A 72,089-nucleotide genomic window follows, 5' to 3' on the forward strand; every position below is an offset into this window, starting at 1 on the left:
TACATTTATTTAATTAAGGGGAAAGGCGCCAAATGTCGCCTGGCATAATTTCCAATGTGTTTTAAATGTATCCATTATTTTCGAATCCGGAGAAAACTAATAAATATTTTTAAAAAATTTAAACGCAGAATGAAAGATTACATTATTACTGAGGGCAGAAAGTTCCTGAAAACTTCTACAATGTTTATTTTAATATGTTATGTAACAGGGGTGAAAATAAAAGAGAACATATAGTATAATTTTTAATTGAAAATATTGCATGCAAAAGAAACTTTTTATTTATTCTAATAAATATTTCATTCTGCCTTTAAATTGTTCAAAAATGCTGTTTAGTTTTCTCAGGATTTGAAAAAAAAATGGATACATTTAAAACACATTGAACATTTTGACAGGCGACATTTTGCGCCTTTTCCCCTTTAATACCTTACGATTACAACTATTATTACTTACCTTATATAATTACGATTAGAAAACTATTCAAATTCAAAATAAATAGGATCAACTTCGGAATCCGAGTCATCTTGAGGGTTAATAATTAGCGGTTGTGTCTCTACGGTCGCATCAATTATGTTATCAAGATCCCACATTTTTTGTTCTTCTTCTATTACATGCCTTACTGCATCTTTCCAGTTTTGTTCTGTAATATGTTGTAAAGACTCGTATAACAATTCACGTACAGCTTGTATTTTATATAACGTATTTTTTCTAGCCACATAACTTTTCATTTGTGCCCAAATGAGTTCAATTGGATTTATTTCGCAGTGGTAGGGTGGAAGTGTAAGGACTGTAATGTTTCGCCTTTCCGCCATTTTGTCAACTACGTATTCCTTGAACTTAGATTTGTGTTGCCGGGCAATTTTTAGAAGTTCTGCTTTTACCATTCCATCTTCGTAAGGCAGATACTTATTCCGCAGCCAGTCAAGAATATCCTGTTTCTTCCACGCAGTCGTTGGAAGTCTTTCTACTAGTCATGAATGATAAGGTGCATTATCTAATACTATAATTGAATTTGGTGGTATGTGTTCAATCATCTGCTCAAAATACTCTTCGAAAACATCAGCTGTCATCTCCTCGTGATAGTCTTTTGTGCTTTTGGACTGAAATTCCAACAAACCATGCTTAACAAATCCTTTTTCACTGCCAATGTGAGAAATTATTAATCTACTGCCTTTACCAGAAGGTGGGGAGATACCAGTAGACCAACCTTCCATAAAGGCTTGCCTGGAGCTTAATATATTTTTATCTGACCAAATTTTTTTTAGAGTATGACCTGAGTTTACCCACTTTTCATCCTGGTAGAAGATGGGCCTTCCTTCAGCCCGGAATTTTCGTATGGATCTTAGATAATTTCTTCTCCAACATATTATCTCCTCCCGGTCAATCAAAAGTGATTTTCGGTCTGATTTCTCCCACCGAAAATTTAATTCTTTTAAAACTTGCCACAATTTAGTTCGTACGATATGAGGCAAATCCGGGTCGTCTCTAACTTCTTGTAAAATTTTGTTTAGGTTTGGTATTTCTTTTTTGAAAAAAAAATCCATGAATTTTCCTTCGAATACCATTTTTGGCAAATTCATTAATTTCAATAGGCTTTTTCCCTCTCTTTAAGTGTTCGTTTGTGTTTGGGTTAGCTATACCGTGTTTTTTTCTTTCTGATAGGAACCTATATATAGTTGACTCTCCTACGCCAGTCATGTTGGCACAACTTTCGACTATGTTGCGAACAGTGTTTTGTGGGATTCTGAGAAACCAGAGCATCGTGAACATTCAGGACAATAGTCCTCTCTTGGTGAATAGACAGACTTACTGACTGTACGCAACAGTACCGGTGTAAAACTTGATGATGTTGATGATGAAGCCATCACAAACAATCCAACAAAACGAGCACGAGCGAAAGGTACGTATATGTTCGTAGGTATATGGAATAAAAAATCACTCACGCACTGCATATAATTCGCAAAAGAAATATTCGAGACGCTAATTACTGCCGTAGACGCGGACACACCGACGAGCCGTAAATTACATGCGATCAAAAACGTACTAAACAAAAAAATTGTTTTCGTTCGTAATAACTTCACCCTTTTAAGTTAAGTTTCGAATATAAACTGAACAAACGAGGCACGTGGCCAAAGCATACCCATTATATTATTAAAAATCTGGGGAATTCCATCCTAATTATCTTGCAACGAATAGTTTTCTAACGTTTTCTAGTAAAGTGATTAAACGCGAAGATTAGTATTGAAATATCCAAAGAGATAAGGTATTCTTATTTACAAAATTGTTAATGGTTTAATTCTTATTTTTATTAATATAATATAATTACATAACATTAGCCGTGAAAGTTTTAATTGTTTTTTTGCTAAATATATTAGTATTAAAATATTATTAATATTATATATATAACAGTATTAAAAAATATTATATTATTATTTAATGAATAAACACCTCAGGAACGCCTATGGTTTACGACCGTTTTATGAGTTTGAGGCACATTTCGTGCTCTCAACAATTTATGAACGGAGAATAGTCACCATATACATAGGGAAAAAAAAATAGCTCACAGGTGTGTTAAAGCGAAGAAATTCGTCACCGATAGGCTTACCAAGAAGAGGAATATTAGGAAGGTTTCGTCTTATAGTCACGGCCTATACGTATGGTCTATAGTCGGTAGTTCTTTTACCGAGAGAAAAATACAAAAACAAATTCGAAAACTTTCTAAAGATCAAAAAGAAATGGGAAAAGAAGTAAAAATAGGATAATAATGTTACAATAATTGGGGAGGAGTGGAGATGGAATAGAGTAAAGGAAAGAATAAAGAAATCTGTTCCAAAAAACGAACGAAACAAAAGGAAGCTTTTTTCTAATTTCTTCCGTAACTTTGTAAATACTTTAACATTTAATTTTCATTACAACCAATTGTGGGTAAATCAAAATATTGAATTTATGCAGGAAACATTTAGGATTTCTTTCTATAGTGGGTTCGCTATATTTACGCGGATTTCGGATTAACAAAATTATGCTAATGACTCATTGATAACCAGTTGCAGTAAACGACTTCCCAGAAACTTAGGTAAAAACTGCAATAATGGTCATATTTTAAAATACATTAAAATAACATTAGGGTAGGTATAAATTTGTTACAATATTGCAGTTGAACTGATTCCTTGCCAATGTTGACATTGTATGTTTGGTGGAAATATTTAAAAATGCCTAGACGTGTGTTAGATGTAGATAGTCTAATTTGTAGTGTACATAAGTATTTTACGGATGAAAAAGAAAATGGCGGTCCTTTAAAATCGGTAATGTCTGTTCAACAACGCGTATGTGATGCTCTAGGAATTAGTAAAACCAAACTAAGAGGAGTATTACAAAATCGCAATAATGAACGGCCGAAAGAAGATCACCGAAAAACTCGTCTATCATTGAAAACGAAAGATATTCCAGATGGAAAAAAAAATTGAAATTCGTGATACCATTTATCGAATGCGAGCCAACAAGGGACATGGGACCTTAAATACAATTCTCTCGGAATTAAAAGATAGAAAATTTGACGAAATTGGCAGAACAAGTCTTTGGCAAGTGATACATAATTTGGGTTTCAAATTTCAAAAGGAGGATAACAGAAAAGCCCTTTGTGAAAGAAGTTCTGTTGTGCATAAAAGAATTAACTTTCTAAGAAAATATTCTAAATTAAAAGAAGAAAGGGCAAATTTTATATATTTAGACGAAACATGGATATTTTCTAGGGGTGCAACCAAGAGAATATGGCAAGATGATAACGTAAAGTCTATCAAACATACTGATGGAGAAGGGAAGCGACACATAATTTTACATGCAGGAGGGAAATCGGGTTTTATAGAAGGTGCTGATTTAATATTTTCATCTAAATCAAAATCAAGTGACTATCACGATAATATGAACACAGAAATGTTTGTAAAATGGTTACATGAAAAACTTCTCCCAGGTTTAAGTGAGCCCAGCGTAATTATTTTAGACAATGCACCTTACCATTCTGAAGTATTAAACAAAAGTCCAACGAATTCTTGGACTGTTAATGAAATTAAAGAATGGTTGACAAATGAACATATACCATTTACACAACATATTTTAAAATCAGAATTATTACGCTTGGCAAATATCCACGCAAAACCAAAAACCTTTGTTGCGGATCAGATTATTGAAAGTTACGGTCATCAAGTTTTACGTCTGCCACCGTATCATTGCCAGTTTAATCCCATCGAATATATATGAGGAATAGCAAAACAATATTATGACAACCATATTGGGCCTAACGGTTATAGCGACGACGCAGTTCGGGAAACTTGGCGAAAGGCAGTTTCAATTGTAACTCCAGAAGTGTGGTGCAACTGTATATTCAAGTGCGAGAAACTAATAGAAGATTGGTGGACTCGTGAAAATAAAATAAACGAAATAAGTCCAGTCATAATAACAATTAATGGTGATGACAGTGATGATGATGACGATTATGATATTTTTGATGATAATGACTGATTTTCATTTTTGTTGGCAAGTTAAATTTTTTTATTTTTCATTAGAAATTCTCTCCATGGAACAAATATACATAGACCATATTTTCTGTGTGAAGTGTAATATAAAATTATTATTAGGTTTATATTAGCCACATTAGACTCCATTAATGAAGTAATTCTCCTTATTATACTGTCAATTATATAAAAGATTTTCCATTATTATTTATAATTAAAAAAAGTTATGGATTATTTTTCATTTCATTTCACCAGTTGATATTTCCCCAAAGAGCAGGTAATTAAAACTGGCTACTTACAATTAAATTTTTAATCCGAAACCCGCGTAAATATAGCGAACCGACTTTAGTTGGTAGTTCTTTTACCGAGAGAAAAATACAAAAACAAATTCGAAAACTTTCTAAAGATCAAAAAGAAATGGGAAAAGAAGTAAAAATAGGATAATAAAGTTACAATAATTGGGGAGGAGTGGAGATGGAATAGAGTAAAGGAAAGAATAAAGAAATCTGTTCCAAAAAACGAACGAAACAAAAGGAAGCTTTTTTCTAATTTTTTTTTTTTTTTTTGTGTGGCATAGACTTTCGTCATTCAGCCAGTCTCGAAAGGTTATAATATATTCCTTTAAAAAGTATACACAGATAAGTACAGATTATTTCTCTCAGACAAATGCACAGCGATATCCTAAAACGAAATAGACGAATAATTAATAGAAGAACACGTTGAAGGAAAATACAAGGACTTTTTTCTAACTTCTGCCGTAACTTTGTAAATACTTTAAAATTTAATTTTCATTACAACCAAGTGTGGGTTATTCAAAATATTGAATTTATGCAGGAAACATTTAGGATTTCTTTCTAGGTGATATTAATAACAAAAATTTACTTCCCTACTTGTTGTCTGCACTAAAATAACGATTTTACCTGGCTTGAGAAAGTATTTGTTGCACGTAAGGATAATTTATTCAAGGAGATATTTATTTTTAAAATATTTCTCGATAATCAGCGATCAGCAAATATTTCTGGTACTCATTAGCATACACATAAAAGTTAATTTTCTGTTACCATCTGCAGGAACTATCGATGCAATTGTGGTGATGCTAATTACCAATCGGTTAAACAACTTATTTTTCATTATTATGCAAATACAGACAGTGATGGAGACAACGTCAAAGAAAAAACAGACGGATTCTGACGGAATCTTTGAATAACCGTTGAAAACACAAGTTGGATAATTGAAGACCTTGGGACCAGAAGGGGACATGCCACAAAAGATTATTTTGGAGAAAACGTCATTTTAAACTTAGTTTCAAATCCTGAAATCCAAATTTTACATTGTTCTCGGAAGTAAGGTCCACAATCGTTTGGAAATATGTTATTAAATACACAATAAAAGTAACAAAAATTTTTATTGAACGGTTTTTGAGTTTTTGAACATTTTTTGAAAAAATATGAGGCTTATCCCCTTTTGAACAAAAAAATATCATCTAAAAAATGAACATAAAATGCAACAATGAAATAATATATTCAGTTGTCAATATTTTCAATATCCGAAAAGTCGTCGAAATGTTCAATATATTCCAGTGATTCATTATCAGTACCTGGTAGAATCTGTTGGCAGGCACCAATTTCTTCATAAAATTTTAGGAAAGCTGGTGGAATAAACTGTAACAGCTGGGAAATATTTTCAATTTTTTTTCTATTTAGTGGAATAGGTTCACTGTATTTTGATTTCAAATCCCTGGAAAGTAAAATTGACTTCCTCATACCTTTCTTTCCAATATTAACTGCCTTATAGTCTTCATTTATAAGATGTTTTATATACATTATGTTAGGTTGTTCAGATGAAAATTTGAGGCTTGATATTTTGTCACATGGTAATCTCGTATGCCCTACTACCAAGTATTTGTGCTCAATAGAAGTGAAAATGCCTTCTATAGTAAGTTGTTGCCATAAACAAATTAGAGACCAATTTTTGTTTTGGCCGCTGCAGTTATCTGTATACACTATAAGTTTATTAGCAGTGGGTCTATTAGTTCGAAAATGTTTATATAAAATGCTGGCAATTTCATCGCTACCTCGCTTGGCAATGTTTTCTGGCCACATGTACATGAAGGCCTTTCCACTAATACAGTCATGGATGCCGAGGTTATAAACCCATGCCTTTCTCAAATAGAACGCTGCTCCCACTGTTAAATTTGGCACTGGCATTGCCTGTTGTAGATCAAAGCTGATAACCATTGCATTTCCCGTGGCTTTAGCCTCTTCTGTGTCCTTTTTCATTAGATCCTGCATGGCCTGGGCACGTCTTTGATGTAACTCCAAATCAATTTTCAGTGTCTTTGCAATTTCTATGTCAGCTTCATTACTAATTTTCACATTCATTGAATCACATACTTTACAAGTATCGCTCTTAGGTAACTTAAAGCCTATATTAAATTCTGAGCAGAATATGCGCCTATATTTGTCTTGGGTTACTGCCACAAAATTATTTTGGCGGCACCACTCAAGATAATAATCATGATATAAACTGGAAATTGAAATATCGGAATCTAGGTAGACTTTTGTTGGGTTTTTTTGTCTGCTGTAATGGCTTGTGTATTTTGGTATCAAATTAATATGCTGTCTAACATACTCACAGTGTTCTTCTGGTATTTTCTTGTTGTTGTTGTCATGCTTACCTCTTTCATCTGACTTTGGAGTAGACGCACCTTCTTTATTTTGGTGAACCAGTCTTTCAATACGTTTTTTTGAAATGCCGTGTATGGCAAGACACTCTTTCTTACAAATTTCAATTTCATCTCCATTTACTTTGACTCGATATTTAATTGATACATTTCTGGACGAATGAATTCCTTTTGTTTTCTTTGGGTAACTTCTCTTCTTTGGAATTACTGTCATAGTTGAGAAGAGGTAAATATTTTGCTTGTCATAATTACCCAGGTTCCAAAAGGCATTAAATATATCATTTTCCTTACCTGCCAAAAGCTGTCTACACTGTTTTGTGCAACCGCAAGGCGCACCTAATTTTTTTGGTTCTATTTTCTTCCCTTTTGTATTTATATATTCGTGACCTAGATTTCTTTTAAGAGTCTTGCGCTTAATTTTTTTATGCCGTTGGGTATTCTTGTGTCTCCATCTAGAAGGCGCCTTCTTTTCTGGAGTTGGCAAGACACCTCGAGAAGTCTGTGGGGTAAAAACCTCTTCATTCTCCTACAATAAAATAGGTATTTTACTAAAAAGGGATAAGCCACAAAAAACCTTTAGAACAGGATAAGCCACAAAAAACCTTTAGAAAAATCCTAATGTTTTTAGGTTCGAAAAATGTAACATAAGGGGACAAGCCACATATTTAATAAACTTACCATTTTTAAGTTGATATTTTCCGAATCGCTACTATTTCCGGACACTGTATAGTCTTTGTCATCTTCGCTTTCATTTAAAAATGGATCTTGGTCACTGTGATCAGAATCAAACTCAGAAAAGTCTATTTTCCGTTTACATGCACGGGAATGTTCCGCCACCATGTTGATTGCTACTGTGGCGTGGCTTGTCTCGTTATGTTGAAAAATAAAGTAATGGTGACACAACGGGACTTAACTACAGCGGCGCCATCTATAAGAAAAAAGCTGAAATTTTCTCTTCGGGACATTAATACGGTCTTAAAGTGGGCGATTTCTACTTTAACTCAATTTTGATGAAATTGTGGCTTGCCCCCTTCTGGTCCCAAGGTCTTCAATTACGTCAGCGTTTTCCAAACCTATTTTTCTGTGGCCGGTTATTTTTGTGCGCATCCTTTGTGACCCACTAATTTTTTTTCATACCCTGGTGTGTGTGTGTAGTTTTATGTATTTTAATAAAGAATCATTAGCTCAAACACAAATGTAATAAAACAAAATAAAAATGGAGGTCGTCTAGGTTGTTGTCTAATTGGCTGATCGTCTTCGATATTAATTTTATGATTTACTATGCTTGTTTTGCCCTTATCCTTCTTATCAATGGCAAAAACATCTTGAAATTCTATGAGCATAGACTTCACTTTTTTAGTTCGTTCTTCATCAAGATCTTGGCACGTTTTAATCACCATCTCAACAAGCTTCTTTGGATACTTAGATTTCGATGGTTTCCCATTAGTATTCATAGAACAAATCGAAGCCACGGGAGCACACTGTCCGATCAAAGTTCTTTTACTTAACTTAATAGCAGTTCCCTTTAAGTTTATAACTCTTACAGGAACGACATCTCGAATTCTCACCAAAGCTTTTGCTCGTCATTGTTCACATCTTCGACCATCCTTAAACTTCCCTCTTGGCAGTAACCATCAGGTCTGGTCATCAAAATTTTCTCACTATTACTGGGTATTGTATATCTGCTGATCGAAACTGGAATATCTCTGGGTCATCTCCATTCTTGTTAAGAACATTCTTCAGTCGTTCTTGGAGGATCTTCTTGGACCCGTCTTCATCGCGTTCTTCTAGTTGCTCATGTAACTGTTTTGTGACACATACCCCGCATCGGAGATGGGCTATTTCGTTACAATAGCTATACATGTGTAGTTCTATATTTTATATTGGTTAATAGTATGTGTAGATGAAAATGCACTCTTCTGAAAAGCAGATGCACCCCCTGGAAATAATCCTGAGGGCGCTCATGTATTTTTATATTTCTTGTTTCTTTTGTCCTACATATTTAAATATTCAATAGTTTCTTTTTGGTTCTTTTGATTGTTTTTAGTTTGTGACGAAGATGAAAACTTGACGAAGAAAAAAAATGTTAGTGATCATGATAAAATCAAAGTTATTCCTGACAATATTATTTGGGCCATCTTTTGGTCATCTCCACGTATACAATCCGTCTCTGTGATAATTTGAAGAAAAATTACCTCTCAAAAAACTTATTAACATTATTTTGCTATTCTTTTTAAAAAATAATACGACTGGAAGATAGAATTGTGTGATATGTTTTTTTGTAAATTTCCTGCTTTCTAAATTTGTATCTCGAACAAACTAATAGATACAAACGTTAGATGTAATGTCTGTCGTTGCTGATTGACCACTTCCGAGGTCAATTTGGTTTATCTCGGCAGACACTTGGATAGTGTTCCATGTAAGGTCAATTATACATTTAACGGTTCTAATAGGGAAGTGAAGTTTTGCGTGAAACCTAAAAATGGAATCGGTGATTTGAAACTGCAAGTTATTTGACAATTATTGACAGCGTCGTTTTTATGACACATCTGATAATTCCTAACGTAATATCATAAATCAGTGACCGAAAAATTGGACCGAACTTTCTCTGCAATGAAGAAGATATATCATTGGCTTAAAGCACACTTATTGTATGTCCATTTTTTTTCTATTATTGAATTATTCACTGTACCCTGATGACCTCCTAACAATCTATCATCCTGCACAGACATTGCATGTCCTAAAGCGTTTGGTGTGGTATAAATGACATTTCAAAACTGTGAATTAAGCTCAAAAATGTGTTATGAAGGGAACAATAATTATTGCATATCCATACATACAATACCTGTGCTCTTAGCAATCAAAAGGGAAAGAGCAGAATATTGTATGTCCAGGACATATAGGTCCTAATGGTTGGTCTAATTCACTGTTTATAGCTCTACCTAAAAAGACAACAGCACAAACCTGTGCTGATTATAGAACCATCAGTTTGATAAACCACTTATTGAAAATTTTTCTGAAGGTAATACATGGTCGTATCTACAATAAATGCGAAGAATAGCTGGATGGTACACAGTTTGGTTTCCGTAACCGGTTTGGAACGAGAGAGGCACTGTTTGGAATGAACGTACTTGCTCAAAGATGTCGAGATATATCTGTAGACATATACTGTTGTTTTATTGACTTCCGAAAGGCATTTGATCGTGTTAAACACTCTATATTGATCGAAGCTCTAAAAGACATTGGCTTGGACGGCAGAGATGTTCGAATAATTGCAAATTTATATTGGAATCAAACAACATCAGTCTTGGTAGATGGTCTAGAATCACAGGCTCTTAATATTAAAAGATGAGTACGACAGGGATGCCTCTTATCACCCCTGCTTTTCAACGTTTACTCCGAAAGAATTTTCAGAAAAGCACTTTCTTAAAAACAAGAAGGAATACTTGTGAACGGTCTTCTTCTTCTTCTTCTTTTTATATAGACATGACTCTGTCTGTTTTTCAATGTGCCTCCAGTAAGTTGTCATTCCATCGTTTGCGTGGTCTTCCTACTGATCGTCTTCCTATTGGGGAACCGTCTCTTGTCGTCTTTACTACTCTATTTGTTGTCAATCGGCTTATATGATCGTTCCATTCTACTCTTCTATTTCTTACCCAGTTTTTGATGTTCTCCACCTTGCATCTATGTCGTATATCTGTATTTCTAGCTCTGTCCCATAGTGTCTTAATATCAATTTTTCTAAGTGTTTTCATCTCTGCTGTTTCTAACATCCTTTTTGTTCTCTCTGTATCAGGTCTTGTTTCTGCCGCGTATGTCACGTATTGCAGTGATTCCCAACCTGGGGGCGATCGCCCCCGGGGGACGGTTTGAGATATTCAGGGGGGCGATAGAGCGAAGGGGGCCATATGGGGGGCGACAGAGAAAAGGGGGCGATAAGGGGGGCGTTTAGCATCCGGAAAACGAGAAATGGGTAATTGAGAAAAATAAGAATAGAGAAAAAAATACAATACTTTCGATCGGATATCCATAGCATAATAAAAAGTAAATATATGTATACCAATGCAGGTAATAATAACACAAACATCTTATCTAGTCACAGATCTTATCTTATTATTATTAGTCACAATGTTAGAATTCGGACAGAGACGACGACGCGTGGCAATATAATTATTTATTGAGAATTGCGAGATAGTGTTTTTATTCTTTGCCTTCTCAATAAGTTGTAATTAATTATTCTTTTGTTTTGCTCTCAAAATGTCAGCACCTAAAAAAAAAGTGCCGGCAGTACTCAACGGAGTATTTGAAATATGGATTCATTGAATTGCCAAGGAATAAGAATCTACCATTGTGTCTCATTTGTGCAAAATCTTTGTCAAACGAATCCATGAAGCCGCCTCGTCTTATGGATCACTTGAAGAGGATTCATTCAGATAAGTCAGACAGACCCGTCCAATATTTTGCGGTGAGTAAAAGTCTTTTGTTTGTAGGATGTATTTTTTCTATGTACAGTTACAATCATTGAATAGTTTACAGACTTACGTATTTAGGAGCCTATTTTTTAAATTTTTACCCCGTTTAAACGCACCTTTTACGTCAAAAGTATTGCAATGTAAAAATTAAAGTGTAAACTATTTAGTGATCGTAACTGTATCTAGGTATCAACATATTATAATTATTTTTACTTTCTATTACCAAAAGTCAGACTGAAAGAAAACCTTTTTTAAACTTTATTACCATTACTTATAATAATTAAAGTGAATGTGTATTTCTTTCGTTTACAGGAGCTCAAGGCAAAGTATGAAAGGCGAGTTACTGTTGGGTCATTGATTGCAAAAGCTACCAAGAAAACCGACAAGGGTTTACTTGCTTCCTACAAGGTATCATTCTTAATAGCAAAAAGTGGCAAGCCGCACACAATTGGAGAACTCATCCTTCCAGCTGTCAACGAGATAGTTGATACTATGTTGGGACCCAGTCAGGCCAGCCAAATAACAGATGCAGTTCCTCTCAGCAATAATACTGTCTCCAGAAGGATTGATGAAATGGGAGCGAATGTCGAAGATGTTCTCTGCAACAAATTGAAAAGCAGAGAGTTTACTGTGCAACTTGACGAGAGTACCCTGAGTGACAGAACAGCTTTGCTCCAATATGTCCAATTCATTGACGACAATGGAGAAATGGCCGAGGAAATGCTATTTGTTAGAAGTCTGATTACTGATACAAAAAGATCTTCCATATTTGAGGTCATTAAGAGATTTTTTGAGGAAAAAGAGATTCCCTTATTAAATATGATCGCCTGTGCTACTGACGGTGCAGCAGCAATGACAGGACGCCATTGGGGATTTATTGCACATCTGAAACAAGCAGTACCTGGAATTTTCTGTGTTCACTGCATCATTCACAGAGAGCATTTGGCTGTCAAGAATTTGAGTGGGAGGTTGCACGATTCTCTTCGACTTGTCATAGATGCGGTAAATCAAATTAAAGCAAAACCAAAGAATGATCGAATATTTCGTACACTTTGTGAAGAAAATGATGAGATATTTAATACATTGCTACTACATACGGAAGTCCGCTGGCTTTCTAAAGGCAATTGCTTAAGGCGGTTCTTCAGTCTCATGAATACTGTTATTGAATTTCTTAATAATACTGACCCAACACTGAGTACAGAACTACAAGAGAAGCGAAATGACATCGCTTACTTATCAGATATTTTTCAAAAATTAAATGAAATGAACCTGCAACTACAGGGGAAGAACATAAATATGGCCAAAGCGAAGGGAGTAGTCGGAGCATTCATTGACAAACTATCTATTTTTGAAGAAAATATGCAGAGAAGAGAGAGAAGAAAATATGCAAGATCTGCAGTCCCGATTCCCAAGATTTGACTAGTCTGAAAGTGCCAACTTGGTTTATCAATCCTTTCAGCGTGGAAGTTTCAACGGTATGTTCTTCTCTTCAACAAAACTTGATTGATTTGAGACATGATGTTGAAATTGAAAGTTTGTTTCGGAAGTGTGGGTACGAAAGATTTTGGCCGCGGATAAAAGAAGTGTATCCAATCTTGTGGAATGCAATCAAATTATTATTATTGGCATTCCCCACAACATATCTAGTGGAGAAAGGTTTTAGTTCTGTGTGTATATTGAAAAACAGACAAAGAAATAGGCTCGAACTAACAGAAAGAGGGGATTTGAGGTTGGTATTAACCAACATTGAGCCAGACATAAAGAAATTATGTGAGGGACACCACTCCCAAGGAAGCCATTAACAATTCTTTTACACACATATAACCATTTATCATTTTACGAAATGTAAAAATAAATAAATATGGATACTTATCTTTTGTATAGATTCATTATTTGTTTCAATTTAATTGGGGGGGGGGGCGATTGTAGGATTCATAACTGGTGAAACCTGTCTAAGGGGGCGATCATGGGAAAAAGGTTGGGAACCACTGACGTATTGTGCCGTCGACATATTGTGAACGGTGAAGTCATCAATAATTTGCGATATGCGGACGATACAGTACTCTAGCTTCTAGTCAAGAATATCTGCAAACACTACTTGATAGTGTCGTTGAGAGTTGTAGGGAGGCAGGTCTGGATCTGAACATACGGAAAACCAAAATACTCGTAATAAGTAAACAACAGCATATAAAACCGTCTATATATGTAAATAACACCAAACTTGAGCAAGTTGAAAAAATCATTTACCTTGGACAGCAATTAAATTGTAACGCAGAAAGTCATGGCGAAATTAGATCTAGGATAGAGCAGGCTAGAGCGGCTTTTAGAAGGATGTCCAAGGTGTTATGTAACACAAACCTAAAATTGGCACTGAGGATCCGCCCACTTCGCTGCTATATGTTATCGGTCTTATCTTAAGGTGTCGAGTCCTGGACTGTGAAGGCCAGGCTGTTGAGGCTTTCGAAATGTGGTGCTATAGAAGAATTTTAAAAGTTTCCTGGGTGGAGAAGATTCAAAACTCCACAATACTAGAACGTCTCAGCAAGACTATAAGATCATAAAAAGCATCAAGCAGAGAAAGCTGGAGTATTTCGGACATGTAATGAGAGGTTCCAAATGTAGGTTGCTACAAAATATTACGCAAGGAAAAATAGCAGGCAAACTCAGTCCAGGACGAAGAAGAATCTCATGGTTGAAGAACTTGCGAGATTAGTATGGTGTTGATACAAGCATGCTATTTAGGGTGGCATCTTTATTGTGTTACCATGAATAAATATATTTATATTCTCTTATTTCTTTATTTTTATTTATTTCATTAAAAAAAATTTTTGTTATCTTTTTCATCTATTAATGTTTCGTATTTTGAGAACGATTTCCGTGAAGTGAAAGTGAAAAGGGAAACGTCAAAAATAAACTTATTTTAAATTTATATTGTAGCTTATTCCCAATAAAAATAGTATATTGATGACTTGAAATAAATTTAAGATACAGAACATAAACAAACTCATTTCCTCCAGCATTTCCTTCATAAATTTAGCAGGTATTTCTTCATTTATTTTTATTAAAGTAAAGCTCATGACAATAATCATAAATACGTCTTTTTTAATATAATGTAATCCATTGTTTATAATAATTAACAATGCACAGCGTGTAATGAATAGTAACGTTGGCGAATTAAAAAAAAAATGTTACCGAGTCAGCAGCCGTTAACCTCGTTTATTCGTATCATAGTTAAATGTGATTTTTATTGTTAGGAAAACATAAGCATTAGCACGCTTATGATAATCAACTTTTTATATTACTGAATTTACTTTTAGTATCAGATCGTTTTTCGTCTAGGCGCCAGAGGGGGTGGAGTATGCATTTTTATGTCCCTTCGGTCCTTTGTATTTTGAGAACGATGTCCGAAGGGGAAATTGAAACGTCAATAAGCGTACTTTAACCTTTAATTGTGGCTTATTCCCAATAAAATAGTGGTAGTAGTAGGGTGTTTTATTTAAAATAAGTACGTTATTACAGCTTGAATGTGCCATTAAACAATATAATATTTTGATCACCTTATAAAAAATTTTGCTATAATATACATCTGTTTAAATATGACATAATGACATATAGTCTATCATTAAGATCCAAGAAAAAATTTGTTTCCAATTCTTAAATTCGTGGACATTTAATTTTTTCTAAAACCTTACATTTTTAGAAAAATCGAAATAAACCAAAACACCCTGTATGTAGATATAGGGAACCCTTATAAAAGTGTATCTTATTTTTTACGGACAATTCAAAAATGTCTTCCATAGGAAAAAATATAACTTTGTAATACCACACTTTTTTGGAGCACCCTGTATAATTAACATTATTTTTAAATTGTAGTGTTAATAGTCCTGTATATATCTATGAAGAAAAAAACTTAAGATATTAAGTAGTTTTTCGTACAGACACCGAGGCGTATAGGATGGGCCACCCTGCTTATTATTTTTCTTATTTAATTTTTAATGAAGGTATAATATTTACGCCACTGTTTAGGGTAATGACTTAACTTTTGTTTCTTTAAGAAACAATCGTTGAAAAACGACAAAGATTATAACAACTCAGGACCAGGAAACAACTCTCTTGCGAAACCCATTTACCATCGAAGAGCTCAAAAATAGCATGGACTGTATGAAAAATGGAAAATCACCTGGGGTGGACGAAATCCTAACAAAGCAGATAAAACACCTCGGGCAAAAAGCGAGACAATGGGAATGGGTGCTCGATCTATTTAACATCTGTCGCTCTACCTACCAGATTCCAAAACTGTGGCGTAAATCAAAAGTAGTAGCCCTTCTGAAACCTGGGAAAGACCCTGAACTACTGAGTAGCTAACGTCCGATATCTCTGATATGCCATTTGTATAAATTGTATTAACACCTCATTTTAAACCGCATCCAGGAAAAATTAGATGCAAAACATCCCACAACAAGCAGGCTTCAGACCAGGTAAATCATGCACAGGCCAAATGCTGAACCGAACAGAATACATAGAGGAGGGATTTGAGCAGAAAGAGATAGTGGGAGTAGCCTTGATGGGCCTCACAGCGGCCTATGATACGATAAACCACAGAACCTTGCTAACTAAGATCTATAACACTGTGCTTGACTATGACCTGGTAAATATCATTAGATCACTGTTGTGTAATAGACGTTTCTACGTTATGCTAAATGGAAAGAAGAGCAGATGGAGAACCCAAAAAAATGGCCTACCTCAAGGAACCATTCTGGCGCCGTTCTTATTTAACATCTACACCAACGACCAACCAATGCACCCTCAGACTGAGAGTTTTGTCTACGCTGACGACCTTGGTATAGCCGTAAAGGGGAAAACACTCACACAAGTATAGTCGACAATGGAAGAGGCTTTAAACATGATGTCAACTTACTACAAACAAAACTCATTAAAGCCAAACCCTACTAAAACCCAACTATGTTCATTCCATCTCAACAACCAACTGGAGCATGTAAAACTGAATGTATCTTGGGAGAGACAACGCTTGAAACATACTGATAGGCCCAAATATCTTGGAGTAATACTAGACCGGTCACTAACGTATAAATTTCACTGTCAGAGCACAAGACAAAAGGTTTCTACGAGAAACAACCTTCTTCGGAAACTTGTAGGGAGCAAGTGGGGTGCAAACCCCCAGGTCCTGAAGACAACAGTTGAGGCCTTATGTTTCTCAACAGGGGAATATGCTTGTCCCGTCTGGAGTAGATCTAGACACGCCCAACAAGTCACCATGGCGTTAAATGAAACATGTAGAATAATTACCGGTTGTATGAAGCCTGGCTGGATTCGCATCACCAGACGACCGTAGATGCGCCTCACAATATGTGGAGAAGTTCAGGCAAACTTTCGATGAAAGGCACCAATTATACGGGTTTGACGAACCGCCAGGAATCAGCCGACTTAAATCAAGGAAAAGGTTTATGAGAAATGTCAGCGTCGAACCACCCGAACTCTTCCCCCTACATCCAGAACGACCTAATGGAATGAACCTGGACTGGAGAACCTGGCGGAAACTCAATCGCATACGCACAGCTGTTGCCCCTGAAGGCAATGAGGAATGGCAAAGACGCTTCAGAGTCAACTTCCATCGTGAATTGAATACTAAGATGTGAGGAGAGGAAGGGATATAATGTGTCTTTACCATGGAGCCAAATGACAAATATGTCATCAAAGTAAAGTAACCAGCAAGGGGGTTTGATATTTGATGAGTACAAGGCTGTTGTTTCGAAATATTTCATGTAGATATCAGCTATTTCGGGAGAGAGGGGGATCCCATTGTATTAATTTTTTATATAGATTTTGAAAAGAGTTGAAGATAAAGAACATCCTTGTCTCAAGCCTTTTTTGTTAGGAAATGCTTCTGAAATTTCATTCTCCATTTTAAGATATATCAGCACGGAATCCACTCTGATCTTCTATTTCTTCATATTGGTTTTCGAATCATCTTCTGGAAGATCCAATCTTCTGGAAAATGTTGTTGTTTGTTCAGACATTTTTTAAAGATATTCGCTAACAATTCTATTTCCAGGTCGTGTGGCTTTCCCGATTTTCATTTGCTTTAAGGTTCATCTTATCTCGTCAGCACTGATTGCTTCTACTTCGTTTTTGTCTATTGAATCTGTTCTGAAGTCTCTATAATTAATTTGCAATGTGGTCCTGAACCTCATTAAATGGGGCATCAAGACAGACAGCGACGCACTTTGTGAATGTGGGGAAATACATAACGTGGAGCACCTGAGAGTATGCAGACTTTGCCCATCACAGTGCACCCTCGATGACAGATACGAATAAGTAATGTAAGTTTTGCTTCTTTGACGGAAGAATTATTTCGCGCAGCAACCAATAAAAAAATATTTCGGCAAATTGTAAAAGTGATAAGAAGAAGAAAACCTTCAAATCTGTATTTCTTCTACCCACCGGTATATTTTCGAGTATGACCTAATGTATGTCTTTAAAGCGATACTGTAAAAGAGACAATAATAAACCAATTAAAGGAACGTGTCTTTGACGAGGGCGCCTTACTTTTACGACACCAAATCCATCCGCTGATGCAGCGGTACAAACACACATACACGTCTTCTTAACGCTCATAAAGATTATTTTTCATAAATACACTCTATGTACATCCTTTGTTATAAAGTTTTATGAACCTAAAAGCCGTTGATGAAGTTTATCTCGAACGAGACGTTGTGTGTCTATGAATTACGACATTCGAAGCAATTTCGAAACTTTTCAACAATTTTTAAATCCACGTGTCAGTGGAATGGATAAGGATAGTACAGGAACGGATCTTTCTATTTTCATTTAGGTTTATTATCCATTTTTTAGATCAACGTAAAAAAACTGTGACAAAAAGAAATAACAAAAAAATGTGAAGAAATAAAATGGGGTGTATGAAGCATGGAAGTTTACAGGAAACCTCAGAAAAGAACACAAAAGAACAGGAAGATTAAACCCCATAAGGATGTCAGGATGGGAAAAATATTACAAATCCCTATTGAAGGAAGCAAGATTATATTGCTAAATAAATTATAGAGACTTCAGAACAGATTCAATAGACAAAACGAAGTAAAAGCAATCAGTGCTGACGAGATAAGATGAACCTTAAAGCAAATGAAAATCGGGAAAGCCACACGACCTGGAAACAGAATTGTTAGCGAATATCTTTAAAAAATGTCTAAACAAACAACAAAATTTTCCAGAAGATTGGATCTTCCAGAAGATGACTCGAAAACCAATATGAAGAAATAGAAGATCAGAGTGGATTTCGTGCTGGTAGATCTTGCGTTGATAATATATCTTAAAATGGAGAATGAAATTTCAGAAGCATTTCCTATCAATAAAGGCTTGAGACAAGGATGTTATTTATCTCCAACTCTTTTCAAAATCTATATAAAAAATTAATCTAATGGGATCCCCCTCTCTCCCGAAATAGCTGATATCTACATGAAATATTTCGAAACAACAGCCCTGTACTCACCAAATATCAAACCCACTTGTTGGTTACTTATACACTACATATTTGTCATTTGGCTCCATGGTAAAGACACTTTATATCCCTTCCTCTCCTCACATCTTAGTATTCAATCCACGATGGAATTGAGTCTGAAGCGTCTTTGCCATTCCTTGATGTTCTTATTCAGAAACACCCATCTCATAGTTTTTATTATTCGGTGTACCGGAAACCCACTCATACAAACTGTTATCTAATGCCCAGTCACATCAATTCAGTTATCAACACTCTTGTTTTCCGTTCGATAAGACTTAGCGACGAATTAAAGATCATCCGAAATCAATTCAATAAGGCAAACACTCTTACAAAACAGCTACCACAAAACCCAAATCAATAGCAGTATTTAAAAACGTTTAAACCCTATTCGATCCAAAAAGAATTCTTGTCGTCTTCTTCTTCTTAACATGCCATACACCAAAGTGTGTAGGCGACTATCTCATTACTAGAATTCTGTTCTTGGCGGCGTGACACAGCTCGCCTGTATTGTGTATTCCTGTCCATTATTTAATATTCCTTAACCAGGATAATTGTTTGCGGCCGGCTCCTCTCCTACCTTCGATCTTCCCTTGTAGGATTAACTGTGGTATTTCATATTTTGCTCCTCTCAATATGTGCCCAAGGCTCATTCAAATTTAAAGAGTTCTCTTTCCAAGCCGGCTCTCTTAAGGACGTCATCGTTTCGAACTCTATCCACCCAAGGTATGCGCATCATTCTTCTCAATGACCACAATTCAAATGCTTCAAGTTTGTTGATAGATGTTTTTTTCAAAGTCCACGTTTCCATGCCATAAAACAAGATGGACCATATGTAGCACTTGACCATTCTGTAGCGTATTTCGAAATTTAGGTTTTGATTACATAGGAGCGGTCTGAATTTCACAAAAGCTTGTCTTGCCATTTGTATTCGGGTTTTTATCTCTTGTGGATCCGATTGGTCATTGATTGTGATGCCAAGGTATTTAAAAGTTTTCACGCGTTTTAGGCGATCGTCACGTATGCATATTATCGGGTTTTCTTGTCGTCTAATGAACCCAAAACCTTTCTACCTTTTATCAAAGGTGTTATTGACAAGGACAATAGAGTTCATAACCCTCTAAACATGAAAATCACCTTCACTACTCATTGAAAGCTGTCCAATCTCGTCAGATCCGCAAAATACCAAATCTCTAGTGAAGACCATGGTGTCTACGAGATACCTTGTTCCAGTTGCCCACGAACATACATAGGACAGACAAACCGACGAATCCACAACCGTATTTACAAACATTCTATATATGTAAAACATTCCACTACTTCAGACCTAGCCCAATATCATGTTCAGACAGGTCACAATATAGATTTCGCAAAAGCAAAAACCATCCTATCCGCTCCTTAAAATCGAGTATTCCTTGGTTGTAATTTGCAAGTACTTGTTGATTGTATTGTCATTTATCTGATTTTTGTTCCAGATATTGTTGGTAAAGGTCTATTAAAATTTTTTCTAGATCTATTCTAGTTCGTATTCGTCATCTTATTCAACGGATAAATTATTTAATGTATTATCTAAATATTAATTTTATTACTCGTAATTTTATTCGCCATAAATTATTTTTTTAAAAGATTTTTATAGCTATTTGTGCAGTTGCATTTGTCATAAATAAAATTGTATTTAAAAATTCCTCTGTTTAACGATGAATTATAAAAGTTTTACAACTTTTGCAAATTGATAATGCTTTTTAATCCCCATTTATGCTTTACAACGGCTATATACGTTATATAATCCTACGATAAACAAGATTTATTGTTAATAAACGGATGATAATATGAAATATTTTAAAGTAAGGTATATAACTTATATAAAACTAAGAATTCTATCAAAGTTTGGGTCTTACGAAATAATTTTTCGATTGTCGGTTCCAATAAAATTTAATTAAACTTTATTTGGTATTGAGGAAGAGAGAAAGGGAGGAAGAATCATTGTTAAGTGTTCTAAAATTCAATTACTACGATAGTACATTTGAAAATGTTTGATAGCACCAATTTTATTGCACTTGAGATAAAACTCAATATAACATCATAAAACAGTGACAAAGATTTTCTAAAATTTTTAAACATACCAATTTATTTCAATTCTTGTCTTCAATTTTGTAATTATTTTAATCAAAACATGATATAGGTACGCAATCTCTATAGATACAAAATATTTACAATTTCCAACAAGGAGAGGGTCTATTTATAAGCCCTGAACTTTCTTAGAAAGGATTAAAATTTCCAAGCGACGGAACGTGTTTTGCAGATAGTGAATCATTTTAGTTAAGATTAACATGTTGTGTTTGTAAAGTTCTGTGATTATAACTCGTAGAATTGTTATAATTGGTTTCAAATGAGTGTAGAGTAATAAATCATGAAGTGTCATAAAATTTGCCTGAATTTCGGTGTCGTCATGGGCGTAGGCAAATGGACGGATGTCAACTTCGTCGTCAAAAATTGATGTACCTCAAAATATCATATTTTGGATATTTTGTGATAACCAATTTTATTTAATTTTTCGATTAACTTATTCTTCAAACTCGTATTCCATTATATGGTCATTAAAGCTAATTACATTTTTATTTATAAAAACAAATTCATTTCCTTACTGAACGAATAAAAGCATTAGAAGAAACTGATAAGGGTATGACGCACCTCCTAATATTACTAAGAACTAAAATAAATCAACATGAAGACTAATAACGCGTAATGAGGTTTTACTTACACTTTCATTATAATCCCTCTTTTATTTTATTATTATCATTCGACATTCGACATTCGAGTTAGTAATTGTTACTACACCAATTAAACGTACAGTAAAATTGTGATATAGAAATAGTGAAAAAGTTATAAAATGGCGACATTTACTCCAAAGAAAAGAGGTGTAAAAAATTCTCCGCTATCTGTTAGTGAAAAAGTTATAATTTTAAATGTATATGATTGCATAAAACACGATCACCCTAGTTTGTCTGTGCAAGAAAGTGTTGAGAGATGTGCCCGAATGACTGGAATTGGACAGTCCACGATTTTTAAATTATTGCGAGAAAGAAAGATATCAGGCCAGTTAAGTCCATGCAAGAGAAAATCAGGAAGACCAATAAAAATCTTAGGTGAAGACACTTGTTACATTTTATATTTTTTTAATAACACTGTTCTGCTGTATTACATTTTTATTTCCTTTAATATGATTTTTAAGAATGCATATTCTTTTGTCAATTAACCCACTAGCGCGCCTCTGGCTCAGTGTTTATCTGTCGATAACAATGGACTAATCCCTTAAAACAGGGTGATACCTACCTGCTCTTTATGAGACGACAGAATTTTGCAATGCGGAAGGAATTTATTGACGGATTATTGACGGATTACCCTGTAGCGCTTTTGAATACTTCATGAGATTTTATTACTCTACACTCATTAGAAATAGATTATAGTTCTATAATAAAAATCAATATTAAGAAGTGAACTTGTGTGTTAAAATGTCACAAACGTGTAATTTTGCTCCTATGAAATTAAAATGTCATTCAAACGTGCCAATGAAAACTGTAATGTCAAATGTATGATCCGAGTTGGAGAAAAAACTATTTATAGACTTTTAAGGCACCAAAATAGTATCAAAAGCAGATCTTCCTGTAGCACTGATGGACTATTTATAAAAATTTTCCTAAATCTCCCAAAAGATGGGTTAGAAGTCTTGGTCCACTAATTAACCATTCCTTTGAAAAAGGTGTATTTCCAGAGTGCCTAAAGACAGCCATTATTATTCCTCTTCATAAGGGTGGTGAAAAATCTAATGTCTGCATCTATAGATATACTCGGTTCGCTATTCTCAGTCCGAACTTTCTAGTGAATTTAGTAATTATTTTTTTGCGAAGATAGTTACTTTTTGACAGACTAAAAGTGGCTGGAAATTATAGTTTATTTTTATGAACGAGAGAGTAATTAGCATAATTTTAACTGGTAGCTCCGACCACTCCATGGACGTGCTCAAGATTAATTGAAAAATTACTTTGAATAATTGTAAAAAATAAATGAATTATTTCAGTGTTATAAAGTGTTATGTGTATGTAAACAAAAGTGACCTCTTTTATCACACACTATATTAGAACTGACTGGCCTACATTAAAAATGGTTTTAAAAAATTCACATTTTTTTTAATTTTTAAAAATTACAAAAGAGAAAAAGAGTTTTTAAAACCGTCTAAGGTATGTTAAATAGATGAATAAAAATATTAATATAAAACTTACAGCTACTTGTTACAAATCCAAATCAGATTCAGAAGATGAACTTTCAGAACCAAGATTTATAATAACTGGCTCGATCATTTTATCAGTAATATTGTCCAGCTTCCACATTTTTTTCCTCTTCTTTAATAGTGTGATTTACTGCCTTTTCCCAGTTTTCAGGTTTTACATTATTTACGGCCTCCAAAAACAACTGTTTAACATCATGAATTTTAAAAGTGGTATTTTTTCTTGAAACTTCACTCTTTATCTGTGCCCATACCAGTTCAATCGGGTTTAATTCACAATGATATGGTGGGGATCTAAGTACTGTCATTCCTCGATTTTTGGCAATTTCATAAATTTCAACACGAATAAAGTTCCTTTCTTATAGATCCGGGATGGTACGTAATATTTTTTGAACTCAGCCAATTCTGCAAGTCTTTTTTTAACCACTTGGTTGTGGGCAGTTCTTCTATAAGTCTGGAGTGATAACTTGCATTATCCATTACTATTACACAGTTCTTAGGAAGAAGATCTATCATTTGTTCGAACCATTCTTGAAAGACATCAGTGTTCATGTCTTCATGGTAGTCACCGGTACGAGTTGATTCAAAAGTTAATAAACCACCTTCAACAAAACCGTCTGAACTGCCAATGTGTACTATTATCAGCCTGCGTCCCTTTCCTGATGGTGGGTTTAAACCAGTAGATAAGTTATTTACAAAAGCGTGCCTTTGACTTATAACAGTTTCATCCTGCCAAAATTTATTTGGTGTATGACCCTCGTTGATCCATGTTTCATCAAGATAAAATATTTTTCTTTTTTGGTTTCTCATTTCCTTTATGGTTCTTAGAAAATGTCTTCTCCATATGACAATATCGCTTCTTTCTAATAAAATAGACTTTCTGGGATTCTTTTTCCAGCGGAAGCCTATTTCTTTTAAAAGTTTCCATAACGTACTTCGACTCATTTCTGGGTAATCCTTATCATCTCGAACTGAGACAAGAACTTTATCCAATGTTGGAAATTCTTGTCTAAAGAAGAATTCATGCACTTTCCGTCGAAGTCCTTCTTTAAAATGATATTCTATTTGAAATTTTGGTTTCCCTGGAGCATTACGTGGCATTTGAAAACTACCACATTTCTCTTCTTTAATAACTCTGTAAATCGTAGATTTCCCAACACCAAGTCTACTGCTAACTAACTCAACGGTCTCATCAACACTTTCACATAAACGTTTGTGTGTAAATGATTTAAAACAATTAAATATTAATGTTTTTTCATTAACTGTTAGAGGACCAATTTTTCGGCGTTTACACGGCACTTCCAAATTTTCCATAACACTAGTATACACAATAAACTGCACCTTGCAACTGAAGTACCTACTTTTAGTGAACTGTTAAGAATTTTGAATACGCCACTTGGACCTTCCTACAAAATGGAAAAACCCACTATCACATTTTCTGTGGAATAAGTTTAGAAGGTAATTATCTAGTCAATTACTGTCGTAGATTCCTGGAATTAAAGAATTAAATGTTTGATTGTTGAAACCCTTACTTCGTGGAATGCACTCATTTCAGATAAAATAAAACGTTTTATTTTATCTAAAGAATTAAACTTTATTTTGCAAATAGGTAGGTACTTATTAAACTTTTATTGGTTATATATAACCAATAAAATAAACATCTTATATTTCTTGCAAATTCATTAGTACCTGTTAACCTCCATCACTCCGACACTGGCAACCTTATTTAGGGATTAGTAACCCTCACAACTATTGTATTCTATTCTGCTCCAACCTTTATACCTGGTGGTCATACTCAATTTAAAATTGTTTTCCCATATACTTCTGTAAACTTGTTGACATATATCTGTTTTTCATTGAGTCACCCGTATCAACAGTTTAGGGATTTGCATACATAATTTATTGTTTTATTACTCTCTCATACATAAAAATACACTATACTATACAACCAAGCACAGCACACGTACTCATAGCCAATATTAATAGTAAACAAACTAAATAGTAAATAAAATAGAACTTTGCGAATTACCGACAATCAATATTTATTTATCTGCACCATATAATAAATAGTTATGTTAAATTATAACAACTAAAATATATTTTTTAAATATATACTACCCAAAATTTTATGGGTTTAGTATACACTTCCACTATTTAAAATAATTCTTCTTTTTTTTAAGAAAGAAGTCTGCAATAGTAGGATACTTGAGCTATTAATACTGAGAAGTAGGAATTGTTGTGTTGTAGGTTTCCGACAATGAATCTGTCAAAATATGCCCGAGCTAAGCGAATGGAGTATATATACTATCGGCCCTATCCAAAATGATTGAGAGATTTATAAAAGCCTGACTTATGTGCTTTCTCGTTGAAAACATCATTTTATCACAAAATATTGTACAATTTTCAATGACAATAAGGTATATTTCTATTCTATTCTATAAAAAAAGATTCCTACTTTGTATAACCTTATAGTAGACATTAACGAAGACGAATCTTTGCCAAATATTAAGAGATAAATTTTGGAAAACGTTACATGAATTAGGATTCGTTTATGAGAATTACAATAGAAAATCTGCGCTCATAGAGAAAGAAGAAATTATTTGTTGGAGGAGGCAATATTTAAGGGAAATTTGAAAATTGAGGAGAGATTTTCTTATTATTATAGGAGAGAGGATATTTTAGATGATATCTAGAACATTCTAGCTTTTTAATATTTCTTCTGTTTCGCCAAGGGACTTTTTCTATATGGAATAAATCCTGGAATAAATACGGAATTGTCGTAACCACATTAACTGTACAAAATGGTCATTATCTATATGAATATACGAAGAGTAGGAAAGAAGAATGGTTATTTAACGAGTAACGAGTAACAAGTGGCAGAAGAGGACCGGGACGCCGTCGTATCTCGTGGTTGAAAAATCTCCGACAATGGTTTGGGATGACCTCAGCGGAGCTGTTTCGCAGAGCAGTCAACAAAACCATGATAGCCTTGATGATCGCCAACATCCGGACCGGATAAGGCACTGAAGAAGAAGAAGAAGAAGAAGAGTAACAAGTGTTATAGAATAAAAAAATGATCGCTAAAAATATCAAAACTGAATCGGAAACATTGAAGTTGTGGATACCGAAGTGAATGTAAGAGCTTTCTTGTATGGCTCACATATCCAACAGTACTCCAAAAGTATTAAGAAGATTCAACAAGAATGGGGACTTCTTGTAGAAGATCTATACTGCGCAGTTACCGTAAGTAATTAATTATTTTAAATTTGAATTGAATTCACACGCTGTTTATTCACACGGCTCATTAGCCGTCCAGACATGAATAATAAAAACCATGTACGAACCTATTCTTAGGCACAAAGTGTGAGAATATTATTGGTAGGCAGAGGCAATGGCATTTTGTATATACACATAGGCAGGTATGGTATGACGTACCCGCGTTAAGGTATACGGTAGTCTAACAAGCCTGCAAGAGGACCCATATGGAGCCATCTTCACCCACCAACTACCTGCTTACCCGCTTCGTATTGTTGGTCTTTTAAAGGAGTCCACTGGCGTGTCGAACGATCGGTCACAGGTGACGAAATAGTACGTTTTTTGAGTGGCAATGTTGGTAAAATGGTATATAAGATCATATACATATTAGTCGAGGAACTGGTACTGTAAAATAAATCGAAAAAGCTATCGATCTTCTTAGCCCTAACTGTTAATTTTTAGATATTTTTGAAATTATATCAAATCTGGGAATTAGTATCAAATTTGCATGGTTTTGGTTTTTTTCCGCTTCAATATATGAGCTCATATATTCCCATTAATATGAACTCTTTAATCCGTTATTCGCCGAGGACATTACGCCTTTTTTTTTGTTTTCTTGTTCTCTGTCGCAGATATCTTGATTCTTGATATTCTTAGATCTGATCTTGTCATCTGCACTTTGGGAAGAAGAAAGGCTCTTGAAGAAATAGGTTTCAAATGTAGTACGAATAAAAACTGAAAGTAAAGCCATCTTCTTCTTTTTAAGTTCCATCTTTTATCGAAGGTTGGAAATCATCATGGCTATGTGGACACTCCAAATAGTTCTAGACTGCTACATTCAAACCATTTCCTTTAGTTGTTAAGCCACGATATTCTTCGTCTTCCCAAATTTCTCTTTCCTCGAATTTTGAAACAAAAAAATTAAAACGGCGATAGAATTACAGGCATATAGAAGATTATCAAGTCAAGTCAAGTCAAGTCAAATTTATTGATCACATGCGACATTATACAAAGTACATGTATGAGACAAGTCAAAGTTACATTTTACAAAGTTATCTTAAAAGTATATAAATTAATAAACACGATAAAACATACTTAAAAGTTATTTTTAGAATATGGCTCTAGCTCACAAATGTATTGATGTACACACCTCCGAAAGTTTGGCTGATGTAAATTCATTCGTATATCTATTGGTAATTTGTTAAAGAAACTTATGGCTGCATAGTGTGTGCTACTTTCCAACAAAACGGAACGATGTTGTGGAAGCATAAAGTGATTGTCTCTGAATCTTGTTGAATAAACATGGTTAAATTGAAATTTATTAAATTCATAAATTTTGCTATGTAAATACATTATACACGAAAATATATACAGACCAGGAATTGTAAGAATATTGTTTTGTCTAAAGATGCCTCTACAAGAATCTCTAAATTTCATTTTATACATTATCCTAATAGCTCTTTTCTGAAGTACGAATATCTGCTCTAACTCAGAGGTACAACCCCAGACTTCAATGCCATATTTGGCTATTGAGTAAAAATGGGCAAAGTATACTGTTTTTAATACTGATGTATGAAAGAGACGTGAAAGAATTCTCAATGCATAACATGCGCTACTTAATCTGGATTTCAAATTAGAAATGTGGTTTGACCATTTACAATTACTGTCTAGAAGTACCCCCAGCAACTTCGTGCAGTCTGTTTTATCTATTGCTGCTTCTATAGTGGCTTGATGGTTTAATAAATTATTTGACGTGAAAATCATATACTTTGATTTCTCTTTATTCAAAACTAATTTGTTGGATAAGAAATAACTGTTGATGGTGGATAGTATCTGTGTGGTTTTATTTTGCAAATTTTGATCAGACGTTCCTGTGACTAGAATGTTAGTATCATCCGCATAACTGATGATGTTAACCCCAGTCAGTGAATTAGTTAACAAAGCCATATCATTAATAAATACTATAAAAAGTAGAGGACCCAATACACTACCCTGAGGGATACCATAATGGATATCCAATGTGTTTGATTCGTTTACAAGTTCATTAGATGTTATCTTTACTTTTTGTCTTCTATTCTCTAGGTAGGAAGTAAACCATTTTAGAACTACACCACGAATACCAATACCCTCAAGTTTTATTAGCAACAAATTATGATCCAAAGTGTCAAAAGCCTTGGACAAATCGAGAAATAAACCACATGCCTTCTCTCGTCTGTCCAAAGCATCCAACACTAAGCTGACGAAATTTGCAAGAGCTGTAGTTGTAGACTTAGAAGATATAAAACCATGTTGAAAATTATGCAAGACACTATGCTTTTTTAGGAATGCGTTCATTCTAGTATAAACCAGAGTTTCAATTATCTTTGAAAACACAGATAAGAGACTTATGGGACGATAGTGGTTAAGGTCATCTTTATCACCACTTTTGAATAAAGGGATTACAATAGATAGTTTAAACATACTAGGAAATATTCCTTGTTGAAAAGAGGCATTACAAATATCCGTCAGTGGATCTGCGAGAGCATGAATGCATTGTTTTAATAACTTAGGGGAAATCTGATCAAAACCACAACTATGTTTGGATTTAAAACTTTCGACTATACTAGTTATTTCCTGTGGGTTAGTAGGATATAAAAACATAGAACAACTATTACGGTTTTTTGATGCTGATGTAAACCCACCTATTTTAGTAGGATCCAAAGCGGCAAGTAACTTTGGAGCCATTTCAACAAAATGGTGGTTAAATTTGTCTGCTAAATTACTGTTATCATCACTAGGTACTTTTGAGTTATTTTGTTTCCCGACTGTTAAGTTTACTAAATGCCAAATACATTTCATTTTATTTGATGATTCGTTTAACTGTCTCATGAAGTGACTACTTTTAGCTGCTTTTAATTTAATTGAATATTCTGCCTTTGCCAAATGAAGGACTGGCCTAAGATTACTATTTTTCTGACAGATCGTTTCTAAAAGTTTTAGCTGATCCCTTAAATTGTACAGTTCCTGCGTAAACCAATTCGAACGTGTACATTTTTTAGGTTTACATTTAGGTAGTGGAAAATGGGACCGAAAGTAATTTTGAATAGTATTTAAAAAAACTAATGATTTATCCTCAGCAGAAATTGTATTAAATACTTCTGACCAATTTGTTGACTCAAGGGTTTGAAGAAAACGATTTATGTTCCTTTTACTATATGAACGGATGAATATATAGGCATCATTGTCTGTGCTAATGCTACATTGAAACAATTGCGCACGATGATCAGAGATAAAACCTTCCACAACCATTGTTTTTTGTGGGTGATTTATGTTTGTAGCAATATAATCAATTTGAGTTTTACTAGTTGCAGTAACTCTTGTATAATCATTTACAGTTACGGTTAAGCCATAAGAATCTAAAACATTTGAATCACTTATTTGAGAAACCCCATAAGTCATAATTTTACCAAAATCGTTTTTTCACTAAAATGAACTTGAAATGAATGTAAATACACATTTTTGTAAAGAAACGCCTTCAATCAGTGTATTCGTAACCTATTTACAGCGGTGTGATTTGGCGATGTATTAGAGAAACACCATAAGTCCATGACTAAAGGCGTTTCTTCTATGCACCGCGCATGTCGTCGATACGGATGATGCAATAATGCCAATAATTTGCAGTCAAGTTCAATCTTGTGTTGTGAATACACGTAGATAAATAAATGTTAAGTATTCATACTACAGAAAAGTTTTTAAAGAAGACTTTGAATTATCATTTGGAAGACCTCAGGTGGACACATGTTGTGTGTGTGAGGGGCTTGCAATGAAAATAAATAGTACGCATTTAAACGATGATGCAAAGAGAATTGCAGCCGCCGAGAAAATGGTTCATCTACGTCGAGCTAAGAAATTTTCAACTCAAATGAAATTGGTTAAAGAAACGGTCGAGTCCAACGAGGAAATTGGGGTTATTTCTATAGATTTTATGCAGAATCTTCAATTGCCACAAATTCCGTTGCAAGAAGTTTTCTATCTTCGCCAGGTAACAGTGAACGTTTTTTGTATTCACAATAATAAAACAAGAAAAGCGACGTTTTTCTCGTATCATGAGGGTAACGGTACGAAGGGGCCGAATGAAGTTTTCTCATTTCTCATTAGATATTTTAAAGAAAACATGCCGTTAGTGAAATATCTTCATGTTTTCTCTGACGGGTGTGGGGCGCAAAATAAAAACCACATTGTGTTAAAATTTAAGACTATTGACCATTATTTTCCTATTAGGGGTCATTCTTTCCTACCCTGTGATAGGAATTTTGCGGTGATTAAAAGAAAAATTAGAAAAGTAGACCGTATATACACCATCGAAGAATATTGGCAACTGATAAAAACTTCATGTAAAAAAAACCGCTTTAATGTGGTATTGGTCAATGCTGAAGACGTAATTGATTACAAAAGTTGGTGGCCAGAGTACTACAAAAAAAACATGTTATCTGCGGAATCCAGTGGCAAAAAATTCCAAGGAATCAGAAGGTTCAACTAAAAATAAGCCAATTCATGCATTTTCACCACTCCTACGAGAACGCAAACTTGGTTGTAGCACACCCTTTTATTAACGGATTAACCAATCACACCTTCAGGCTTAACAGTAATAAAAAAAATGCACTAATATTGCCTGAAGCATTGGGATATCCCAGTGGATAGATTCAGATCAATTATAAGAAGATTGTTGATATAAAAAAATTACAAAGTTATATACCGGATGTAGAAAATATCCAGGATTATTATAATGAATTGTTCAACTGGCCCACAACGACCAATAATATACGTGAAGAAGAAGATGAATGATCACACATTTCGTTTTTTTTTTTTTTAATTGTAATGATATTTTTGTACTTTTTAATATAAACTACAGTGCTATGTGTATTTTTTTTTTCATTTTAATTCCTTATAAAGTTTAGTTTCAGGTGACGCTTAACAATTTATTTGAGAAACCCCATAAGTCAACCAACTTTGAGCTTAAATAGAGCTTATTCTCAATCTTTTTTTCAAAAAATATTGGATAGAAAAAGTCAGCAAGCAGTATATAAATTGAATTAGGTCAGTATTTAACATGTAGAAATCTTCGTGTTTTCCTCACACAGTTTTTTCTGTTTTTCCGAAAGTTTTAGTTTTGGGACTTATGGGGTTTCTCAAATAAGTGATTCATTTACTAAGTTCTGCTTACTTAGTGTATTTGATTTGAAATCTATATTAAAATCACCTGTTAATATTATAGCCTTACCTTCGGAGACTAGGACATCAAGTATTAGATCCAGTTTTGACATAAAAACATCAATAGAGCCACGTCCAGGCAGATAAATACACAACACAACACAATTAAAAAGGCAATAGTCTATTTCAACAGCACTCACTTCAAAATTATATTTCTCCGATTCAGAACATATATCAGAACGTTCCTTCCAAACCACACCCTCTTTCACATGGATTGAAGACCCTCCATGTTCCCCCTGGTCACGGCAGTAAGAAGAAGCCAGAGAAAATCCATTTATATGGTGTAGTTCTATCCAGATTTGTCAATCAAAAAAAGTTTGATAACGGAGTCAATAGTAAGTAGTCAATAGTAATGGCAACAAAATCTGCCATAAAAAGTTGTACAAACTGTACGTTGAATATATTCTTATGTTGCATACCCCTAATTGTGGTCCTGTGCTTTAACGAAGTCGAAAATGATCTTTTTACCTCCGAAAGTGTTCCGCACACCGTTCTATCGACGGTTAGATATCGAAATTTGAGTAGTAGCAGCGAATTGTTTTGTAAACTATATCCCTGTGAATTGTAAGTGATCATTGTTAATGTAATTAGAATTTATGATATTTGTAATTCACTGAGTTTGTTTGTGAAGTTAAAATAAAGTAGAGAACCACGTTTACTTCATTTAATCTCTGAATCCATAGAAATAACAATATAAATGATATCAAAAAAAGAATTTTACATCAAACATTTTTGTGTAGACATTTTGGTCAATGAAAATTTTAGTAACTGTATCAGTTGATGAGTTAAGATGTTCTCCAGTAATGAAATGCGAGAAGGAACTAAATAGGCATCGAATTTTAAAGATACTCTGGTATATGTGTTTAAATATTAAAAAACTATTGAAAAATTCCATACATGAAATACGCTCCCCTTATTTTCACGTAAAATTCAGTACGCCACTGGTCGATGGATCGTCGAAGACTGGCCAAAACCAGTCGTGTCGCTATGCAGATTTGACGACGTTTCAATCTTAATCGACAAGATATAGCAACCTGCAACTTTAACGCTGATGGATTTTTGATTGGCTGATTTTATCTATCGATTAAAATATTTCTTGTACTGGACAGTAACCCGAACCAGCTAAGTGGTTTCGGTAAAATTGGCCTGGAACGAATTGTTTATATACCTACTAAACGATATGAAAAGTCTTAATACAGGTAAACGTCGATAAATCACGTCTGATGAGATAGATATACTATAGCTACGAGGTTGATTTGTTGAATATATCAAAGAAGAAAGTGAATGAGTCGTTGACAGGTTGAGTTTGTAGATGATATAAGAAGATTAAATAAGGAAATGAGAAAATTGTAGACAGAATATTATAACATCATTACTACATACTAGATAAGTACAGTAGCTTAAAATTTTCATAATCTTACCTTTCTGGCGTAATTTTGTTTGTTTGTTTTTAATATAAACACATTTATTAACTTTATACAAGGTATGATCATTGTTGATTGAAATCGATGAATGCTTACTATTATGGCAAGAAGGTTTTAACATTAAATCTAGTTATCTAGTTCTAGGATGAACTTTCGCTCGGAGAAATCCCTGTAGCCGTTAAAGGAGTTGTTCTATAAGAATATAAAAAGTTTTGAATTTTCTGAATAACCAATTGTTTATTAATCTCCCCTCTCTTAATAATCAACAGGGCCTTTTCCGAATTTGTCTTTACTATTTGAACAGTACGCTCCACAGCACCATTACTTTGAGAGTATCTTCAGTGGTTTTATTCCATATGCTTGACAAAATGCCACAAATTCACTGGAATTGAAAGCAGGTCCATTGTCTGAGACTAATTCGACCGCAAGACCAATTATAGTAAACATATCTCTTAATTTTGACAAAGTCTCTGATGCATCTGTGCAATTTGACATTAATTTGACATCTAACCATTTTGATTTCTGATCAGTTAAAATCAAAAACGTGTATTTAAATTTAAAGAAGAAATCTATATATACTCTGTAAAAGTTGTATGGGCTGTATTGTTGACATACATTACAAAAATTTTTCAATAGATTCATTCACATCTGGCCACCAACAATATGAACGTAACAACAATTTATTACGAACAATATTATTATGTTGTTCATGAAATAAGTCTAATACATTATCTTTTAATTTTTTTTGGAATAACTACTCTATTTCCTAATAGGATGCAAGTTGGTTTCAGTGACAATTCGTTTCGACGTTTAAAGTATGGTTTCAAGGATTTATCACTCACTTCCCTGGGTCAACCCGACAAAATAAAATCTTTACTTTTAATAACAACAAATCCTTGTTGATTTAAACAAATGTTGTCACAAATCCAATGTGACAAGCATTTAAAGGTATTTGATCTACCAAGCTAAAAGAATACAAACAATCTGTAATTTTTGTATTTTCACCACAGGGTAATCGTGATAAATTCAGATCAGATTTATTAATTGCTGCCCCTATTTTATACCGAATATCGTATTGATAACCCGACAGAGTGATAGCCCATCTATAGTGTATTTTTATGTATGAGAGAGTAATAAAACAATAAATTATGTATGCAAATCCCTAAACTGTTGATACGGGTGACTCAATGAAAAACAGATATTTGTCAACAAGTTTACAGAAGTATATAGGAAAACAATTTTAAATTGACTATGACCACCAGGTATAAAGGTTGGAGCAGAATAGAATACAATAGTTGTGAGGGTTACTAATCCCTAAATAAGGTTGCCAGTGTCGGAGTGATGGAGGTTAACAGGTACTAATGAATTTGCAAGAAATGTAAGATGTTTATTTTATTGGTTATATATACCCAATAAAAGTTTAATAAGTACCTACCTATTTGCAAAATAAAGTTTAATTCTTTAGATAAAATAAAACGTTTTATTTTATCTGAAATGAGTGCATTCCACGAAGTAAGGGTTTCAACAATCAAACATTTAATTCTTTAATTCCAGGAATCTACGACAGTAATTGACTAGATAATTACCTTCTAAACTTATTCCACAGAAAATGTGATAGTGGGTTTTTCCATTTTGTAGGAAGGTCCAAGTGGCGTATTCAAAATTCTTAACAGTTCACTAAAAGTAGGTACTTCAGTTGCAAGGTGCAGTTTATTGTGTATACTAGTGTTATGGAAAATTTGGAAGTGCCGTGTAAACGCCGAAAAATTGGTCCTTTAACAGTTAATGAAAAAACATTAATATTTAATTGTTTTAAATCATTTACAGACAAACGTTTATGTGAAAGTGTTGATGAGACCGTTGAGTTAGTTAGCAGTACACTTGGTGTTGGGAAATCTACGATTTACAGAGTTATTAAAGAAGAGAAATGTGGTAGTTTTCAAATGCCACGTAATGCTCCAGGGAAACCAAAATTTCAAATAGAATATCATTTTAAAGAAGGACTTCGACGGAAAGTGCATGAATTCTTCTTTAGACAAGAATTTCCAACATTCGATAAAGTTCTTGTCTCAGTTCGAGAGGATAAGGATTACCCAGAAATGAGTCGAAGTACGTTATGGAAACTTTTAAAAGAAATAGGCTTCCGCTGGAAAAAGAATCCCAGAAAGTCTATTTTATTAGAAAGAAGCGATATTGTCATATGGAGAAGACATTTTCTAAGAACCATAAAGGAAATGAGAAACCAAAAAAGAAAAATATTTTATCTTGATGAAACATGGATCAACGAGGGTCATACACCAAATAAATTTTGGCAGGATGAAACTGTTACAAGTCAAAGGCACGCTTTTGTAAATAACTTATCTACTGGTTTAAACCCACCATCAGGAAAGGGACGCAGGCTGATAATAGTACACATTGGCAGTTCAGACGGTTTTGTTGAAGGTGGTTTATTAACTTTTGAATCAACTCGTACCGGTGACTACCATGAAGACATGAACGCTGATGTCTTTCAAGAATGGTTCGAACAAATGATAGATCTTCTTCCTAAGAACTGTGTAATAGTAATGGATAATGCAAGTTATTACTCCAGACTTATAGAAGGACTGCCCACAACCAAGTGGTTAAAAAAAGACTTGCAGAATTGGCTGAGTTCAAAAAATATTACGTACCATCCCGGATCTATAAGAAAGGAACTTTATTCGTTGGGTGCCCTTCATAAAGAAAAAATTTAAAAAATACGAAATTGATGAAATTGCCAAAAATCGTGGAATGACAGTACTTAGATCCCCACCATATTATTGTGAATTAAACCCGATTGAACTGGTATGGGCACAGATAAAGAGTGAAGTTTCAAGAAAAAATACCACTTTTAAAATTCATGATGTTAAACAGTTGTTTTTGGAGGCCGTAAATAATGTAAAACCTGAAAACTGGGAAAAGGCAGTAAATCACACTATTAAAGAGGAGGAAAAAATGTGGAAGCTGGACAATATTACTGATAAAATGATCGAACCAGTTATTATAAATCTTGGTTCTGAAAGTTCATCTTCTGAATCTGATTTGGATTTGTAACAAGTAGCTGTAAGTTTTATATTAATATTTTTATTCATCTATTTAACATACCTTAGACGGTTTTAAAAACTCTTTTTCTCTTTTGTAATTTTTAAAAATTAAAAAAAATGTGAATTTTTTAAAACCCTTTTTAATGTAGGCCAGTCAGTTCTAATATAGTGTGTGATAAAAGAGGTCACTTTTGTTTACATACACATAACACTTTATAACACTGAAATAATTCATTTATTTTTTACAATTATTCAAAGTAATTTTTCAATTAATCTTGAGCACGCCATGGAGTGGTCGGAGCTACCAGTTAAAATTATGCTAATTACTCTCTCGTTCATAAAAATAAACTATAGAAGTCCTACACGTTCTTATGAACAAAATCACGTATTACAATCAACAATATGGACTCAATATAAGCGTTAAGAAGACAAAGCTTATGATAATTAGCAAGAAAAAGATAAGAGAAGGTCAACTCTACGTCAACCAATCCCCTGTAGAAAGAGTGACGCATTACAACTACCTCGGCACCATAATAAATAAAGAATGGACCAACAACCAGGAGATTAGAGCAAGCGTCGGAAAAGCTAGATCCACCTTCAATCGAATGAGGGTCTTCTTCAAGAGTCACAACCTCTCTCTTGATACAAAAGTAGGAATGCTGCAATGCTACGTCTTCTCTGTCCTTTTTTATGGTGTTTAATCGTGGACCTTGAACGAAGATATGTGCAGAAAACTGAAAGCATTAGAGATGTGGCTATATCGGAGAAGACTTAAGATCCCGTGGACCGACCGAGTCACAAACGAGGAGGTCCTCAGAAGAATGAATAAGAACCGAGAGGTACTGACCACCATCAAATCTCGAGAGTTACAATTCTTCGGACATATTATGCGAAATGAATCCAGATATGCTCTCCTTTAAGCCATCCTGCAAGGAAAAATATTTGGAAAACGTGGTCCAGGAAGAAGAAGAACATCTTGGTAAAAGAACCTCAGAATCTGGTTCAATACAACATCCGTGCAGCTGTTCCGCACTACTGCAGATAAGATAAAGATTGCCATGATGATCGCCAACATTCGTAACGGATAGGCACATCAAGAAGAGGAAGAAATATGACTTTAATACAGATATATTTTTTGGTTTTGGAGCTGAATTAATTGCTACGATCTTTTCTTACGTAAAATGTTTTACTAATAACTTTTTTGTCACATTTTAATACAATTTTTGAACTGATAATTGTAAAAATCCGACATTACATTTATATGAAATTATTTTAAAATGAGAAGTATAAAGAATGCTCGATTTATAGTTCTATATATCTGATGAACCTGTAATCTTAAAAAGAGTGCTAGTAGAATGGTTTTACAATACAACAAGGCAACAATATACTATAGTTTATTTTTATGAACGAGAGAGTAATTAGCATAATTTTAACTGGTAGCTCCGACCACTCCATGAGCGTGCTCAAGATTAATTGAAAAATTACTTTAAATAATTGTAAAAAATAAATGAATTATTTCAGTGTTATAAAGTGTTATGTGTATGTAAACAAAAGTGACCCCTTTTATCACACACTATATTAGAACTGACTGGCCTACATTAAAAAGGGTTTTAAAAAATTCACATTTTTTTTAATTTTTAAAAATTACAAAAGAGAAAAAGAGTTTTTAAAACCGTCTAAGGTATGTTAAATAGATGAATAAAAATATTAATATAAAACTTACAGCTACTTGTTACAAATCCAAATCAGATTCAGAAGATGAACTTTCAGAACCAAGATTTATAATAACTGGCTCGATCATTTTATCAGTAATATTGTCCAGCTTCCACATTTTTTCCTCTTCTTTAATAGTGTGATTTACTGCCTTTTCCCAGTTTTCAGGTTTTACATTATTTACGGCCTCCAAAAACAACTGTTTAACATCATGAATTTTAAAAGTGGTATTTTTTCTTGAAACTTCACTCTTTATCTGTGCCCATACCAGTTCAATCGGGTTTAATTCACAATGATATGGTGGGGATCTAAGTACTGTCATTCCACGATTTTTGGCAATTTCATCAATTTCGTATTTTTTAAATTTTTCTTTATGAAGGGCACACAACGAATAAAGTTCCTTTCTTATAGATCCGGGATGGTACGTAATATTTTTTGAACTCAGCCAATTCTGCAAGTCTTTTTTTAACCACTTGGTTGTGGGCAGTCCTTCTATAAGTCTGGAGTGATAACTTGCATTATCCATTACTATTACACAGTTCTTAGGAAGAAGATCTATCATATGTTCGAACCATTCTTGAACGACATCAGCGTTCATGTCTTCATGGTAGTCACCGGTACGAGTTGATCGGCAAAAGTTAATAAACCACCTTCAACAAAACCGTCTGAACTGCCAATGTGTACTATTATCAGCCTGCGTCCCTTTCCTGATGGTGGGTTTAAACCAGTAGATAAGTTATTTACAAAAGCGTGCCTTTGACTTGTAACAGTTTCATCCTGCCAAAATTTATTTGGTGTATGACCCTCGTTGATCCATGTTTCATCAAGATAAAATATTTTTCTTTTTTGGTTTCTCATTTCCTTTATGGTTCTTAGAAAATGTCTTCTCCATATGACAATATCGCTTCTTTCTAATAAAATAGACTTTCTGGGATTCTTTTTCCAGCGGAAGCCTATTTCTTTTAAAAGTTTCCATAACGTACTTCGACTCATTTCTGGGTAATCCTTATCATCTCGAACTGAGACAAGAACTTTATCCAATGTTGGAAATTCTTGTCTAAAGAAGAATTCATGCACTTTCCGTCGAAGTCCTTCTTTAAAATGATATTCTATTTGAAATTTTGGTTTCCCTGGAGCATTACGTGGCATTTGAAAACTACCACATTTCTCTTCTTTAATAACTCTGTAAATCGCAGATTTCCCAACACCAAGTGTACTGCTAACTAACTCAACGGTCTCATCAACACTTTCACATAAACGTTTGTCTGTAAATGATTTAAAACAATTAAATATTAATGTTTTTTCATTAACTGTTAGAGGACCAATTTTTCGGCGTTTACACGGCACTTCCAAATTTTCCATAACACTAGTATACACAATAAACTGCACCTTTCAACTGAAGTACCTACTTTTAGTGAACTGTTAAGAATTTTGAATACGCCACTTGGACCTTCCTATATACAAAATGGAAAAACCCACTATCACATTTTCTGTGGAATAAGTTTAGAAGGTAATTATCTAGTCAATTACTGTCGTAGATTCCTGGAATTAAAGAATTAAATGTTTGATTGTTGAAACCCTTACTTCGTGGAATGCACTCATTTCAGATAAAATAAAACGTTTTATTTTATCTAAAGAATTAAACTTTATTTTGCAAATAGGTAGGTACTTATTAAACTTTTATTGGTTATATATAACCAATAAAATAAACATCTTACATTTCTTGCAAATTCATTAGTACCTGTTAACCTCCATCACTCCGACACTGGCAACCTTATTTAGGGATTAGTAACCCTCACAACTATTGTATTCTATTCTGCTCCAACCTTTATACCTGGTGGTCATAGTCAATTTAAAATTGTTTTCCTATATACTTCTGTAAACTTGTTGACAAATATCTGTTTTTCATTGAGTCACCCGTATCAACAGTTTAGGGATTTGCATACATAATTTATTGTTTTATTACTCTCTCATACATAAAAATACACTATAATAACTTTTTTATCACATTTTAATACAATTTTTGAACTGATAATTTGTAAAAATCCGACATTACATTTATATGAAATTATTTTAAAATGAGAAGTATATAGAATGCTCGAACAAACAGCACGAAGTGGTCATTCACTTCTGGATCTAAACAATCTGCCCCTCCTTACTATGCGCCACTTACATATATAAATAATTCAAATGTAGCGATTGTTTTTGTTATAACGGTTCCTGCACATTTAAACAATAATAGCTGTTGACATTTCCAATTGTCGGTCCTTCAAATTCACTTATGACAATTACCAGTCTATAAAAGAAATCTCAACGACAAAAAATGCTGCACCGCAGCCATTGGCACGGAGTGTATGTAGAAATGATCAAGGAATTGTGGCGTAGCACTCTTAATAGAAGCTAATGAGATAATAATTGCTCAATCTGTGTGAAGTTTATCTACGTCAAGTGTATAGTATGTTCCAAAGCTGTTTACGTGTATCTAAATATAATCATAGTTTCGCAATGAGATAAACCGAACGAGCTCTTTCTACGACTCCTTTTAATTTGTGTCTAGAATGAGTACTAGATGAAGGTAATTTAAACAGAGCAGACAGTTTGAGGCACAAGATAATAATGATGTAATTTTAGCTAACTCTTCACGGGTTCTAAGAGAGATGTATTTAACATATTTTATATAAAACAGGGTAACTTACTGTCAAAAGTTATCTACACCACTAAAAGACTTAGACAGGGATGCAGTCTCTCTCCACTGTTATTCAATGTTTATGTAGAAATAGCTCCTACTACTACTATCGGTTTACAGCGTTCTCCGACGCCTTCCGACTCCTAACCGCCATTCTTCTCTATTCAGCCATAGGCCTGGAGGGATTTCTCTTTCCTCTAGTTCTTTTTCAATTCCCTCTCTCCAGCTTTTTCTCGGCCTTCCTCTTTTCCTTCTCCCTTGTGGTGTCCACGTCAAAATCTGTTTTGGAATCCTGTCATCTGGTATTCTCTGTACATGGCCGTACCATATTAACTGTTTTGTTTTTATGTCATCAACTATTGTACGTTTGACTCCCATCATTTCTCGTATTCTCTCATTTGGTATCCGATCTCTTCTTGATTTGCCTGCTGCTCTTCTCCAGAAGTCCATTTCTGTTGCTAGTAACAGTTTCCCTGTTCTTTGTTTCATTTGCCAGACTTCGCTGCCATATGTGATTACACTTTTAAGTATGGTGTTGTATATGAGTTGTTTGTTCGCTTTAGATATTGTTTGGTCCCACAGAATTCCGTTCATCATGGATATGGCTTTTCTACCCTGTATGTTTCTGTCTTTTATAGCAGCATCGAGTGTTCCATCTTGAGTTATCTTCATACCCAGGTACTTGTATTCATCACAGTTTCTAATTTCTACCCCATCGTCTAATATAATGGACTGTTTTGTCCCTCCAATACACATGGCTTCAGTTTTCTTAATGTTGACTTCGAGACCCCATTTGTTATATTCTTCTATTAGCTTCCGAGTCATGTAACTCAAGTCGTCATGATCCTGAGCAATCAGTATTTGGTCATCAGCGAAACATAAGGTGTACAGTGTAGTCTCGTCATTGAGAGGAATTCCGATGCCATTACATTTTCTTTTCCACAGCTTGATCGCTTGTTCCAGATAAATTTTGAAAAGGGTAGGCGAAATACAGCAACCCTGCTTTAGTCCTTTCGTGACCTTAAATCCTTCAGATATCCTTGATCCAGTTTTAATTTTTGCAGTCGTTCCATTATACAGACTTTGGACTGCTTTGATAAGACCATGCTTAATGTTGGTTTGCTGTAGGGTTGACCATAGTTTACTTAGGGGTACACTGTCATATGCTTTTTATAAGTCTACGTACATCAGGTGAACTTCTTTATTGACGGCTGTTTTTTTTTTCAATAACTTGCGTAATAGAGTACAGGTGGTCTACTGTGGATCGCCCAGCTCTAAAACCAGCTTGTTCCTCTGCTTCGTAATCTCTATAGTCATTTTCTATTTTGTTCTTAATAAGTTTCCCATACATCCTACTTATTGTGCTGTTTACCGCAATTCCTCTGTAATTTTCACACTGATCCTTGCTGCCCTTTTTGTGGATAGTTGACATGATAGATAATTTCCACTCTTTTGGCAATTCGGCTCCATTCAAGCAGTCTTGAAAGAGTTTTATTAACTGTACCTGGAGTTTGTCTGTACCGGCTGTCACTAATTCTGCAGGGATGTCACCAGGACCAGGGGATTTTCCATTTTTCAGGGATTTGGTTATTTCTTCCATCTCTGATTTACTTATTTGTAATGGTGATGAATTTATACGTATACCTATCGTGTTGTCTTCCATGTTAGCAAATTCTGGTCTTTGTTCTGTTAGTAATTTTTTGAAATATTCTTCCCATTTTTCTGTTGTTATTGGTGATATAACGTCTTTTTTCTTGTTATTTCTCATACTTTTAATCAATCTCCAACTCTCTGTGCTTCTTCTACCTCCTATGTAGGTGTTGATCTTTTGGCAGTTCTGTTCCCATGATTCGTTCTTTTTTGAGTGATCTTTTTTCTTACTTTGGCTTGTGCTTCTTTGTAAATTGTTTTATCGTTTTCTGTTTTTGTTGTTAAGAATGTTTGGTATTTCCGACGTTTATCTTTAATTTCCTTCTCTATTTCTTCATCCCACCAGTATGGTTTTATTCCTTTAGCTCCAAGTAATTGAAAACAGCACTGTCAAAGAATGGATATACCCATCAATAATGCCCATCTATTCACCTTGAGTTTTGCAGACTACCAGGCAGTGTTGGCCCAGGATTTTTTGATATGGAGTTTATGCTGACAAGTCTGCATAGAGAAAATAGCAAATGGTGACTAGAAGTTAGTTTTGATAAAACAGAATTAGTAATAAACTCTAGTGCAAGGTTTGAGGTTCTGATTGATAATAGTACATAAGTTAAACAAGTAGAAAAATTTTAAGTACCTTGGGTTTGCAGTTGATGAGGAAAGTATGGGTAAGCATTGGTGGGACCATGTTAGAGAAAGCAATAAAAAGAGATTGGTTGTTGAACAAATAGACTATCTGCAGTGTAAAGATTATTGTTTAGTGCTTAAAAGACCATATAGTATAGACAACATAGCATCACTGGTACATTTATTAGATAGAAAGGATATAGTCGGCTTTTATAAGGCTCTCAGTCATTTTGGATAGGACCGGTAGTAAGGCAATAGGTCTATAGTTGGAGACATTCGGTTTTTCACCACCTTTATGACAAGGAATAATAATGGCTGTCTTTAGGCACTCTGGAAATATACATTTTTCAAAGGAATCGTTAATTAGTGAGACCAGGACTTCCAACACATTATTTGAGAGATTTAAGAAAGTTTTTGTGGATAGTCCATCAGTACTACAAGAAGACTTGCTTTTGATACTACTGATTGTTTGGATCAGTTCAGATTTATCAACTGGTCTTATAAATAATGAATTCGAGACCAAACCCTGAAAATCTAAATGAATATTTAGATTTTCAATCTTTGGAAGAGAAAAAATTTGAGCTGTGTTAGTTTTATTTCGATGATCGCTTGTTATGGACTAAGTTTCCTTTGCAACATTTTTAGATGTTCCCAGACGATTCTGATAGTACATATTTTTAGCTATTTTGATCATTTTTAGGTAGGTTTCTCTTTACTTGGAGCTATGTTCAGTGACAAAGATGTTGGTAGTAATTCCTTGATGTAAAATTTGCAGCAGCTTTAGCAGTGTTTGGTTGAGTTGCCTTTGGTATTGTCACAGGACTTCTTTAATTTGATTTCTTTCCTTGAGTTGGTATTTTTACTTTGGCTTTTGACGGAGTAAAATGACGTAGTTTTAGGTGTAAATTTCTTTTCAACTTTCATCTTTGCGTCTTAGACCTTTGTCAGTTGATTTATATATTTTCCTTTTCGCAAGTGGCTGCACGTTTTATTTAAGTTTTATTTACTCCTCCAGCTTTCTTTTTTTTTCCTAAACTCGACTTCCAAAACTTATTGCGCAGCAAAAAGGCGAAACAAATTAAATAAACTCTCTGGCTTTGGGAAGCTCTGGGAAGAAAAAATTAATAATGTATCTTATTTATTATATATAGCAATTAAACTTCTTTTGTATTATTACACAAGTTTTGAAGATTCCAATTTTTTTTATTTCTTTTCCATTAGTCCTGTATTTTAAAGATGGCGCCAAAAATTCGTCGTCCAAAAATTACTGCTCCATGATGGACAGTTAATCTCTGGAACGGCTAATCTGAAACATAAAAATCGAGAAGGGTTTTAAAAAATAAGTGTCCTTACGTGATAGTTTACCAGAAAACTTGAAAATTCCTAAAAAAAAACAAAATGGTGGACATTTGAAAAAATTGTTAGAAAATTGACTTTTTTCGACTGTTTTCATTTACAAAAACTGTATTTTTGTAATTTGTAATTTTTTTGTGGTCAACTTGTGGCAAAATATCATAGAGAAAATCAAAACCAACAAAATGCTTTAAAGTTTATTAAAATCAACCGACTAGATCTAAAGATTAAAAATTTTGAGAAAAACTATGTTTTTAAAACTGGCGGACCAGTTAATATCCGGATCTAGTCCGTCGATTTTAATAAACCCTGTCCGCCATTTTGTTTTTTTTAAAGAATTTTTAATTTTTCTGGCACACTATTACGTAAGGACACTTTTTTAAAACCCTTCTTAAATAATATGTTTCAGATTTGCCGTTTCAGATTTTAACTGTTTGCCATGGAGCTGTCATTTTTGGACAAAACATTTTTGGCGCCATCTTGAAAATACAGGAACAATCAAAAAGAAATAAAGATCATTTTTGTAATCTTTAAAAGTAAAAATAAAGATGCAGTTAAAAAACTAGCCAGAAACAAATCACCTGGAATAGATAATCTCCCAGCTGAACTATATAAAGAAGGTGGCCACGATAACATAATGGCATTACAGCGGCTTATAAAAGAAATATGGACACAGAAATCCTTCCTCAATGATTGGAAGATTGGAATACTTTGCACCATACACAAAAAAGGAGGTATGTCACACATTTTGATGATGAATCTTTAAAAGTTGTAGAATAATATAAAAAGAAGTTTGACTATCACATAATAATAGATAAGGTATAAAAAAAATTGTTGAAAATGTGTCATTTTGTGGCATTCTAGACAGTTATAGTACCTTCAAAAGGACATATGGGTATTGGTAGGAATCTAAAAGTATATCTATGGAATAACATATTAAATGGCTAATTAGAAATATAAAAACTTTGACAGAAGTTGTAAATAGTAAAGCCAGAAGTTAAGAGAATTTTGTAGTGAGTTTTAATGACTCGTAAAACAGACACTTGTGTCATTTCCACCACTATTTTAACATAAAAAATTGTTATCAACTCAAGGATGTTCCTGTTTTTAAACCCTTCGACTTCACAACAATTTAAGCCCCCAAACTATTTTCTTGTCTACCCTGTAATGTTACTTTGCATTCTTGCATCAAACAGGCCAAGCTGAGGAGAAAGAGAAGAAGAAGAAGCAATGCAGAGTCAACTTAAGTATCACAGTCGTCGTTCTTCTTTCGGATACAAAGAGCGTGGCAAGTGGTGAAGAGGGGGAGAGAGATATGGGTAACACGGTGGTTAAAGTGGGTGGAAACCGGTCGCTGCTGTCTCTGTCCGATCGAAAGATAGACGTTGCCGGATCGGATTTATATCTGGAAAGGTCGGAAAGATGTTTTGCTAATTTTTATGGAGAAGGGTTATGTGTATGTACACATAAATATGAGGACTGACAGTTTATAAGAAATTAATAATTGTTTCATTTTGAAATGTCAGTTGCATAACCACCTATGATTACCCTTTTGTAGTACCATATGCCATTATAGAACAAAACTAATGCTACATAATGTTCTATTTATAATCAGGAAATGCAGGGCTACTCAAAACTATAAAAAAATACAGGGTGTCCCATTTGAAACATTGAAATGATTTTTTTTTTTTAAAATTTCACCTTTACTTTTTTTTATGAAGTAAGCTATTCTAAAACACAATTATTTTTATTGTAATTGAATTAACAAAAAAAAAACTTTTGTTGAATTTTAAAATAAGTTATATGATGTACTAATGGTTAGTAACAAAAACTAATTTGTGGATTAATACTGCATTTAAAAAACTTAGCGAGTGTTTTTTTTTCCAAACCAGTTATTTGATTAACCAAAAACACCTTGTATATTTTTATATTTTAAAGGTTGGGTTAAAATAAAGGTTTTTATTTTTATTTATAGATAGCATGTGAGAAGAAATTTCAGATAGACCAACATGTGAGAACTGCTTCACACATTGCAAAAAAAGGAAAAATAGGAGGAAAACATCAAACTTCAATGGCTAAATGTTTCCAATCTACTTCAAAAAAATTAGATGAGCAAGAAACTTTTAATGAAGACTTGTGTCGCGCATTAGTGTCTGCAAACATACCGCTTTCAAAATTAGCAAATGTAAATTTTAGTTCGTTTCTAAAAAAATATTGCAAACTTAATGTTCCAAGTGATCGGTCTCTAAGAAGAAATAATGTGAACGGGCTATACTCGTCGGTGTTAATTAATATTAAGGAAGAAATTGCAGATAATTATTTTTACATATCTGTAGACGAAACCACTGATTCCTCAGGAAAGTATATTGCTCATTTATTGATTGGTGTTCTTAAAGAAGATACCTTACCAAAATCTCATCTTATTTCATGCCTTGAGAATACTTGAGAAAACAAATGCTTTAACAATTTCGCGTTTTATACAAGAAACATTAGCAACTTTTTTTCTTCCGACAACTATTCCTTCTAATAAATTACTGCTTATTTTATCGGATGCTGCTCCTTATATGGTGAAAGCAGGACAAAATTTAAAAATATTTTTCCCAGATTTAATACATGTTACTTGTGTAGCGCATGGATTAAACAGAGTTGCAGAGGAAATGCGAAAAAAGTTTCCTCTTGTAAATACCATGATATCCAGTGTCAAAAAAGTATTTCTTAAATCTCCTATAAGAATTCAACTTTATAAAGAAATGCTACCTAACATTCCTCTTCCACCACAACCTATTTTAACGCGATGGGGAACATGGTTAGAAGCAGCTAATTTTTATGCAGATCATTTTGTTAAAATAAAGAACATAATTGATACGTTAATAGATGAAAGTTCCCAATCTCTTTTGGATTCTAAACAAACTTTTCAGAGTAACTTGCTTCAACAAGAACTTTCATTTATAAAATCAAATTTTAGTTTTGTTCAAAAAACAATTACTCAGTTAGAATCACCAAAACTGTCATTGTTCGAAAGTACAGCATTAATAAAAGAATTTGCGTCATGTTGTCGGAACGTTAGTGGTAATATTGGAAAAGATATTTTAAAAAAATTTGAAGCTACTATGGAAAAAAATAAAGGTTACCATATTCTTTCTGAAGTAGTCAGTGTTCTAGCTGGAAATATTTCGGAAACAATTAATTTAGAACCAAATGTTTTGGTTAGTTTGAAAAATGCTCCCGTTACATCAGTTGATGTTGAACGAAGTTTTTCCATATATAAATATATGTACTCAGACAGAAGCCACAAGTTTTTGTTAGAAAATTTTGAACACCACTTGGTCATTTATTGTTACCATAATTCTAAATAAGTTTATTCATACTTAAAAATGATGTAGTTACTTAAAATAAATGTAAATCTTAATGAATAGTAGGAAATATTTAGTTATGTACACTTTTTTTTTTAAATAAAATTGTTACTATTTTACGATTTTTTTATTTATTTGTATGCATATTTTGTAAAATATTTGCATATTTTCGGGTAAACACGTGCATATTTATGCGCATATTTTCTACATTTTTATTTGCATATTTGCCGAAGTCTACTCATTAATATTCAGCTCAACGGGATGGTATTGTTCGGGATGTGATATAACATAAACAAGTAATCATTTCATAAAATAGGTAATTCCACAGCTCTTATAATAACACCCCGTTGATCTGAATATTAATGAGTGTCTTAGAAAGATGGTACTACTATTGTAGAAGTAAATTTTAGACTTACATTTTATTTTATTCAGCCTAGAACGACAGGTTTCCTCCAATACAATTGTCTGATCATCTTCGGGTTTATGGACAGGTTCAATTATAATGCTGAAACAATAGACAAACATATCATAACTAAAAGACTTCTATCAGGTTTGTTGCAAATAGTGCCAAGATTACTTATTGACGGAGTATATAAATAGTACTTACATGCCGATGCAAGGATTGTTGTTAGAAAGGCGTGTACTAAACGCTCATTTCTGCTATAATATTGTCTATTTCACATCGAAATATGTGGTATGGGTCTTGAGGAGACAGTCTGGAAACTATTTATCGTTATTATGATTACTGAAAACTTCTATAATGTTTATTTTAATAAGTTACAGGGGTGAAAAAAAAAGAGAAAATTTAGTGTAACTTTAAATTTCAAATATCTCATTCAAAAGAAACTTTTTGGTTATTCCAAGGGACTTTCAGCCCTCGGTAATAATACAATCTTTAATTCTGCGTTCAAATTTTTCAAAAATACTAAATAGTTTTCTCAGGATTCGGCGACATTTTACACTTATGCCCTTGAGAAAACGTCATTCATGCCAAGAAGTAAATAACATACAGATGAGGACATTTAATTTTTTAAATACTTCAGTCATACCCCGTTGAATTTAGCTCATGAGTAGAACCGGCAACGCCGATCCATTCTTCGGAACGAATGGTCGAGGAATCATCTCGAAGACATATTTCTTCTTCTTTAGGTGTTTGTAATAATTACTGTAAATGTTTTAATGCATTGCGGAATGATGGTAGTATAATACGAGCTGGATCGCGGTACTTTATGGGATTTGTAGTTTATGTTTTGACCAAATGTTAGAGATGGTTTTTAATTGATGTAATAGATGATTTTAAATATTTATAAAATGTATTTTTTTCAAGGATTACTTATAAATAGTAGGAATAATGGATGTATGGATAAAGGGAATGATGGATGGAAAAGCTACACGTTCTTATGAATTGTCAACAAAAAAATCAAACTCATTGCAAAGTATAATTTAGAAATGATTGTCAAACTGTATTAACCAAGCTTCCGGTCGTAAAACTTTAAATGTCAACATGTTATTTATTCTATCTCTTCTTGTTACTCTGCAGCTTCTCCTTAGGAATTCCATCTCTGTTGCTCTTATTTTGTTTTTGGCTTTCTTATTTATTGTCCAATTTTCACACCCATAAGTGAGGATACTTCTTGTCATCGTATTATATATTTTTTTCTTTGTTTTCATGCTGATGTTCTTATCCCATAGTACCGGGTTCAATTTTCGTATGCAGTCTCTTGTTTGTCCTAGTCTATTTTTTATATCTTCCTCCGTTGTTCCTTTGTTTGATATTATGAAACCTAAATACTTATACTTGTCTGTTCCTTTGCTTTGTTTACCTTCGTCTATTTCCAGCTGTTTTATTTCTGTATTCTCCGTTGTTAGGTATTCAGTTTTCTTTAGGTTTATTTCCATCCCATTCTTTGTATATTCCTGCTCCAGTTTTCTCATCATAAAACTGAGGTCATCCTCGTCTTGTGCGATCACTATTTGGTCGTCGGAAAAACTTAGCGTATATAGATATTCGTTCCTTACTGGTATACCCATTCCTTCGCACTTTCTTTTCCATGGTTTCAGGGTTTTTTCCAGGAATATTTTGAACAGGGTGGGGGATGTGGAGCAACCCTCTAGTAGTCCCTTTGTCGTCTTAAATGGACTGCATATTCTATTGCCCGTTTTGATAGCTACTTCGTTATTCTTGTAGAGTGCTTTTACCGCGTTTATTAATCTTCGTGGAACTTCGATGTCGTCCATTGCTTCCCATAGCTTGGTTCTAGGTATTGAGTCATATGCCTTCTTAAGATCAACAAAAGCCAGATGGACGGATCTATTTTTGGCCATTCTTTTTTCTATTAGTTGTTCGACCGTGTAAATATGATCTAAGCATGCTTTCCCCGCTGTGAAACCTATCTGGTCTTCTCCGATTTTATCTTGTATATATATTTCTCATTTTTCCTTTATGGTCTTTCCATACAGTCTGCCTATAGACGATATAATGCTGATTCCCCGATAGTTTTCGCAGTTTTTTCTATTTCATTTCTTGTATATTGATGTCATATATGTTTGGGTCCATTCTGCCGGCAAGTCTTCTCCATTCAGTGCTCTCTCAAACATTTTATGTATCATACGGAATAACTTTTCCGATCCGTTTTTTATCAATTCATTTGTTATTCCGCCGGGACCTTCTGCTTTTTTGTTCTTTAGAGTTTTGATCGTTCTTTTTACCTGGGACATGCATTATAACTTGCTGCAATTAATAATACAAGGAAGAATACAGGGTAGAAGGAGTCGCGGAAGAAGACGCATCTCCTGGTTGAATAATTTGAGAGGTTGGTTTAACTGCACTTCTGCTGACCTCTTTAGAGCAGCGGTATCGAAAGTGCGAATTGCCAACCTTCTTAGAGGAGATGGCACATCAAGAAGAAGAAGAAGGCGAAGAATTTTGCAAAAATTTCGTGGGATGGGCTTAGAAACAGTCCAAAGGCTTATTGTACATGCAAGACCAAATTTACGTGCCATCGAAGATCACGGACCTCTTTCTGTTCTATAAAAATATATTATAAACCTCAAATATGAAGACTTAATTTCCTGTATTTAGTTAATAAAGTAAACTTTACAATTAGAAAATACAAATTTATTTTTCCAGTTTTTTTACATAGAATAAATGAGGATATCATTATAGGTTGTAATTTTCATTCTCAATCATAATATAAAAAATATATTATGTTTTGTCTGTCATTTTTATTATACTATTCTGCAATCGAGTTTTAGTAAACAGTAATGACAAGTTAAAGAAGTCGATAAAATAGTCACATTACAAGAAATTATGCATGTTAAAAATTAAAAGAATACTATCATTACCAAATTAGAAAGTTTCAAATACCTACATAGAAATTGTTAAGCTGTTTTTAATATGCACAATCACAAATCCAATGCCTTATTGTAGAAAGCAGGTATACAGATAAGAAAATTCTCGGTACTTATTTTATTATTGAAGTTGATTTTTAATAAAGGACAGATACCGATAAAAATTTTCGACGAAAGAAATCATGAAATAATGGTATTAGTGAATATATGAATGGCATTGTGGTCAATATAAAGATATTTGTACGAACAATATTGAATCAAGAAGGCACAACTAAGAAATATCATCAAAACATTACAAATTATTGAAGCTACAGCATATTGTCCGGATATTGTTTGTGTTACTGAGACATGGTGTAATGAGTTAAGTGTAAATAGTATTAATTTTGAGAATTACTGTCAAGCTGCTTCATATAATAGACTTGTATAATGTTTGTCAGAGAGTCAATGTCATTTAAAGTACCAAAGTATATAAATAGTTTAGCAGAAGAAGTTAATTTCGAGTGTTGTTGTATAACCTTCAATTTAAATGCAAGTACGTACTGTTTGATAAACATGTATAGAGCACCCAGTGGTGATGTAGAGATTTTCATGAACAAATTATTTTTAGCGTTAAACTATTGTTATGATCATTTTAAATATGTTATTGTAACTGGTGATTTTAATATTAATTACCTGAGTGTATCTCGGGAAAAGTCTTTACTGAATGACATGATTGAAAGTTTTAATTTAACATGCCAAAACTTAGAACCTACTAGAATTTTCACAAATAAAAACGGCAGAACAACAAAATCTAAAATTGACTATTTTCTTACAAATTATTCCCTACCATATGAGGAAACAGTTAGAGATTTTCATCTTGGAGATCATAATGGATTGGAACTTATAATACCAAATATAGATTAGATTAGATTATGTGAGGTCGTTAAGGCCATGCGGCCTCACCGCACTTCGACCTATAGAGATCTTTTGTGCATACCTTAATCTAGTTAAACTCTAGAATGCCAATACTTCTGATGAAGTTGATTAGCTTCCTAGGTGACTTGTTTCCTATGTCAGAGGACGCCAGACTGACCCCTCCTAGGAATTTTAGTCTTTTGCAGAACAGTGCTACGCAGTTGCATAGTATATGTTCTGCCGTTTCTTTTTCATAGTGACAGAAACGACAGTTCTCACTATCTGATTTGCCCATCTTCTTGAGATGATATCTCAGAGGGCAGTGACCAGTGAGAAGGCCAGTGACCATTTTGATATCTTTTTTACTCATTTCGAGAAGGCGGTTTGTTGCAGTAGGCGACACTTTTATGAGCCTTTTTGCTTGCCTTTGTCCTGGTGTGTTAGACCAATATGATCTTAGTTGATTGAGTTCCCAGGTACGGAGTTCCTCTCTGATGTGGCTTTTCGATAGTCCACAGAAGGGTTCCGGACCCTGGAATGGGGTATAAGCTCCTTCTTTTGCGAGGCTGTCAGCTTCCTCATTTCCTGCAATTCCCTTGTGACCTGGCACCCACATCACAGTTACATTGTTGCGTTCCGCCAGCTTTTTGAGAGATTGTTTACAGTCCCAAACCAACTTCGACTCACATGTAAATGACTTTAGAGCCTTTAAGGCGGCTTGGCTGTCTGATAAAATAAGGACTCTTGCCCTACGGGTGTCTCGGTTGAGACATTCTTGGGCACTTATGTCTATACCATGTATTTCTGCCTGGAAGATAGTTGGGGCGTTTAGAAGAGATTTAGATAGCCTGAAATTGGGCCCAGTAACTCCCACTCCTGCCCTTTTATCTATCTTAGATCCATCCGTATACCATACGAGTGAACCTTCTTCCACTTTTGGTTCAATTTCTTCACCCATTTGGTGGTTTTTTATGACCACTTCAAAGGGTGTTTCAAAGTCGAATTTGACTGGCATAACATCTGTCGGCATGTCCTTAGAATCCAATGGAATTTCTTCTAAGATTTTCAGGTGGCCAACTAGATCTCCAGGTTTCATTATTTGTGTCTGTCGCAGTTTTAAGGCGGTAGTTACTGCCTCCCTCCTTATGCAGAACTGCAAGGGAGGAAAGTTCAGCATCGCCTCTAGAGCTGCAGTGGGACATGTTGACATTGCCCCTGTGATTCCCAGACAAGCTAGCCGCTGCACTTTTTGAAGCTTGGCGTTAGCTGTTGTTTGTTGTATTTTTGGCCACCATACGAATGATGTGTATGTGACCATGGGCCTAATTATTGTTTTATATGACCAGAGAGTCATTCCAGACCAGAGAGAGACCAGAGAGTTTTTCCAAACGTCTTGCGGCAGGTCCAACTTGCCACCAAAGCTCTGGATAAAATTTTTTCAATATGACTATTCCAGGTGAGTTTTTGATCTAGGGTTACCCCCAGATATTTTACTTCCTTGGAATAGTCTAATGTGATGCCATTCATAGTTGGAGCCTGTAAATTGTATTTACGTCTTCTTGTGAAAGGTATCAAAGTCGTTTTACTGGGGTTGACATTTAAGCCCTCTTTCGAGCACCAACTTTTAATTTCGTTAAGAGCAGTTTGCATGGGACTAGATATAGTCTGGTCATGCTTGCCTCTAATTGTAACAACTAGGTCATCTGCGTAACCTTGGGTTATAAAACCAGAATCATGCAACTTAGTGAGAAGGTCATCCACAACCAAAGACCACAGCAGAGGCGATAATACTCTCCCTTGAGGGCACCCCTTTACCGCTGTCACAGTCACAGATTCTCCTCCAATACTAGCAGTGATGATTCTCGTTTTTAGCATTGACTGAATCCATTGTATTAGTGAGACTTCAATGCTCATCTTTACTAGTGCTCTTTTTATGGATTCAAAAGAGGTATTATCGAATGCTCCCTCTATGTCAATGAAAGCACAAAGAGCTATTTCTTTTGCCACTATTGTCTTTTCAATTCTTTCGACTAGCGAATTCAGAGCATTTATAGTGGATTTGCCAGTCTGGTAGGCAAACTGATGTTTGTGAAGTGGTTTCCTCGCTAATGTTTCGCTTCTTATGTAGTAATCTACTAGTTTCTCCATTGTTTTTAGGAGAAAGGAGGTCAGGCATATAGGACGATAAGACTTCGCTTCGTCTGTAGGACGTTTCCCGGCCTTTGTTATAAATACCACCTTTGCGTCCCTCCAAGTTTTTGGAATGTGACCTAACACCAGGCTTGCTATGAAAAGCCGCTGTAGTTGCGGCTGTATTTGCATGAAGCCTTTTTGAAGTAAAGCAGGAAATATTCCGTCCTTACTAGGGGATTTAAAAGGTTTAAAGCTTTTAACGGCCCATTCGATTTTATTTTGTGTAAAGATTTTTTCCGCTAGTTGTCTGCTGGATCTGTTGAGGCCCCTTGGAGCCTCTGCCAGCTGCACACTTTGCGGTTCATCTTCTTGTATTTGTTGAGAGCCAGGAAAATGGATCATTAACAGTTCTCTAATAGTTTCTAATATAACATTTAGAAATTTGTCTGAACCAAGTATATCAACATTGCAAACAAGGTTGAATCATGAGGATTTTAAGGTTGTTTATGAAAATCTCGACAATATTGACTCTGCTCATACTGTTTTTGTAAATACTATATTGTATCATATTGATATATGTTGTCCTATGGTTGTAAAAAAATTAAGTCAAAATAATACTAACAACTGGATTTCTAACGAAATCTTAAAGATGGGAGTTGATTTAAAAAACCTTTTCTGGTTGACAAAAAATTCGACAGACCCTGATATAAAATTAAAATATAAAAAAGACAAAAAGAAGTATACTGATAAAATTCAAGAAGCAAAGAAGCATTGTTTCCAGAATACTTTTCACAACAAAAATAACCATCAAAAGCAAAAATTTATTTGGAAAACAGTTAATATCAAGACTGGAAAAAAAGGACAGTATAAAAACATAGAAAAAATCGAACACTTAGGAAGTTTCATAAACGATAAAAAAGAGATAGCAAATGCTTTCGGCGTATTCTTTTCATCATTTTCAAAAAATGCATTAAATGCCAAATATGGAAATTCACAATTTAAAAACTATACGACCTTACATGTTGACCAAACATTCTTCTTCTATCCTATTGACTATAGCGATGTTGCCGAAGCTGTTTCATCCTTAAAAAATGTAAATTCAGTGGGTATTGATTGCATTTCCACAAAGCTAGTTAAACATATGAGCGTGTACATTATTCAACCGTTAACTGATTTAATAAATAAATCTGTAGAGATGGGTATTTTTCCCACTGATTTGAAAATTGGTATCGTTTCCCCAATATTTAAAAAAGGAAACAAAACGCATTCATTGAAAAATGCATTCATAAAAGGATGTTGTCATTTCTTAGTAAACATAACATAAGTTCATATCAAAATGGGTTTCTTCCAGGTAAATCAACCGAGAGTGCATCAACAACATTTTTTAAATTCATTTATAGTTCATTAGATCAAAAGAAATTTGTTGGAGCCCTCTTTTTTGATTTAACTAAAGCTTTTGACTCTATACATTTAAATGTAGCAATTTGTAAACTAAACGGACTTGGATTTCGAGGTAATTTTTTAAAATGGTTATAATCCTATCTAGAATATCGACACATGTATGTCAAAGTCGGTCATTATCAATCAGATTTGTATGACGTTGATCTTGGCATTCCACAAGGATCAATACTGGGTCCTTTGTTATTTCTTTGTTATATCAATGATATGCCTAAATATATGAGTACGGAAAATATTTTTTTGTATGCTGATGACACGACTTTGGTGGCATCTGCAGAAAATGCTGAGGAATTGAGGTTAAAACTCAATACCTTAGCCCATGAGTTTACGTCTTGGTGCGAAAAAAATTCCTTAATAGTAAATTCGAGTAAAACAGTATGTATGCAATTTTATATAAAAACTCCAATAAAGGAAATTTTCTCTGTCAAAGTCGACAATGATTTTATCACTTTATCTGACACTACAAAGTTTTTAGGACTACATCTAAACAGTAATATGAGCTGGGAGGTACATATTAATCATGTATGTTCGAAAATTAATTCTGGATACTATGCTCTTTTGCAACTCAAATACTTATTTACAACGGAACAGATACTTAATGTTTATTACGCTATCATCTATTCACATTTGTCATATAATATTGTTCTATGGGGCAGTGCAACAAATGTCTGGAAAGTTTTTATAGCCCAAAAGCGCATAATTCGCTTGATTTTTAATTTACCATATAGACATACGTGTAGAGAGCATTTTAGAAAATATCAAATACTCACTGTTCCCTCAATTTTTATATACAGAAGTATTCTGTATACAAAAGCTAATATCAATAGATTGAAATCAAATTCAGATGTACACAATTATCGTACCAGAAAAAAAGATTTCTTTAGGACTCCTAAACATTACACTTCTATGTTTGAAAAAAACCCTGATTATAGCGGCGTAAGCTTTTTTAATCAGCTCCCATCCAAATTAAAAAGTGAAGCAGATGATAATAGAGCATTTAAGAATAAATTGAAGACTTATCTCATCGAGTCATGGTTTTATAGTGTCTCGGAATTTATGTCTTAGATATGTTGTATGTTGTTTCTATATTTATGTGTATGTTTATATTGTATAGGTAGTCTTTAACGTTTCCTTTTACTTTGACATGTCCTATATTATGTAAATAATCTGCAAGGATGAATAAAGTTTTATTATTTTATTATTATTATTATTATACGGAATTATCTCGTACAAGAATATAGGAAATAAGCGAAAATTGAGTGTTTACGAAACACTACAATAACATCCATAATTGTTGAGTCTTAGCATTCTATTGTTCCAAGCATCGCTGAAGAGTAACTTGGCACTCAAGACACTAGAGCTCACTGTATGTGTTTTTTTGTAGTCCTAAAAAGGACTGTTATATTTTTTTTCATGGTTGATATTAGATTTACATAAGAATTTAGATATTTGACGGCGCATTGTGTTGGTAACCGTCGTAAAGATTTCTCGGTATTCGTACTAGCATTCTAGGAGCTGTTGAATCGCAAGGCCCGTCTGGACTTTGATTGTACACCGGTCTGGAATTCTCGGAACTGTCGCAAGGTCCGTTATTGCGATCGTTGCCGGTATAGTCGTAACTAAACCTTAGTTCGTTCGGGTTGCTTGATACTCGAAAAACTCGTACTGTACTAGTATAGCTTCGATTAGGGCCAGCCTCTCTGGCAGTGAGTCCGAGATTGCTGGACGAAACGACGTTCCTATCTGTTGTACGATCCATGGTTTTCCAAAGAATGACCACTCGACAGGGTTGTTTGGAATATTATGAATTTTGGGCGAAAACGGAGAAATTATCAGTTGTTGAGGAGGTGGGGTGAAGTACCGCCCACCTACTAAGTAACGACAATTTTAAATAATTACCTGCGTTGTCAGTTTGAAAGATTTTTCAGAATTTATTTATTTATTTAATACACGGGAAAACCCCATTAATAGTTTAAATTACAATATACAATATCACAGTTAGGATTCAAAACTCGAAATTACTTTTAATATAAAATCAATATTAGAAAATTTTAAAAATGAGACTAAAAATCTTACATACTAAAAAAAAACAAACAAAATTCAACAATCTCAATCAATATACATATCAAAAAGCAAGAGATCTTTTTAATTGAGTTAAAGTTATATTATAAGTATCAAAATCGAGAACATTTAATAGCCCCATGTATCTATCCAATGGGTTGTGAATACCATAGGTTGTTCTGTGGAAAGGAATATTGAAAACACTGTGGTAATGTAGAGCTTGATGGGAAACATTAAAGTCAATCTGGCTTAACAGGTTTGGACAATCAATAAATCCATGTATGATCTTAAATATAAAAATAGCTCCTGACATATCACGACGGTTCTTGAGTGAGGGTAAAGATAATTGTTGTTCGATACGGAAATAATCATGATTTTCAATAGTAGTGTGGACATGGTAAGCAAAATATCTCAAACATTTATGCTGGACCCTTTCTATGGTATCAATATTGTTCTGAAAATAGGGTGACCAAATAACTGAACAGTATTCCAATATAGTTTTAACTAAGCAACAACATAACACCCAAATCCCGAATAGAAGAAACATAATTCAGTGGCTGATTATTAATAGTATAGCTTGTTTCAATTCGATTGACTTCACGAGAAAAACTTATATAACAACATTTTTTTACATTTAAGTGGAGTTTGTTCTGATTGCATCAATTTTGTAGTCGGTCTAAGTCATCTTGTAGCAAGGCTTGATCTTTTAACCTATCAATAACTTTCCAAAACTTCAAGTCATCTGCCAACATTAGACATTTGCTATTTAGGAAACAGAATGTGATGTCGTTAACGAAGATATTAAAAAGAAGTGGAAAACTGTGGCCTCCTTGAGGAACTCCAGATGCTACTGAGATACTATCAGACAGATGACAACCTATTTTGACTTTTTGACTTCTCCCAGATATAGAGTTTTTAATCCATTCAACAAACCTGACATGAAAGCCTACATTAATTAATTTGCTCAAAAGTATTTGGTGATCTACACGATCAAATGCTTTGGAAAAATCTGTGTATATTGCATCTACCTGTTTATGGTCTTCCATACGAGATTATGTATCAGATTGATAGCAAGCCAAGTTTGTTGCAGTGGATTTTTTGCTATAAAAACCATGTTGTGATTGCAGATTGTATACATATGCTACAATTATTTTCAATATTGTCTTTCTATATTTTTAAATATAGGAACAACATAACTTTCTTTTCATGAAGAAGGAAACATAGAGGTTTCCAGAGATCTATTGAACAATATAACAAATGACATTACAAGAGTACAGACACACTCTTTTAATAAAAAATTAGGCATTCCATTTGGACCAGCAGTAAGCTTATTGGGCAGCTCATTTATGCCATTAAAAATATCAATCATGGTAATATTAGAAGGAAAAATATTTGTACTTAAGTTGGTATTTAATGGATGGATATGTACGTAAAGGTTGTTGTTATTTGGTGTTGGTTGATTATTTAAAATAAATTTATTCATCACATTTGTAGCTCCCTGATGAAGGACATAACCAATGTTCGAAAACTTGGAATAAAGATTTAAAAGAGTACACGTTTCATTTTTTATTGCTGCAAACCCAATATTTAACGTTTACTTCCTTACGTTGTCAGCAAATACTTCTGGTTCATTATATATATATATATATATATTATATATATATATATATATATATATATATATATATATATATATATATATATATATATATATATATATATATATATATATATCTAATATAATTACAGAATTATATAGGACAAATTAGTTGCTGTATAAAACATGAATATGACCGTTGTCTGTATGGAAAATTGTCACTCTGATCTTATCACTCCTTATTCGATCTCTCAGCGTGTTTTTTGTAATGTTTCTAAGTATTCTGTCAAAAATAATGATCCCGTTTTTTTGCGAGGCGTTCCCAGTGCTCGTTTTTAATTCTCCTTACATTCTCCGCTTTCAGAGAGATTTGCTTTTATTTATCTTTCTTTCGCCCATACCTATCCAACATCCCGCTCTAATCGCATGAGATAATGTGGAAGCGTATTAGTTTATCTTGGTGGCTCTGGCAAGCAAGGCTCTGGCAAGACAACCAGCTAATGACTTTGATCGTAGATTCTCTGTCCAGGTTTGCGGGTGCTGGTCGATCAATTTTTTTTTGTATTTTGATCAATGTATCAATCGGTCAATGAACAAGAAAAAATGCTAATAGAGATGAGAAGAAGAAGATTTGTAACCATTGAACCACCTATTAGAAACGCTGTATAACAATATAACTGCCTCTAAAAGTTGGAAGCCAATGTAGAACAATAAAACTCACATTTTTATGGATAAAACTGGATATTTAGTTGATTGAAGAATTGAGATAAGAATTGGACGCCAACTATTTTTAAAATAAAAATAGTAAAATGAAAGATAAAGTTAATAAATAAATAAAATCAAAAGAAATTAACTTAAATAATTATTAAAAGAAATATAACAACAATCTGACGTTTATGACGTTTCAGATTCTGTTTCTGTTTCTCTTCTGAAATTTCTTACTTGGAATGATTTTGAGATTGTAAAAAACAAACTACCACGACAAATATCATTCAAAAGCATAACAAATTCCTAGTTCGTTGATTGGAAATGGAAATAAACTTTATGTTTGACTCAGCCTCGTAGGCGTCCCATCGAAACTTTCACAAAGTCGAACAAAACGTGTCTAGTTGTTTACTGGGATCCCATTTATCATAAAACGCCAGTGGAAGTGTGAAGGTTCAATGACAACGGTAATAAACAAAATTATACCGATACCGTTAACAACAGAAGTTTGATATTTCATGTTTGTTTTATAGAAAAATAATTGGAGCACTATTTTTCAGAGGAATCTAAGATAGATAAAATATTTCGAATATTTTGAGGATTGTCGATTTATTGCCGAGCAAATATTGGAGCAGATAGATTAGATTTCGTAGACGTAATAAATATATTTGGGTTTTATTTTGAAATTATCAATATGGACTACATTATAAGTAATATACAGAGTGGGCCAAAAGTCTGGAAACCCCTAATTTAAATCTCGAACTATACAAAAAGAGGGATACACCTATTTTGCACAGGGTGTACAATACATTATACCCTCATCATCATCAGTGGCATTACAGCTCGTTATGAGCCAAAGCCTTCTTCAGAACAATCTTCCATTCTCCCCGTCCTCTTCGGTCGAAAATTTTTCTGATCGTTGCATCTTCATCTCGCCTAATTACATGTCCTATCCATCGAAGGTGTGCTAATTTAATATATTTTACAAAGTCAGGTTCCCCAAAACTTCTGTATAACTCAAAGTTGGAGCGCCTACGCCACAAACCCTGTTCTTGGACTCCTCCATATATTTTCCTTAGAATTTTTCTCACGAAACGTTTAAGCAATTCTTGGTCGTTCTGTGTAAGTGACCACGTTTCTGGCCCTTATGTTAACGCTGGCCTTATTAGTGTTTTATATATGGTAACTTTCATTTTTCTGGGTAGTTTTGGGGCCATCTATTTCCTCAAGCCATAATAGCACTTATTGGCAAGCACTATTCTTCTTTTAATTTCTTCGCTGACATTGTTGTCTTTGGTCATCAGCGAGCCCAGGTAGACAAAGGTGTACACACCAGTTACAGATCATCAATTGATAATCTAGGTATCTGGTTGCCTGATCTAGTACAATACATTTACTTGGTTTTCGATACGTTTATTTTTAATCCCATTCTCAGTGCAGACGCCCTTAGCGATCGAAATGCTTCGATCAGAGATTCTGTGGACCTAGCAATAATGTCTATGTCATCTGCATATCCGACCACTTGTAAATTAATTTTTATAGTGCAATTTAAATAAGAGACACGACTGTCCATCTCCCTGTCTCAGTCCATTTTTACAATGGAAGGGTCTGGAAAAGTCGTTTTGGATTCTGACTACACTCTCTACGCCTGTGAGTGTAAGTTCCGTTAGTTGAACAAGATGAAGCGGCATTTGAAATTCCACCATAGCCTGTAGAAGTTTTTGTCTGTTGACTGAGTCGTATGCAGCTTTGAAATCCACGAATATGTGGTGGGTGTCGACTCCGAACTCAAGTGTTTTCTCAAGAATCTGCCTGACTGTGAAGATTTGATCCGTTGTTGATTTATTGGGTCGGAAACTGCACTGGTAGTGTCACCACCATTTTTAAAGAGTTCGACAGGAAGATTGTCCAAACCAGGGGATTTGTTATTTTTCAGTTTTAAAATGGCTTTTCTAATTTCTTCTTCGGTGGGTGGCGGCTCTTGAGCATTTTCATCCATTTCAGACAAAGTAATTTCTATTTGGTCTTCTTCACGACTGTCGCTAAGCAGTTTTCAAAATGATTAATCCACCTGTTTAGTATCTGTTCTTTGTCACTAATTATGGAACCATCTCTGTCTTTACATGCTGTTATTCTGGGTTTGAATTCTTTTCTGCAGCTGTTTATCTTCTGGTAGAATTTCGAGTCTTTTCTATTGTGGTGGTTAACAATCTCGTTTAGAGCGTTTTCGTATGGATCTTTCTTTTTCCTTCTAAACGTCCTTTTTTCTTCTCGTTTAAGATTTTCATAGTCTTCTGGGATGCTGAAGTCTCTTGTATTCTTCATTTTTCTGTTGGTTAACGGATCTACAGTCTTCGTCAAATCAATCTTCGTTTATTTTAGCCTGGTTAGGTTTTAAAAAGCCTTTAGCCGCTGTATGGATAGCTTCCTTGCATTTGGTCCAGTGTTCTGCTATACTTAAATTTTCGCCAATTCTACATCTAATACATTATACGCTGCATTATAGAATATACAGAGTGTATCCCGATTTTTGTATAATCTGGACCATTTATTTAAGAGATAATTAGGTGCTTCCAGCCTATTGGTCCACTACAGTCATTTTGAGCAAGTGCTTTATTCTTATCTAAAATAACGTTGATGTCATTCTTTTGCTACTGTAATATCATTTTTTTTAAACGGTGTATTAGTGCAAAAATATAGTATAACACTGATTCATTTACTGTTTTTCTCTTCTCTTCTAAATAGTAGATTAAGATAATTCCATACGTATGTCAATGCAGAGTTGCTTTTCAACTGACAGACCTGTTATTTCCTCGGTTCGAACTGAGATCTTCTTTTTTTTATTGTTTTGACTGTAAAAATGTACAAAAAGGTATAAAGGACCTTCAATGGTAAGAACCTGGGTTCAGTTTTGCTTTCTCAGACACTTTACTTCAACGAACATTCCACTTTTTCCTTATGTCCGTCGTCTTTCCATTTGGATATGTTGGAACTCGTAGGTTACGGACTAAAAACCGAAGTACTAGCTATATATGATTGCAGTCAGACCTATGATGGAGCACTAATATGGTAGTCCAAATGTCAACGAAAGACCACCAGAGAGAATCTGAATAAGCTTCAACGAAAAGCATGGTTAATCATAATAGGAGCACTGACGGCTACCTCAGCCGCCTCCATAGAGGTCACTTGACCTCACACCATTAAATATTTGAATGGAAGAGGCGAAAGTAGGAGCATCCAAAAGGCAGAAGATATCAAGAAGCGGGGCGAAAGGATATCAGATGGAAATGCATAAATCTAAATAAATAAATTCATCCAAACTAAATACAAATTCATTTCCAAGAGGTATAGCTGCAGTTATTTGTACTTCAATGCGAATTTTATTCCCTTTTATTCTTTTCCTGGCTTTGATATTCTTTATTTTGCCTAGTGCCTTATAAGCTGCTTTTTCAATACACGTTCTTAAATTCACCCATTCACGCTTAAGTACTCTATTGAATTGATTTTATATTAAATACTTTTCTTTTAAATAGAAAATTTGCTTAGGAGATTCTCCGTTTTATAATCATAAACACCAGTCTCTTTTGTAACTCCCCTAAATCAAAAAAATGTTATTCATTTGCCTGATAAGTAAATCAATGCTTCTTTCCATCCGAGTTTTCGATTTCGAAGATACGCCTATTAAAGATCTGTCAATGAACGGGAAACGTGGGCGAAGACCAACACTGATATAAAAATTTATGCATAACGGTATATTTATTGGTATTAGAACTTACGACTCAAGTATTTCTTATTGATGAACAGTAAGGTATAGAAAAGTCCTGTTTATTTACACTTTACATATGAGAAATAATTAATCAATAACTCTGGTACCGTTATTTTTATTAAATTAAAATATCTTGGCATAAAACATTGATGTAAACTCAATAAAATCTGTAATCAAAAATGCTGTAACTAAGATTTTTTTAGATTTTCTCTTTTAAGACAGTTTAAAGAATCTGTGGTAAAGAGGAAGAAACATCGGTTTGTATTTTAACAAACAGTAGTAAAATCGAAAATGATTTATGTACTAGAAGATGAACTTTTGCTCGAAAGATGTAACTTCTAATTTTTCAGCGGATGATAGAAGCTGGAAGCAAGACTTGGGGGATACCTTTTTCGAAAGGCGCTCAGTTTTTGCGGCGAGCTCGGTCGTGGAGAAGATACTCGGGTAAAAGTTAAAGAAATCACAATAATGTTTTAATATCTCTTTTGATAATACAATTTGTTGTGGCAGGAATAAATTAAATTATGTAATGAAAAGTTTAATTACGAATAAAAAAATAATACATGTTTAATGATTCTTCTCAGGTATTTCCATAACACTTAAATATTATATAAAGTTAGCTCAAACATCTTCAACTTAAAATAAATCAGTAAAATCTTCATTTAGCAATTTATCTTCAAAATTGTTTTAATTTTGATCTCTCGCTAGGTTATACTCGTAGAATGTTGCTGTAGATTAAAACGGTTGAATCTTTTCAACCTTACAGCCACTTCCACTGGATGAAATAGTACCTAATCCTTCTCTTCCATATATAAAAAGTTACGTTGCATATCTGGTTCTAATATGAAGTTCATTATAGAAATTGGATTGTTTAGTGGACTTCTTAAAAATGGCTTTACTTTATAATCATAATCTCCTTGTAAAAGAGTGGGTGAAAGCACTTAGGAACCAGGAATCAGACAGCGTACGAGTAAGTAAGTTAAAGAGATAAGAATCATTTATTACGAAGTTTCTACAAATAAATGTGGGAAGGTCGAAGGCTGCTCACGACGTTTCAGAGACACTTGCACGAAGGGAAGGTTATGACATGATCGCTTGTTCGCTTTAGATATTGTTTGGTCCCACAGAATGCCGTTCATCATGGATATGGCTTTTCTACCCTGTATGTTTCTGTCTTTTATAGCAGCATCGAGTGTTCCATCTTGAGTTATCTTCATACCCAGGTACTTGTATTCACCTCAGTGTCTAATTTCTATCCCATCGTCTAATATAATGGACTACTTTGTCCCTCCAATACCCATGGTTTCAGTTTTCTTAATGTTGACTTAGAGACCCCATTTGTTATATTCTTCTATAAGCTTCCGAGTCATGTAACTCAAGTCGTCATGATCCTGAGCAATCAGTATTTGGTCATCAGCGAAACATAAGGTGTACAGTGTAGTCTCGTCATTGAGAGGGATTCCCATGCCATTACATTTTCTTTTCCACAGCTTGAGTGCTTGTTCCAGATAAATTTTGAAAAGGGTAGGCGAAATACAGCAACCCTGCTTAAGTCCTTTCGTGACTTTATATCCCTCAGATATCCTTGATCCAGTTTTAATTTTTGCAGTCGTTCCATTATACAGACTTTGGACTGCTTTGAAGACCATGCTTAATGTTGGTTTGCTGTAGGGTTGACCATAGTTTTGTAAGTCTACGTACACCAGGTGAACTTCTTTATTGACGGCTGTTTTTTTTCTCAATAACTTGCGTAATACAGTACAAGTGGTCTACTGTGGATCGCCCAGCTCTAAAACCAGCTTGCTTCTCTGCTTTGTAATCTCTATAGTCATTTTCTATTTTGTTCGTAATAAGTCTCCCATACATCCTACTTATTGTGCTGTTTACCGCAATTCCTCCGTAATTTTGACACTGATCCTTGCTGCTCTTTTTGTGGATAGTTGACATGATAGATAATTTCCATTCTTTTGGTAATTCGGCCCCATTCAAGCAGTCTTGAAAGAGTTTTCTTAACCGTTCCTGGAGTTTGTCTGTGCCGGATTTCACCAATTCTGCAGGGATGTCAGCAGGACCTGGGTATTTTCCATTTTTCAGGGATTTGGTTATTTCTTCCATCTTTGATTTACTTATTTGTAATGGTGATGAATTTATACCTATCGTGCTGTCTTCCATGTTAGTAAATTCTTGTCTTTGTTCTGTTAGTAATTTTTTGAAATATTCTTTCCATTTTTCTGTTATTATTGGTGATATAACGTCTTTTTTTTATTATTTTTCATTTTTTAAACAATCTCCAACTCTCTGTGCTTCTTTTACCTCCTATGTAGGTGTTGATCTTTTGGCAGTTCTGTTCCCATGATTCGTTCTTTTTTTCTTACTTTGGCTTAAGCTTCTTTGTAACTTGTTTTATCGTTTCCGGTTTTTTTTTGTTAATAATGTTTGGTATTTACGACGTTTATCTCTAATTTCCTTCTCTATTTCTTCATCCCACCAGTACGGTTTCATTCCTTTATGGTTTTCTACAGAATATAGATCAGTGTACTTGTTATTATTCAGTACTTTATTTGGCAAATAAAGTTTCAAGAACGAAATATGATTTAAATATCAAATGGTGGTAGTTCAGATTTCTTTACTAGATGGCGTTGTTAGTTTACTGGACAAACTGTGTGACTTGTCATCAGAGCCTTTTTAAATAGATAGATATTATTTTTAAGAACAAGACACTTATGTAATTGTGTGATACTCCTACTAACTATTTGTAGTTCTTACAACCTAAAAATAAAAACAGTATTATAGTACTAAACAGAATCGTTTGCTACTTCAGTACAGACCGTATTTTTATTGCCAACTACCTTACTTGAACAACACAGAACTCTCTCTAAATCCCCATTACTTTTTTTATCCGAGTAACAGCCAACGCGGAGCTCCAAAAAAACTATCATTAAGAAGTATAATACCCACCTTTGTGGATGATGGCAGCGAAACAGAACAGTTGAGGAGGAATTAGGCGATAATTAGTAGTGTTGTTCAAATAGAGAGGGACTAATAACGAGAGTATGGGTGAAAAAAGGGCATAGTTAATAATAACCCTTTTTTGGATTAATCATTTTTCACTTGAAGCCACTACCGGTTTTCGTTGATCATCTCGCTAAATCAGGAGAGTTTTTTTTATATTCATTGGTGTATACTGTATAGTCAAGGAAAAAAAGATAATAAATTTAACATAATTATGCTGTAGAAGTTTTACGAATTAGATTTCTGGTGAAATGATAATTGAAATGTAAATGTAAACATTGAAACTCAAATGATATCCATACTAAAGGGTGTTTTTTTAGAGGTACAGAAATTTAAGTTTGCAACTGTTACGATAAATATACTGGCCTAACTTTTATGACTAATTATTCTGTTTTATTGTAGAAATTTCGGTGGAAGTCCAGAACCAAAATTATGGTGAATGAGCCGGCTAAGCTTCTCGATCTTTCGATGCTGTTCTAGTATATCAGGATTTCGTATATAAATACAACATTTTTATATGGAGGGCCAGTTAATTCTGAACTCGCGCTCGCGAATTTGTAACGTACGGATATATATAAATTTGTCAGATAAGTTAATATAAATAAAGAAATAAATTAAATCCGTAAGTGTTATAAATATTGAACCTTTTAATAAATCCACAACAAATGGTGTCAGAGTGAGATCGAACATAAATTAGACTTATAATAATAATACAAGTGAATACGTAAAATAAATTGTGAAAATGGCTACGATTTATGAGCTCACAGTGACGAATTTAAGAAGACATCTCGAAGACAGAGAATTAGCTTCTACCGGAAAAAAGGCTGAGTTAGTCCAACGACTAAAGAACGCTTTGCTAGAAGAAGGACTAGATCCAGAAACTTATATATTTGAAGACAAACATGATGCTGTCCTCTCGTCGATTTCGAAAATTTCTGGTGACATCGCATCATTAGAGAACAAAGTTTCTGACGATATTTCGAAAGTTTCTTCTGATGTAGCCAAAGTTTCTGGTGATGTAGCCAAAGTTTCCGGCGACATCGCTTCATTGGAAGACAAAGTTTCTAACGAGATTTCTTCGCTGGAAAGCAAAGTCTCTGCTAACATCTCTTCGGAAATCTCTAAAGTCACTTCTGAGATGTCTGCCCTGGACGATAGAATATCTTCATTAAAAAACCAAGTTGCTGCCGATATGTTAGCCTTCGAAGAAAAGATATGGAAAGAGATGGAAAAGAAGATGGAGGAAACAGGGACAGCAGAGAGAGGTAACAATCCGATTACAGTGGAGATAAAAGAAGACGAGACGAAATTTAAGTTGGAGACACGGCCGAAATTTGAAGGAAGTGGAGGTTCTATTCATGTTAAAGTCCCAACTTTCGACGGAAAATCATCATGGAACAACTACATGAAACAGTTCGAATCAGCCGCAAGAGCAAATGGATGGTCTGAAAAAGAAAAGGCTGTAAACCTGACTATCGCCCTTCGAGGAGATGCCTTAGATGTGCTTCAGACCATAGCCGTAGAGGAGACCGATGATTTCGAACAACTGAAGAAGAGGTTAAATATGCGATATGGCCACGAACATTTGGAGCATGTATATCAGTCACAGCTTAAAAATCGTAGACAGAAGAAAGATGAGGCTCTTCAAGAATATGAGGTAGATATTGCCAGATTAGTACGATATGCTTATCCAACAGCTCCCGAAGACATGATGGAAAAATTGGCCGTTCAAACGTTTATTGATGGTCTTCGTGATCATGAAATGCAGAGAACACTGCGATTAGCTCGTCACAAGACGCTGGTTGATGTCCTATCCGCCGCCCTCGAATACGAGTCAGCTACGCAGGCCTCTGGCGGGTACAGTAAAGTTAGGACTGTAAAAGAGGAAGGAGATGAAGATAAACTTGACCAGCTCGTTAATATGATGAAAAGCATGACATACAAGAAAACGAAGACCATCAGATGCTGGAATTGTGGCGAAATAGGACACGTACGAAGCTCCTGTAAGCACCCTAGGTACGACGCAAATCAAGAAACTCACCATCAGGAAAACTAGAACGGGTCAGCCTTAGGGGGGCAGCTTCGACCCAGAACTTTTCCAAAGACCCTCTCATACTAATAGCTTCTTTGAAATGTCGTGAAGATAGTGTATATGTAGATGGAGACATAAATGGTAAAAAGCATACGTTGTTGGTGGATACCGGAGCGACCAGAACCATTATACGCCCGACAGTTATAAACAGCCGAAAGAAACTGTTACCAACGAGGTTGCGACTTCGGACCGCTACAGGTGAAAATGCTAACATTCATGGAGAAATCCAGGTACAATTGGGAATTGGAGCAGAAAAGTTCGTCCATACTGTTATAGTTGCTGACATCGAAGAGGATGTTATATTAGGAATGGACGTAATGAATATGCATGGATTCCAATTGGATTTTAAGAATAAGGTAATCAAAGTTGGCAACGAAGAGGTATTTCTCCATCCACATAATGACAACACTGTGCAAGCAGCCATTACAGAAGATACAGTCGTGCCTGCGAGAAGCGAAACGATCATAGTAGCGCGACTACAGGGAATTGTAGACGAAGGGACACCTGTTATGATGGAGCCTTGGAACCACGACGATGAGGTTGGCCGTGGAATCATAATTGGAAAGGAATTGGTGACTTCGGCCAAAGAAATTCCTGTGAGACTTATCAATGTCAACGACTACCCAGTGACCATCAAGAAAGAGACAAAGGTAGGAACTTGTGTACCTGTGACATCCATAATCCGTCAGGCGACAACATCTGATAATTCCAACGACAAATTCGACCAAATGGTTGCAGTTGCAGGACAGTCTCTAAATCAGATGGAGAAAAGGAAATTAAGGGAATTTCTTCGGCAGTATCGTGATATTTTCGTACCGAAAGGAGGAAAGACGGGAAGAACTACCGTTGTTAAGCATAAAATTGATACTGGTAATGCTAAGCCAATTCGTCAAACAGCTCGACGATTACCACAGGCGAAGAGAGAGGAAGCTGAAACGATTGTTCAGGAAATGAAGAAAGACGGGGTGATAGAACCTTCTACGAGTCCATGGGTCTCTCCGGTGGTCCTGGTTAAGAAGAAAGACGGAACGACGAGGTTCTGTGTGGATTACCGTTTGCTGAACAACGTTACCAAGAAAGATAGTTATCCTCTGCCTCGGATCGATGACACATTGGACACATTGGCTGGAAGTAAATTGTTTTCTACTTTAGATTTGAAGTCTGGATACTGGCAGGTAGAAATGGACCCAGTCGATAAAGAAAAGACAGCCTTCACCACAGGATCTGGATTGTGGCAATTCAACGTTATGCCATTTGGACTTTGTAATGCTCCTGCGACATTTGAGAGGCTTATGGAAAATGTGTTGAGAGGGTTATCTTGGAAAACATGCCTGGTTTATTTAGATGACATAATCGTCTTGGGGGAGACATTCGAAGATCATTTGAGGAATTTAGAAAACGTTTTTAATCGACTTAAAGCTGCCCAATTGATGCTAAACCCCAAGAAGTGCCAGCTATTTCAAGGTAAAGTCAATTATCTGGGTCATATAGTCAGTAAAGAAGGAGTGGCCGTGGATAAGGGAAAAATCGATTCCATTAAGGAATGGCCAAAACCAACTGACAAACATCAAGTGAGAAGTTTTCTTGGACTATGTACTTACTACCGGAGGTTTATTAAGAAGTTTGCAGATATCGCTAAGCCATTAACGCGACTTACGGAGGAAGCAAGAGATTACCGCTGGGATACAGACTGCCAAAATGCCTTTGAGACCTTGAAAAAGCATTTAATAACAGCACCAATTTTAGGGTATCCACTGCCAGAAGGAGAGTTCATCTTAGATACAGATGCAAGTAATGTGGGAATAGGAGGAGTGCTGTCTCAGATTCAAAGAGGACAGGAACGAGTCCTCGGATATTTTAGTAAAGTTCTTTCAAAACCTGAGCGGAATTATTGCGTCACGAGAAGAGAACTTCTGGCAGTAGTGAAATCAGTAGAGCACTTCTATCAATACCTCTATGGCAGAAAGTTTCTAATCCGAACCGACCATGCCGCCCTTAAGTGGTTGATGCAGTTTAAGAATCCAGAGGGTCAGATAGCCAGGTGGATCGAACGACTCCAAGAATACGATTTTAAGATTGAGCACCGGGCCGGAGCTAGCCACAGAAACGCTGATTCTCTTTCCAGAAGGCCATGCCCAGCAGAGTGTTCCCACTGCAACAAAACGGAATCCAAGGAAGCAGCAGTGCTAAGAACGACGATTGTCAACAACGACTGGACGCCTACTAAGATCAGGGAAGAACAAGAGAGAGATCCAGTTATACAAAAAATCCGAAAATGGAAAGAGGAAAACCGTCGACCACCTTGGCAGGAAATATCAAACCTATGCTCAGTAGTTAAGACGTATTGGGCCCAGTGGGACTCATTTATCATCGAAGATGGCTTGCTTAAACGAGTCCTGGAAAATGATGACGGTTCAGAGAAGAGAAGACAGCTGGTGATCCCAAAGAGCAGAATAGCCGAAGTACTTCGTCAGTTACACGACAGTCCATCGGGAGGGCATTTTGGTGTAAGGAAAACCCTTCAGCGAATTCGGGAACGGTTTTATTGGATGAACAGTTCCGACGACGTAAAAGACTGGTGTAAGAAATGTACTATTTGTGCTACGAGTAACGGGCCTCACCGAAAAAGGAGAGCTCCTATGAGACAATATAATGTTGGAAGCCCGTTTGAAAGAATAGCTTTGGACATCGCTGGGCCATTTCCAGAAAGTGAAAATGGAGGCAAGTACATGCTGGTAGTAATGGATTACTTTACTAAGTGGGTCGAGATTTACGCACTTCCAGACCAGAAGGCCGCCACCGTTGCAGATAAGTTGATCCAAGAATATATCAGCCGATTTGGAGTGCCTTTGGAGATCCATAGTGACCAAGGCAGGAACTTCGAAAGCGATCTATTCCAAGGAATATGTGATAGACTAGGCATGAAGAAAACAAGAACTACCGCGTATCATCCGCAATCGGATGGTATGGTAGAACGAATGAATAGGACAGTTGGCAAGTATTTGACAAAGATGGTGTCCGATCATCAGCGAGACTGGGACCAATACCTTCCGTTCTTCACAATGGCCTACAGATCTGCTGTTAACGAATCAACAGGCCAGACACCAGCCAAAGTCCTATTCGGACGCGAAATGCGACTACCTTGTGATCTCGAGTTTGGATGTAAACCTG

General features: G+C 34.6%; 2 protein-coding genes across 2 annotated transcripts; one reads left to right on the forward strand and one right to left on the reverse strand.

The window, feature by feature from the left end:
* Positions 1 to 6,473: 6,473 nt before the first annotated feature.
* Positions 6,474 to 8,028, reverse strand: LOC140448255 (uncharacterized). The gene is made up of 3 exons (XM_072541359.1): positions 7,867 to 8,028; positions 6,740 to 7,714; positions 6,474 to 6,705 (listed from the first exon to the last, which is right to left on the reverse strand). The coding sequence occupies exons 1-3, from the start codon at positions 8,026 to 8,028 to the stop codon at positions 6,694 to 6,696; spliced, it is 1,149 nt and encodes a 382-aa protein (XP_072397460.1). The 3' UTR covers positions 6,474 to 6,693.
* A 3,547-nt stretch (positions 8,029 to 11,575) lies between these two features.
* LOC140448256 (zinc finger MYM-type protein 6-like) lies at positions 11,576 to 43,909 on the forward strand. Its single transcript, XM_072541360.1, has 3 exons — positions 11,576 to 11,653; positions 11,973 to 12,662; positions 43,844 to 43,909. Exons 1-3 carry the CDS (start codon positions 11,576 to 11,578, stop codon positions 43,907 to 43,909), a joined length of 834 nt encoding a protein of 277 aa, XP_072397461.1.
* Positions 43,910 to 72,089: the final 28,180 nt, after the last annotated feature.

The sequence above is a fragment of the Diabrotica undecimpunctata genome, chromosome 8 (assembly GCF_040954645.1).
Source record: "Diabrotica undecimpunctata isolate CICGRU chromosome 8, icDiaUnde3, whole genome shotgun sequence".
NCBI classification, from domain to species: Eukaryota; Metazoa; Arthropoda; class Insecta; order Coleoptera; family Chrysomelidae; genus Diabrotica; species Diabrotica undecimpunctata.

What these genes read in the sequence shown, in the direction of transcription:
- LOC140448255 (XM_072541359.1), bottom strand. Translation starts at nt 8,028, where the DNA reads ATGGTGGCGGAACATTCCCGTGCATGTAAACGGAAAATAGACTTTTCT. An exon ending in AAAATATCAACTTAAAAATG is followed by an intron (nt 7,715 to 7,866) that starts GTAAGTTTATTA and finishes ATTTTATTGTAG; the next exon opens with GAGAATGAAGAGGTTTTTAC.
- LOC140448256 (XM_072541360.1), top strand. Translation starts at nt 11,576, where the DNA reads ATGAAGCCGCCTCGTCTTATGGATCACTTGAAGAGGATTCATTCAGAT. An exon ending in GACCCGTCCAATATTTTGCG is followed by an intron (nt 11,654 to 11,972) that starts GTGAGTAAAAGT and finishes TTTCGTTTACAG; the next exon opens with GAGCTCAAGGCAAAGTATGA. An exon ending in TTCGACTTGTCATAGATGCG is followed by an intron (nt 12,663 to 43,843) that starts GTAAATCAAATT and finishes GATCATTTTTAG; the next exon opens with GTAGGTTTCTCTTTACTTGG.